Source organism: Microchirus variegatus (assembly GCF_963457635.1).
Source record: "Microchirus variegatus genome assembly, chromosome: 1".
NCBI lineage: Eukaryota > Metazoa > Chordata > Actinopteri > Pleuronectiformes > Soleidae > Microchirus > Microchirus variegatus.
The window spans coordinates 7,644,513-7,716,601 of record NC_139802.1 but is presented as its reverse complement, the minus strand read 5'-3'; the positions used below and the strand labels follow the sequence as shown (position 1 = coordinate 7,716,601).

The 72,089-nt window shown below is 40.9% G+C and overlaps 4 protein-coding genes across 4 annotated transcripts in view; 3 read left to right on the top strand and 1 right to left on the bottom strand.

Annotated features, from left to right (window-relative positions):
• has1 (hyaluronan synthase 1) overlaps positions 1–976 on the top strand; it is a gene marked incomplete at both ends in the record, with an annotated part of 2,060 nt that extends 1,084 nt beyond the window's left edge. Inside the window, 2 exons of the mRNA XM_083898767.1 lie at positions 57–189; positions 301–976. Coding sequence (XP_083754893.1) covers positions 57–189; positions 301–976 — 809 coding nt within the window. The remainder of the gene's footprint in view (positions 1–56; positions 190–300) is intronic.
• Positions 977–41,472: 40,496 nt separating this feature from the next.
• LOC310935009 (maternal B9.15 protein) lies at positions 41,473–47,400 on the top strand. Its single transcript, XM_083898834.1, has 5 exons — positions 41,473–41,586; positions 44,620–44,797; positions 44,899–45,036; positions 46,129–46,465; positions 46,968–47,400. Exons 2-5 carry the CDS (start codon positions 44,625–44,627, stop codon positions 47,190–47,192), a joined length of 873 nt encoding a protein of 290 aa, XP_083754960.1. The 5' UTR covers positions 41,473–41,586; positions 44,620–44,624; the 3' UTR covers positions 47,193–47,400.
• A 2,025-nt stretch (positions 47,401–49,425) lies between these two features.
• kcnn4 (potassium intermediate/small conductance calcium-activated channel, subfamily N, member 4) lies at positions 49,426–67,719 on the top strand (the record flags this gene model as incomplete). Its single annotated transcript, XM_083898824.1, has 9 exons — positions 49,426–49,683; positions 54,319–54,414; positions 56,156–56,595; positions 60,958–61,093; positions 62,769–62,786; positions 63,248–63,358; positions 65,411–65,532; positions 66,377–66,446; positions 67,549–67,719. The coding sequence occupies 9 exons, from the start codon at positions 49,426–49,428 to the stop codon at positions 67,717–67,719; spliced, it is 1,422 nt and encodes a 473-aa protein (XP_083754950.1).
• A 1,067-nt stretch (positions 67,720–68,786) lies between these two features.
• On the bottom strand, positions 68,787–70,683 carry LOC310933911 (uncharacterized protein; the record flags this gene model as incomplete). The annotated part of the gene is made up of 1 exon (XM_083897481.1): positions 68,787–70,683. One exon carries the CDS (start codon positions 70,681–70,683, stop codon positions 69,106–69,108), a length of 1,578 nt encoding a protein of 525 aa, XP_083753607.1. The 3' UTR covers positions 68,787–69,105.
• Between the last annotated feature and the right edge of the window lie 1,406 nt (positions 70,684–72,089).

Below are 72,089 nucleotides of genomic sequence, written 5' to 3'. Positions count from 1 at the left end.
GTCATGGCCTTTTTAATGCTAACTCAACTTTTGGTATCTTGATTTGCTCCATGAAGGTCTGTACAGGAACGATATCCTCCAGCAGTTTCTAGAGTCTTGGTACAATCAGAAGTTTCTGGGAACTCACTGCACATTTGGTGACGACAGACATCTCACAAACCGAATGTTGAGTATGGGCTACGCCACGAAGTAAGAACCCTCTTGACATTACTGTCATATGTAGAGATGTTTTACATAAGCCTCAGATTATAATATGACATGCAAAAGCATTCATAGATCTTTCTTTTCCATTTTCTTTAGATACACAGCTCGCTCAAAATGCTACACTGAAACACCTGCTCAGTTTCTGCGCTGGCTCAACCAGCAGACGCGCTGGACCAAGTCCTACTTCCGAGAGTGGCTCTACAACGCAATGTGGTGGCACAAGCACCACCTGTGGATGACCTACGAGTCCATCGTCTCAGGTATTTTCCCCTTCTTCGTCACCGCCACCATCATCAACCTGTTTTGGACCGGCACGCTGTGGGACATCCTCTGGGTCCTGTGCTGCATCCAGTTAATCGGGCTGGTGAAGGCGTCGTACGCCTGCATTCTGCGCGGAAACGCGGTCATGGTGTTCATGTCGCTCTACTCGGCTCTGTACATGACGAGCCTGCTGCCTGCCAAGTATTTCGCGATCATCACCATGAACAAAAGCAGTTGGGGGACATCGGGCCGGCGTAAGATGGTGGGGAACTATATCCCTCTTCTTCCTCTGTCGGTGTGGGCAGCCATTTTGTTAGGAGGACTTGGCTACACAATCTACAGGGAGAGTCAGCAGGACTGGTTAACCCCAGCCAGAATTATGGAAACGAGGTTTATCGTCTTTGGTTTGATGGCCTATATCAGCTACTGGCTGCTCATGGTGTTTCTCTACTGGGCATGGTTCCGCAAGTTATGTAGGAAACGCGCTGGTCAATACTCACTGAGTGTGTAGGTCTAAAGAAGAATAAGGAGATTTATTTCAACTGTATCATTCATCTTATTTTGTTTTGGTGGTGATGATGATGGCGCTTCATGTGGCTACACTTAAAGGTGCATTATGTATTTAAATCTAAAGCAACTGGCCATAAAATCCTCCTAATATGTCACAGAGAATAATGTTCATAACAAACTGAACTCACCAACAACAACAGCACAGCCAAAATATTTGCATAAAAAAAATCTTTTACAGACTGCAAATCATGTTTATGTTTTGAAATCATGTTGGCGCCACCTACCATCTACCTACCGTCTACCAATCATTGCAGTCAGTAGAGTCTCAGCTGCCGAGCAACCACGGGTTGCCAGTTAGGTCAGAAAACGAAACCTAAAAGACCTCGGTATTTTGAATTTGAATGTAGTAACCGTTTGTGGCCACATTCTTACATATGGCACCTTTAAAGCTATACTTACCTTTCTTGCATGTCTCACAGCACAAACTATGCGCGATACATTAGCAGCCTGGACACAGATTGCGAAGGTTCTCCGCCCTGCTCTGACTGTAAGGCTGGGACTGCGGAGGTTTACTGTGTTTTGGGAGGTGATCCCGACAACACACGCTGCTTGTTGAGCTCAGTTACTGCACGTGAGAGTCTCCAAACACCACGAAAAGTCGTCAGATTTAGCGACAACGTTGGCAACACTGCTCTGTCCGAGATGCGCGCGACTCTCAAGCTGTGACGGCGATCGGCGAGGTGCGCGACAGATGACAGACAGTTAGCTCTGCAAATTATTTTATTCGGTCCGAATTTATTTATTGGGCATACTTTATCATAACAATATGATAAATAAATAATGATGAGTTTCAAAACCTGGTGGGTTTATCTCACGTTTTAGAGTGCCATACGCTTATTAGGAGCAATTTAAGATTACAAAAAAAAAAGTGTAAAAATGCAAGAAAGGTAAGTATAGCTTTAACCAACAAAAATAGATCCAATAATAATATAGGCTATACTATACATCACAAAATGATCTCAATGTGCGCACAGTGAGGTTAAAAACAAGCGACATATGACAATAAAAGCACAATGGAGTTTAAAAATGACGATAAATACTGATGTTTTTGATGAGCAGCAATGAGTCACTTAACGCAAGAGGAAATGTTTGTGGAAAAAAAAAGAAGATGTTGTTGTTGCACATTTAAATGAAACCATACTGAAGGTCCTTCTTGTTCTCAGGTTTCTTTTTCGCCATATGTTGATGGAAAAGAGATTTCCTCCCAACAGATATTTATTTATAAAAATATGAAGATGGTGAATATTTGTGGACTGAAGGGTGTGGACAAGGACTGTGGGGGGGTTTGTGTATTTAAGAAAAGAATCATGTGGTACATATTATGTGTGTGTGTGTGTGTGTTGATGATCACAGTAACAACATAAAGTCACTATGTTACTTCAGCACTGTTGTTGTTACTGCACTGGATCCCTGGCAGCACGTTTCTGCAGTGCTGCAGATTTACTTGAAAAAATGCAAATTGCAGTTCTAATATATTTACAGTATTGTGCTGGACAACGGGGCTAAAAACCAAAGCGGAATAAAAGAATGGATGAAATGATTACAGGTATTATAATATAATAGTATTTTGTTGCTGTATATAATCTCTTGATCTGTGAAGTACAATGCACTTTTGTTTCTGTCTGTGTTTTCTGAACAACGCATTATGTTGTGATTGCTGGAGATAGTTTGAAAATGTGAACAAACTAATGGATTTTTGAAACTTTGTAAGTAGATGAAAAAATAAACATGTTTTTTTCTAACGTGCACAGTTCTGTTTTCTTTGTAACAAAACCCCAATATTTACCAAGAAATATCAGTTATATAATGCAACATCAAGGTGATGGTCTGATTGTAATAAGGCATCATGCACTGACAGTATACAGGTGTATAACAACATGCCAGTTGAAGTGGTTGAGACAACAGTGTAGACGTTAAAGCTCATTTTGTACAGAACTACATTCAAATATTTAAAAAATTAGAAAATTAGAGACCAACAACTCCTGCCAAATATAGCATCTTTGTGGTATTTTAGGCTATTACATATTTTCTGATTAAAATTACTTTGGTTAGATGATTATTAACTATAATATCTTTAAAAAAAACAATAACATGCATGTGATGTCAGCGTGGTCTTTGTCAGTGTTTTGCTCAAAGCAAACTGGAAGTATATTTTTGTGACTGAGAACAGAGGATGGAAAGAGCAGAGGGAGTGACCTTGTGCTTTGTGATTTCGATGATGTTTATCTTACATGTGGTATTTAGTTGTTTAAGGAGGAGCAGCCTCCTAAGATCGACACCTAAATGTCAGTGTAGATAATCACATTCTGATGTCGGCACGAAGAGGCAATGGAAACATTTGGGAATAGTGAATGGTGAAGGGGAGTGAACGTGAAATATGACGGAAGCCTTTACAGCACTTGTTGACAAGTGGTTGTTACTGATGTTAACAACATGAATAAAACTATTTACATCGCATTTTCCATACACTAAATTCAGTGCAAGGATAAATGACAAATTAAAAGTAGAGAAAGAGCACAAACCTTGAACAAGGGTCACTGTCCAGCACTTTCAAGACACTTTTCCTATCTTAGGTTACATTTATTTTTGCCAACCCCTACGTCCCCAGACAATTCTATTCCATTTTACAGAGTAAAATCTGTCTGTGAGCAAAACAGCAAAAAATGTAGTTAAAAGCAACAAAAACAAAGAAACCCGCATGGATTTTGAGCTGCTTTTTAATGTCAAACAACAGAGATTTAAACATCTGACGTTTCAAAAAAAATCTAAGGGAAGATTTGGGGATTTTAAAATATCTGCACAAGTAAAAGTAAATGCAGGGCCGAGGACAGAACCTTGGGGTTCACCACCACACAGACTTCAGTGTGAATAACAGGACACTGTTGCTTTAAAACAAAAAAAACAACAAAAAATGCAGATGAGGTGTTTGTTGATATTTTAAGTGCAATGTGAGGAGATGATACAGAAAAACAAGAATACTAGATCCGAGAACATTGTTCTGTGGTTTATGACAATGTGAGGATGAAACAATGACTATAAAAAGTGGTTGACAGTCATTTTAGTTTTCCTTTAGCAGTCAACAGCCTTGTTGCCGTGCACTTTTACTGACGGCCCCTGAGATTCGCTGGCTGTATGTTGTGATGCTTTGTTTGTTGTTGTTTGTTTTGTAACCTGTGAGAATGGTTTTTATATTTATCATATTTATTAGTTGGTATTTGTGAACTGCTGTATTTCCATGTCTGCAAAATACTTTTACCCTTGGGTACCAATAAAGAAACCTTGAACCTTGAACCTTGAACCTTGAACCTTGAACCTTGTGCAACTGAGCAAAATACAAACATTATTCAATATCGCTCACAAAAAAAGTCAAAGATTATAGAAAATAAAAAATATCCGTCTCAGCAACTTTTGAGATTTATTTTGTGATACAGTTGAGAACAGTTGAGAAAGTACTTTTACTTTTTATACTTTTAACATCAATCGTAAAACCGATGGGAGCGGAACTACAAAGTCTCAAAAAGAACATCATCATCATCTGAGCTGTACATCTTAAAATAATGACACAACAATGTTTGTGCCACTGGGAGGGATTCTTTAAAACAGCAGATGTCGAGCAGACAACCACAACACCACTGGCAGAGTCTGAAAACAGGATACTACGCTCCACCATCTGTACGACTATCAGCAACATCGTCAGTGAGTCAAACCTCCTGGCAGAGTTCTGAAGCGGTTGTAGCTTGTCTCATGTGAGTAAAAGGGTCTGCATTTCCTCAGGATAGCGAGTGTCGTCTCTGAAATCACAATCTCCACAGTCACTGTAAACTCCTGTGTGTTGGTCACGTTGGTCTGAGGTGATTTAGAGGAAGAAACCACATTCTGTAGATTTAGAAAGCCTAAATGAGTCACAAACAAGTGAGAGGTGACGAAGCCAAACATCACTTCCCCTCGTGTCTGTTTTCAATTAACTTGTCCTCCCCCACCCTGTCTGTCTGGGTCTCCCTCCTCCCCTGATACCAGGACGGAGGAACCGTTTCAGCAGCAGGCACATGTGTTGGGCCTCACGTTTGATCTGCAGCAAATGGGAGGCAGAGGTACTGTAAGTACTGTAGGGGCCCAACTGTGTGGTATCACCTCCGTCACTGCGTCTGAACACCTCACTCCGTGCTGTCGCAAGAAGGTGGGGGCGGCTAAGGGGTGGGCTTTCCCCCTACTGACAAAAAACACAGTCATTACTATGTTCACATTTCATGACGTCTGCACTGACGTCATAATTAATACAAGATGTAAAAAAAAAAATAATAATCAAGAAATCAGTGTTTATAGGTGATTATAATGCTAAAAATTCTTCAGAAATTCAGTATTATCCCCTTCTGAAACCAAATGATTAAGAATCTTGAAATGCAACGGGGACGAGAGGATGAACTTGACCACAGAACAAGTTCAACGTCCATTAACTCACACACTCTGCTTATAGTTGGCACAAGAGGGTGTTCACCCAGTCTGCAGAGACGGCTCACACACACTCATACTGGTGGAGCTGCCATCATTTACTGGAAGTTGCGCAGACTCGCACTCAAAGGCACGCATACCAGTGTGCACCAATCAGAGCTAACGACAACGCTTCCCACAGTGTTTGAAGTCTTGGCCCGGACATAAATTACTGCCAAAAATGTCTCTTTGTATTTTGAGCTGAAAGAAAGGGAAGTTTTTAATTCAGTAAGGAAATGTACTTTTCGTGTAATTGAAATCACCTAAAATCAGAATTCAGTGATTTCCCACGGCGCAATAAATCATGTCTGCCTTTTGTCACCACGTGCGCAGAGGCGGTTCTAGAGTCTGTAGGGGCCCTAAGCAAAAATTCCCAGGGGGCCCTTCCTTCCAACCAGTGTTCATCACCATCATTATGTTATAAATACTCTGACACCAACGAAAATGTATGAGTTCAAAATATATATATATTTTTTTCCGAAATTAATGAAATAACATGGAAAAACCTTGTCATTAAAAAGTATGTGAAAATATAAATGTAAAATACTGTAAATAACTTTAAAAAACTATATAAACCTAGTAAAAAAAATACAATACATTGTAAAGAACCCACATTATAAAACACTATATAGAACAATAAAATACTGTAAATAACTGGAACATAAATTAAGTTAAAAAAAGATGCATTACACTGTAAATAATCCTCTTCATTTTCCAACTTGCAGAACGATAACTTCACACAGGTTAACGTGAGGTGGGGCCCCTTTAGGGAGGTCTCCTACTGAGATGTCATTGCAAATCGCCCATTGTTTTTTAAGGGGGACTGGGATGCGGCTGGTCACTGCACATTTCAGTGAAAACAGCCCTCAGGCTCCGAGTGTCGGGGGCCCCCTATCAGCTCGGGGCCCCAAGCATTTTCCTGCCTTGCCTGTTCACAAACAGCGCCTCTGCGCGTGCGACACATGCACTTGATACAACACTCAGTTATCACCGTTGGTTTGACATCATATATGACATAATTAAATCCAGTGTGTTCACATTGATGTCACAAAAGCAATTATTATTGATTAACTAGATTGCCTTTTATTGGTGATTCTTTTAAATACGCACGAAAGGCCAGAGAACCATTTCCAAATTCTTGTACAAATAGTTGTCAGAGAATACACATGTAAGGCTCTGTTAACTGTGAGATAGATTCTTTTAACCTCATCCACCCTCCTACATGTTGCCGTTTACCTTGGTGAAAATGAGCCCAAAAGAGAGAAAACACACACAACAAGACAACACAGTGTATGACTATAAGATGGCGTAATCTACAAAAGTACTGTAAGTCAGATACCATTTCCCCATTGGACCAAGTTTGAACTATTTGTCAGACGTCTTGTCACGATACACAACTGGTCGTCCCGGCAACCCAGTGGAAAAAAATACTCGAATCCACTCATTGAAGGGACGAGTTGTGTGTTGAGTCATGTCTGACTAAATTTAGATGCTCCACAAGTGCTTTATAAAGTTTGCCCTTCCTGCTCCGTCCTCACAGTGTGTTTGCTCCACCGTCGCAGCAGACATCTCAACCCTCAAGAGAACTCTTCATCGACCAAACCCTCTTAAAAAAACAATGTTCATATCATTACTATTAACTAAATCACACCCATAAATAAAGAAGTCTGTTGAGTTAGGAGTTTCTCAGCTTTATGGTTTAATTTTAACCTTTTTATTTACTAATTTATGACAAAAGTATAAGACGTGGAAGGGTAAACGGACACAGAAATACAGGAGATAAATGAAGCAAAACAAGACAAAGAAACCTCTTTGGATGCATTTCAGCTGTGTTAGAGTTTCAGTAACACAAGTACCACATATTACAAAAACAAAGCACCTTATGTAGCCTATATATTTTGTGTTACTGTATACATGTTTTATATGCACCAAAGTCTAACTCCTTGTATGTGTGTCCTTGTGTGTATAAAATAAACACTGGACACTGATTTCTTAAGGACTGAATTGTAAAGTAGTGGATCTTTGATGTTGTGTGTTTTCTTTTATCAGATCCATTTCCTGCTTCAAATGGGTGCTGGGGAAAACGCAGTTATGGTCAGACACTGGCCCTGAGAGGAGCACACTGTTCCTGAGGTGTTTCATATCTCCTTCTTGTACCTGGGACCAGCAGACACAGACACAGTCTGTTGCTCTGCAGTTATGAAAACAAGACGGGGAGATCTTAGCTGCTGCCGTGTGCCTGATTCACAGGACGGTACAGCACAGTCTGTTAACATGTTGTTCCTTTAGGGACTTACAGACTGTTGTACGTTGGATCTTACACACATTTTTACTTCAAAGACAAGGCGCAGAATAAAAACAAGACCTTTGCAATTAAACTTTACCTCACATTAAATATGTCTTTAATCAGTCTCCACTCCTCTGCATCATTAAGTATATTACGTCAGCAATGTGTGAGTGTGTAAGTCAGCGTTTATTTACAGAAAACTTAAAAAGCCATTATTAGTGCAGTCAATGTATGGCAAAATTTAAGAACTAGGGATTGGTAATCGGTATCTGTCAGTGTCAGAGTCAGTATTGGTCCGATACTGGTCAAAATCACCAGATCGGATATGTGGACTCTGATACAATCCAAAAATCCTATATCGTATGCTTCACCATGCACAGACTGAAAAAGAGAAGCATTTTAACTTTCAAGCATTTTAACTTTTAGCATTTTCTTTCTTTTTGAGAGAAAAATATTTGTTACACAATTTACACAGAATGAGGTCTTTAAAATTACTTCATTGTTCACAAATGGTCTAAAATGACTGTATCGGAATAATACCGGTATCTGTAGATACTCAAGTTTTTGATATCGGTATCGGACGCAAAAAAGTGGTATTGCCCCATCCCTATTAAGAACTACTGTACGCAGAGGTGGAAAACGTACTAAAATATTGTACTCAAGTAAAAGTACCAATACTTTCATGAAATATTACTCAAGTAGAAGTAAAAGTAGTAGAAAAAGTAGTCATCTGATAATGTACTCAAGTAGAAGTAAAAAGTAGCTCATTTGAAATGTACTTTAAGTAAAAGTTACTTAGTTACTTTGCGTGGGGTGTGAGGATAGTAGGAATATGACAAGGGGTCAGAAATCCAAAACTATTTTGGAGGTCACGCGCCCGGCGCGACACAGGATTTCACGTCACTTTTGGCGTGCGCCATCTATGTTCACGCAGTGAACATAGAGGGCGCACTGTCGCACGGTCGCACAGTCACACTGACACACAGTGTGTCAGTGTGACGTGGTGATGTGAGTGTTGTTTTTTTTTTGTTGGGTCACCGAAAGAAAGTGAACCCATCAAAGGTCAGAGTCGTACACTGAGTGGTGATTCAGAAAGATGATGTTCAGAGCACAATGAGATAAGCACAATCTCTAATGCAACGTTTAATGACTGTAGGTTGACTGTCTCCTTTAGGACCAAGCATTTTCAGGACTAGTGCGTCCCATGAGGAATTACTCAAATGTTGTTGTTTTTTTTGCAGTATTTCTTAATAAGTCATGATTCAGAATTTTTCAGAAACTGTTGCTTCCCCAACATTCTGTAACAATACCTTATCTGGAACACAATCAGACAAATGAAAGAAAACCATGAAACACAGAGGACACCAATTCAAATTCAGCCCATGTAACAGGTCTTGCAGAGAAGGCGTAGTGTGCAGTGGCACCTTGTGGTCACTTGAAGGACTGACCATTTCAGCTGTGCTGTACTACACAGGCAACAAATAGCAAAGATCAATTTATATATTACTATAGTGCTTTCTTTACTACTACTATCTGTAGCAAGTTGACAATTTACACCAACATAAAATGCATTAAAATTGTCTTCAAATAAAATTTTGAACGGAACAATGGTGTATATTTTATGTGAGAGATGCATTATTAGCACAGGATACTATGTTCAGTATGTGAAATATAAACATGTAAAACAACTACAGCTGTCAGATAGTGTGGTTAAAAGCATCATGAGCCAATAAGTTATTAGTATTAAACTACAATTAAACTGCTGGAAAGTTGTGCTGGAAATGTGTTCTTTCCAGCAGTGGCAGGCAGAGTCCAATACACTGATAAAAATGCATATCCTGCCCCTTAGTGGTGGTGAAAGGAGTAACACACACGTCACTGACAGACGGACGAAAACAAAAAACAAAAAACAATTGTGAAACTGGAACTTATATGCAGTACAGGTACGTAAAAAAGATGATGTTTACTGAGACAAAAGTAGTATGATTCGTAAAAACGTCTCATCAAAAGAAATGCAACAAAAGCAAACAAGTTCTGTATTAGTGAGCACTTTACTACAATAATTGATCCACCTGGCAGGTGAGACTTATACAGATTAAAGAGCATGACTATGTGTATCTTGGACTGCTCAAACACCCATACAATCATACATGAATCCAATTATCATGTCAATAAAATAACATCTGTATCCATAAACAACAACATTTCACGCAATCAAACTATATATGGATGCAATTGTATTTCTTTCTTTATTTGTTCACCCACTTGCGCTTGAAGCTTTTAGACAGTTCCTGTTGTTTTAAAAAAACTCCAATATTGATCTATTTTACCCCCCCAAAAGTGAAGTATCTTGTCGTCTCAAAGTAAACCTCTTATACGTAGACGCCTTAATGCTGCAGGCTGGTTAAAGGGATGGAGTATAAAGCCTGTCCACCCCCGCAGTCACTTTCTGTTCAACCGATCCACCTGCTGTGTTTTCACCCGGAGGAATAAATACTTAAAGCCTTCATGAACTGACTGCAGGGATCATCTGTTCTCATCTGCAAAGACTCACGTGACTGGATAAGCTAAGCAGGAGTAGGGGGATAGTTTTATAAATGTGTCTTAAATCCACACGTGGATCACCACCAAAATCTAGTAATGACTTCATTTGGCCATAACCTACACGGATTTCAACCATTTTAGAAATGCTGCTCACAAGACGTACAGTAACACTGCCAATGAAATGAGATTTAGAGGGGTTGGAGGTGTGGAGTGGTGTGTTGTGCTCACTGTGCTGCTGCTGTTTAGTGTGTGAACAGTAACAGGTTTTAATGAACACGTTCATTTCTGTTCGTTTCTTCACAAAAACACGATGACAACTCCCAACTGTAAAATTCACTCATTTGCTACACATGGTAGTTGATGCTTAAAAGAAGACGGCAATTTAAAACTGACAAAGATGTGCATACATATTTTTTATTTTTAGATTTTCTGTCAAACATTTGTTTTCATCTGGTTCTCTTATCCAAAACTAAGATTTACTTCCGTTCAGTGGAGATTTAGATGACAGGTGACAATAGGCAGAGAGAGAAGAAACGTATCCACAGCAGCATCAGTCTTCAGTTTCCTTTCATCTGAATTTTAATGCATCTCCATCAGAAATCCTTTTTTTTTACCCCCAGTCGAGACATTTTTGAGAACGATTTTGAGGCTTTTTAAGTTTAGTAATGTTTGTCTTTAACAACCTATAGCTGCAGCTCGCTGCTGTTTAAGTGCTACGAGCTGCTTTATTGGGTGGTTGGCAGCGGGAGGCACAACAGACCAAAACAGAATGAAATTAAAAACTAAAATTTGGATTATATTAGCTATATAATTGTCATTCGGGAAGCCGATATTTCAATTGTGCACGTTCCTTTAATCTCTGATGACATATGGTAGTTTTCTGACTTCATATAATACATTTCTTACACAAAGCACTGTTAATAATTGTCTCCAATCTCTACATATTCATAAAAATGACACTAAACACTGACAGGGATGCCATGCACACCTCAACTGTGAGCCTCCAGATTACCTGGATGTTGTTTGCCAGGTGAAATGGCACATGGCAACATATCCACCACGTGCTGTTTTCTCTCCTTTATTTCACTGACAAACGTACATCTACCCACACTGCAGGCAGAAACACACACACACACACACAGATAACATTCACTGGGGGCTGCTCGTGTGGTCTGAGCCCTCTTTAATGATAATACTTAAGCTCGGTCTCTGAGGAGCAGAGAGTAAAAGTGATGATATGCGAAACAGTGGCTGCGCTATACAGGGTTGACACCAATACCGTCATGTGTGGGAGTTGACTGTCACCTTGCATAAAAAAGCCAAGGACTTAAAGACTACCTTGGGGGCTCTGTGCAAAGGATATATTATAATGTGTGAAAATAAAACCTTGGCTCAGTCTCTTTTTCAAATCCCCACTTTCTGCTAAGAGCATTTGAATGATCAGGAGTAAATAGTTACTAAGCATGATTACACGACCTTCTTTTCCTTCTTGAAAATTCCCCGTCACTAATCCAATATACTGCACAGAATATTTTTTATACTCACCTGGACAGTTGAGAGGGAGTTGTACAGGCAGAGAACACTGCTGTGCACTGCACCTGCGCTGACAACATGAAGGAAGATTGTTCTGTCATAGAATGGATTAAATATAGTGGACCAAGAAAATGGTCTAGAGACGTGACTTCATACTTTGCGGTCGGCCATTTTCATGCACACCACGACCAGACCTGACATTCATCCTTCGCCTCTTCAGGGAAAAAGAAAACAGCAAATGAAGAAAATAAAGCTGTAGCCATGGAGATATTCATGTTACATACGTTTTAATATAGCTAGCTAATTCTTTAGCGTTAAAAATAACGAGAGCTGGCTGTATTAGTTCAGTCAACATGCTGCTACTCTTAGGGTATAGCAGCTACGTTCAGTGAAATAGCATTTAGGTGCAATTTATGTGGTGCAACATCCATCCATCCACCGTCTACCTCTTTATCCTACACTCTTGGAAATAAGGGTTCCAAAAGGGTTCTTCTACAAAGGCTGAGGTTCTACCTGGAAAGGGTTCTTCAACGGTTCTTGGTAACACTAATGGTTCCAGTAAGAACCGTATTCATCCAGAGAACCCTTTAAAACCCCTTTCCTGAATAAAGGGTTTTAAAAGGGTTCTTGGTGGAACCTTTATAAAAAGGTTCTCCCTGGAGCCAAAAAGGGTTCTCCTATGATGATAAGCTGCACTTTTATTTCTAAGAGTGTAGTGCTAACCACTACAACATATGAAGCAAAAATAAACTGTAGAGCTGTACAGATAACAAAATAGCAATCATGACAGATATAGTCGCGAAACACTTCCCGGGAATTCTAATGGTTATGGAATTCCAGGTCTTCTCACTATTTAGACACCTGCACCAAAGAGGAAATGGTGCTAAAGATGGTTTAGGGAGCAGAAAGTTGTGCAGAGTTCAGGCTCTTAGAGGTAGTGAAGAGTTACCAGATGATTGGAGGAAGTACAGCTAAAGTAGTGAAGGATACAGCCAAGAAGGTGTTTGCAGTATCCTCTAGATCAGGGGTCACCAACGTGGTGCCCGCGGGCACCTGGTAGCCCGCAGGCAGCCAATACGGTGCCCGCGGGCTCACTTCACTTCACCTCACTTGCATGTATCCATATGATCGCTCAATAAAATATCTTTGATATTGTTTATAAAAACTGGTAATCGTTAGGAGTAAGCACTGGAATGAATGTGTATACAGTTGAATGCATAATATTAATCATTTAAATGGTAAACAAACAAAAAAATATTATATGGTAGCCCTCCATATTATTTTTTACCCTTAAGGTAGCTCTCTGTCTCAAAAAGGTTGGTGACCCCTGCTCTAGATGGACGAAAGAAGACAAGGAGACGTAATGGTGGAATAGGAAGAGAGAGAGATACATGTGGAGGTATGGAGATGTGTAAGAAAGAAAGCAGTGGACATTTTGCAGAGCTGGGGGTGCTGAGATTTTGGTTGGGAGTGACCAGGATGGACAGGAATAGAAATGAGCATATTCAAGGGACAGCTCAGGTTGAACGATTAGGGAATAAAGTAAGAGAGGAGGTGCAGAGAGGGGATAGTGATTATACTGGAAAAAGGATGTTGAAGATGGCGCTGCTGGGGCAGGAGGAAAAGAGGGAAACCACAGAGAAGGGTCATGGATGTTGTGAAGGAGGACATGAGGACATGTTGGTGTAACAGAAGAGAACACAAGGGAGAGGACAAGATGGAGGCAGATGATCCTCTGTGGTGACCCCTAAAGGGAGAAGATGAAGGAAGAAGACGATTATTAACAACTATTTCCATATACATTCTATACAGCACCAGAAATTATGACAAACACACATAAACATCCATCGGAAAGACGGTTAAATCAGATTTATAAATTATTATTTTGATTTAATGGCAACATCTGTGGATTAGTTCAACATCACTCTTTTCCTTTATCCCTCAAAGTTCTTTCAAAGCTCTACTTTTTTTTTTTTTGTAGACAGAGTACAGAGATCAGATGGAGCTCTAATGACCTAATATAGGCCTTACTATAGATGAAAAGACGAAGGAATGGGGAAGAGACCATGTCTCACCTGTAGGCAGTTTGGAGGCAGCTGCAATCAAATTGTCTGCTGCCGTCTGCAACCTTTCCTCATACACTATGTCTAATAGATGGGAAGGAAGAAGAAGAGGAGGAGGAGGAGGAGGAGGAGGAAGACAGAGTTATTTGGTTCAACACATCCTGGCGAATTGTGTGCTTTGGGGCATCATTTTGAAATCTTCCATTTTTACGCTCCTCCGTTTCTGGCTGTCCTTAACAATGGTTATGCTCTAAAGACCAAATTTACTTATGCAGTTTTGTGTCAGTCAGAGCAGCCGTTTCACCTTAATTCACCCTTTTTTTGTTGTTGAATTCATCCGCCACGGACAGCTTTTCTGCATCCAAAAGCTCCTTCGGCCATTATGGTCACCTGGTGGAACACTGACTGCACAAGCATTAAACAATGCTGGTCTACATCACTGTTACAGACCATTTCTTCTGCCAAATCAAAGAAACTACAGTAATTACAGTTTAATATTGTTAAAGAAAGTTTTTTAAGATCTATATTTAATTTAATACACAATTAAACATACATACATGCATACCCTCTCACACACATATGACATGAGCACATATACATATTGTTAATATAGAGAACAAGACCATAATAATACTAATGTAAAACATCCACAAAACAAATAATTATCCAATTATAGACACTTCAGGAGATTCCCACAGGGATTATTTACATACATCTTGATAGGAGGTGAGGCCGAGGAAAAACAAGAGCGTGCTTTTGTTATATGCCATTAGTATAATCATTCACAACACCCTTGGAATGTGTTATGTGTGTGTATTACTGCTCTAATGATCAGAAACAGATGCAAATCTTTCTTTTCAATTCCCTCTGCCATCGTCCCCAAAAGCAGACATAGTGAGTCCTTAACGATAGACGTGCCGAGGTTCAATACGAGGATCATTTCTAACATTGCACGACCAGAATGTGTCAATGATTTCCTTCAGTCGCTCCCTCTTGTTGATGTTAAATACACCGTGTTTCAGCTTCCGCCGACATTTATGATGCTGCGCTCAGTCAAAATGTGACCCCGGCACAAGCGAGGACTGTAACACACCAACAAAAGCTGTGAGAGAAGCTCAGCAGCTGGCTTACACACACACACACACACACACACACACACACACACACACACACACACACACACACACACACACACACACACACACACACACACACACACACACACACACACACACACACACACACACACACACACACACACACACACACACACACACACACACAAACAACAGAGCAGATGTGCACATTTTCCAATGCAAATATTAAACTCCATAAAAAGGTTTCTGTGTAAACGGGTTTCCTTCAAATCCTGGTGTCATAGTGACACACATTCTGAGGTTTAAGCTTCTACAGTAAGAAAAGCTTAAAAAAAAAATCAAAAAAAAATCTGAATTTCATGTACACATGCCACAACATGAAGGATAATATGAAGATAATCTGCTCATCTTTTTCCAACTTGATGGGGTTTGAGAGGAGAGCACCCCAGACTCCCCCATTACTTCCCTCCTTTCTATTGTCTCTAGTCCCCATTTCCCGCTGCCTCAATGCACCAGTTTTACTGCAGAGCAGAGATGGAGCGAGCCAAGGAGGGAGGCAGCAGCAGTGGTGGTGGTGGTGGGGCGGAGGGGGGGGGGGAGTGAGGGGGGAGGCAGATGAAGAGGGAGTTACATGCTTATGTACAGTACATGGAGGAATAAAGTGGGAGAAATGTTGGCAAGAAAACCCCTGCAGAAATGAAAGTCTAGTCTGGTTATGCAGGTAAGATGGAGCATGAAAGCACAAAAAAAAAGAGGGAAAAAGGGAACAAAGGGATGACAGAATCAACAGTGCACGGTGAGACAGAGACTCTACACATGCTGGAGTTTAGAAAAGTAGTGGGGAAACAATTGTTGGGGAGAAGAGAAAATGAAGTGTGGAGAAACACGAAGAGAGAAGATTAAAAAGCGGCAGGAGGTTGGAGAGGACACACAAGTGACAGAGGCAGCGAGAGGAGGAAGAGGGAGCGGGACTACAAATCAAGTCGACTGCCTCATCACATCCTGTATCCCCCACTCATCTCCCAGCCTCCCCCCTCCCCCAGTTCCCTCACTCCCGGTGCATCTCCATGGCAACCAGACAGGGTGCCTAATACACGAACTTAATATATTTCCAATGGCAGGGTGAGCTGGGTACTAATGCATTCATCTGTCTCCACACAGACAAGCCAATCAATATTAGGCAAGAGTCTGCTCCAGGACTGCAAAAGTCACATGGCTGCTCCAGACATGGAAAATCCCAAATGTGTGTGTGTGTATTTGGATTCAACATGTGTGTGTGGCAACAAGGGCACGGCTTTATAGAATCCAAGTTCATGACACTGCTCATTGAGAATACAATCACGTCCGTTACATACTACGCTTTATATTCAAGAGCTGTCATTCAAGTGCAATCTGCGGTCTCAGATATTCATCAATTTACACATGATGACTTTGTGCCATATTTTATTAAGAAACCGATACAGGGCAAGACGGGAATGCACAAAAACATGCAAAAGACGACAAGGAAGGACTGATTTTTGAAGGCGATGAACACGACGGGGTCACAACCCCTGGCTGTCTTCTTATTGGCCCCCACTGAAGGCTAAAGACACAAAGCCAGCCAATAGGGTTGGCCCCCTGAGAGTGACTGCGCTGCAACAAGGAAGTTTGGATCATCTTTTGGTCCAAACTGACAAGTTGTCATCACAATATCATGGTAACTAAACACACTGAAACAATCAGAGTGGTTACTGGACATTTAGATACAATAATAACATATCAAATATTATCAGGTAAAAAAACAGCTTCTTTTCTTCTTATTTCTTTCCAGAGGATGTTGAAACTGAATGCAGCCCTGTTCCCGAGGACCTCACCTGTGACCTGCTTTGACCTCACAGGTTAAGGGTCTCAGGGACAGAGGGGCATACTGTGAAATTAAAATACGCGAGAAGGGAATAAATACGGAGTAAATGAGTGTGCCAAAAAAATAAACAAAACAACCCACAACTCCCAATGGTGAGATATAACGCATTAACAGACAAAAAAGAAAGGGGGAAAAAAAAGGAACCGCAGAGTCACTGCACCGAGACAAAGACATGACCTCATCTGACGTTTGGATTCTGCAGCAGCGACCACTTTCCTGCTACAGATCTGAGGCACAAGTGATCAGTTTAATCAAAACATAATCACGATTCATACTTCATTTCACTGAAAATACAGCAAACATTGGAGAAACGACTCAATTTTGAACTGTTAAAACATAATCTTCTGAGCTCGCACTCGCACATTCTTAATTTATCAGAGTCCGATTCCTTTTTTCACTGAGCTCAAGGTGGTTTAAAATTCACACATACGAAAAAAAGACAGCATATAACACACCTGACATAATATAAATCTATATTTAGTTCTGATTGACTACTTTAACTTAAACCTTTCTTATATAAACTGCTAAATCTTCACACTCACAATGTATTTTCGGGTTCACATTTTTCTAATCATTTCAGGTGGCATTTATTAAGAAAAGGGACATTTAGGACACCAACACACCTGTAAATGAAACAGAATAATGTCACTCTAAACTCATCTCATCCCACCAACATGGTATATTTAAAAGAAAGAAAATGCATTGCCAAGAAATATTACACAAACAGATGCCCCCCACTGGTAGACAGACAGAATGACACACAGTGATCGGGAAAGACTGGATATGTTCCTGTGTTGAAAAAAAAAAAAAAAGAGCACCATCACATACATGACTCGTGTGTTGAAGGAAACGTCTTTTTTCTTCTTCTTTTAAATCACGTGAAACTCACTTTAATGTGAATTTGAATTAAGGTGCGACGTGTCTGCGTCACGTCTTGCATCAAATTAAGCTGCACTAATGAACATTATGTCTGAACCTACAGCTCGCACTGACATGTGCGAGACAGGCCTCCAGATTTTGGTTAAAAATGGAGGTGAGATTTTGACATAGTCTTTGTTAATGCTGCATGTGACAGAAGTGGCAGCTGGACCGAGCAAGAGAGCGAGAACAGCAGATAGAGCATCACCTCGGGATGAGTTATGGATTTGTCTGCAGTGGAGTTCGCTTTACTCTGAAAATACTTTAAACTATGTCGGCATCAGTTAAGAAAAGCATGTGAAATGACATTAAACGAGCTGAACGCATTCATGATAACAGTAGTGGAGGTAAATGCATATCGTACAACACTGTCATTCCTTAACAGCTGCTAAATTAAAGAACTTGGCTTAAATAAAGATAATTACAATCAAAGCGTTTCACCTGAGATTTAGAACAAGGTGATAATAAAACATGAGACGCAGACATGACCTGCCGACAACACGCAGCCGAGATGCTAAATTAAAGGCTTTTCCAGTGTGTGCAAACACAGACAGTACAATACACTCATCTACAGCATGCAAAGATGTTAAGAATTACTACTGAAAAAGTTTTAGATAAAAAATCTGCATAAAAAAAAGAAATGCATTTTCACTTTGTGAGTAAAAAATGTTAAATTAAAAATCACCTTAAAATCAACGCCTCTTCTCGTCTCCTTTGGTCTGTCCCGGTCAGAGTCAGTCTGTGCTTCCTCTCAGCTCGTCCTCCGATGGTCTATGCAGGGGCCAGACAGAGAGCCCAGCGGCAGGTAGGTTACAGACAATAGTATTGATTCCATTCTTCTGCTCCCTACCTAACCCACCTGACTAACATCGACATCTGCTCTGCTCGTCACCTTTTGTCTCTGCAGGGCTGCCGCCACAAACACGGGGCTGCAAATCAGAGAAAACGAGAAAGAGAGAATAAAGCTTTTTTTTTTACACTAGTAATGTTCACGAGCCCACCTGCACACTACAGAAGACAGACGATGCACACAAACACACACACACACACACACACACACACACACACACACACACACACACACACACGCACACAAACTCATTCACGCTCCGGTCTTTTCCCCCTTTCTGCTTTCATTGTACCTTCAAGTCTTTCCTCTTCCTTTCTCTCCCCTTCTTTTTCTGTAGTCGTCAACCTTCCATCGCCCTCTTTTCCCTCTCACGTTTTTTCGAGCCTCACGTCTCTAGTAGCCCAGTAAACCCACCCCCCTAGACACACACACACACACACACACCGGTCTGTGAGCTACGCGTCTGTGTGCATGTGTGCAAACGTGTAAGAGATGGCAAGAGGGGAGTGAATAAGAGTGCAGTGAGTGTATGCTTGTGTGTGATTAGATGTGTGTCCGCGAAAGAGGGGAACTGTGTGCTGGGGGCTGGTGGGGTGGGGTGTGTGTGTGTGTGGCTGGCAGAAAGTGGGGGTTGGAGGGGGAGGGTCAGAATCTCTAATAGGAAGAGAATAGAGAGAAAACATGAAGCCCAGGAGTCTCATGAACCTGAGAGTCTGACATTACTGCGTCCTCCTGTGTGCACACCAGTCATACCATCATCACGTTGATTGCACGCCGCAAATTGAGCATTTGTGGAAAAACTTAATCAGGTCCAAAAAGCCATCGTGATTCTACAACTTATCAAAGCGAGACGATGTGAACAGAACGGCATGGTGCAACCGAGGTGAGGCACACGGCGTGTAAAAGACGTATCAATAAAAAAACCTGAATGAGTCAAAGTGCAACAGTTCGCCATTTATGAAGTGGATTATGTCATATTTTTGTTGTCGATACCTCCATGTGGTCGTGTAGTCAGTTCAAATGTCCACGGGCGACCTGATACTAATATTTGTGCTGCTCTCCGAGAGGACAGAGAATTGCAGTTGTGTTTGTTGGATAACAGAATCACACGGCCCTCAGGGAAATTCAGGAATGAAAGTAAATCTAATTTCCAGCTCCTGATTTGCTGTCTGTTCTGCGAGATTGAGCCTAAACACTACACTTGACGTGTAAGCATCATTAATGGCCCTGAAGTGTTCTCTGACAGTGTTGTTCAACAGAGCATATCACGCACGTATCCACACATTTAAAGGAGATGAGGGTAAATGCGGTGAAGGAAATACTCTGCAGTGACCGAGGCCTTCAATACCACCGTCCTGATGGACAGCTAGTTAAGAGAACCCATTACATAAACATACAGGAAAGCATATGCACAATAATGGAGCTTATTCTGAAAGCATCTTTCAACGATACGACAAACATCATTTAATCAGAATCAATCAAGACTTACTCATCTTCACCTTCATTCAAAAAGCTTTCAGACTTCTGTTTATGCAAGATGAGGTCGCAGCCATTCAGAAATGTAGGTTACAATGCAGACGTCCGCACTATATATATATATACATTCACAATACCTCATGAATATTCACAGTGTACCACACATTGCCTATGTAGCGCTCCATGTCACTTCAGCAGGTACCGCAGACACATGTACACTGAACGCCTGCATTTATTTCCTGCTTTGATCCTATTCTGTGTAACCGTCTCATTCAAAGCTGCCGTGCACTACAGGACTCTTCACATCCTCCTCCAAAGCTGCCATTGTACTGTAATGCGATGCCACTTTAATTTGCATAGAAACAACATGCTGAAAGTGTTTACTGCTGTGATATGCTGCCATGTTTTGCACCGTCCAACCCGTCAGCTCCCGAGTGAAATGTGCTTGTGTAGCATATTCACTCAATCTGATCCTAAACATTAAATGTCACCGAGACAAATTGTTGTGCATTCAGTGCAGAGATCGAGTGTGGGTAGATCGTATAGGGACAGGAGTCTCTGGCTTTTCCTCCTCCGTCTGCCCTCCTGCCACAAGACTACATTTCAGCACAGCTTTCCAAGACAGTGGCTATTGCTGGACGCCATTTTGCCATAAAACCAAGGAATGACAGCTTTCTCTGGCATGACTGGGGTTCAAACCCGAGGGACAAATACTGAATGTCATCGACAGGTGTGTGTGCGTGCGTGTGTGTCATGCAGGGTGTTTGTGAGGGCGTGCATGTGTGTGTGTGTGTGTGTGTGTATGCCTGCGGTTGCACTCTGCAGTGCCAGTGTGAGACAAAGCACTGGGAGTGCTCCATGGGGATGACATCATCAGTCTGGGATGATGTTTGCCTCGTCTGTCTTGGGATGCTCCATCACGTTGCTCGATCCCGAGAGACCAGGAGACAACATCGTATTTAGCGGCACATTACTACTTGTCGCACACGTTTTTTTTTTTACAACTTTGTTTATGCAAAAGCATTTATACAGTTGAAGGAACCCATGGTGTTTCTTTTTGGGAGAGGTTGTGGTGTTTTACTCATGCCAATTTTGAAAAATGTTTATGTGCAACACCATACTTGGTAGCTGAATGTTAGTCTAACAATCTGCTCCCACATATGCAGGATGTGGAGCCTCTGCCAGGGTGGACAATGAGCCAAGTATAACAGGACAGTGCTATAAACAATCTTTGGTCTATAAGAGGAGAGAATGAGGCAGGGCAGATAGTCTTTCCTCCCAAGTAGATCATCCTTTCCCTGCACACCTTGCAACTGTCAGATGTTCACACTGTCTGTTCTGGCAAGGGAGCAGCATTGTGCTGTGGATGATTAAGAATGCTACGACTGACAGTGCCAAATCAGCACAATTTCCCTCTTCCAGCAGAGGAGGCGAGCTGGCTGTAACGCACTGCAGATGGCTGCTGTCTCGACCACCAGTCTGACACAGTGAGGGGATGGGAGGAGGGCGAGGTTGTGGGGCAATGAAAATTGATAAATTAGGGTGCATTGGCCTGCACAGTGTGGTAAAATGGAAGCAATATGTGGAAGCATGCGTGTAAATGTACAATTCCAGGCAGACAAGGGTCCTCTACCTACTGTAGCAAAGGCTAATACATGAATCGCATGGAAATACTGCATTATCTCCATAGTGAAGGTGTGGATGAGTATCTATCGGGGGTGAGTGGGTGCAGTAAAGGTTCTTTATGTTGAAAGAAGCATGGTTTTAGAAGTTTTGAGAGCGACCTAAAAAAATAGTTGGAGCTTATTTGACCATGCAGGGAAAAAAACACCGTCACTGTATCAGAGTTTAATTTTCACTTATTTGTTGGCTGAATAGCTGCAGCCATTTTCATTAAAGAAGAAGAAGCTGCAGTGGTAGCCACTGCTTGCAACTACACAAGAAACAGTCAGTTGGTGTTGAAGACAGGGGGAGGGTATTCGATTAGCCCTTGAATGGATTAAATGTGTCGAAGCTGAAAAAGGGAGAAAGTCCTGACTTTAACCAGTAGGAGATCCCCTACTTACCTCTCTTGTGGGTGTGCGTGGTAAAAAGTGACTCCGCAGGGAAAGCTAGAAGGTTGTACAGTTATCTCCGTGCCGTTTATTATGCGAAACCATACAACCAACTACCTCACACTGCAGAGCACAGACAGTCGAGCCTCTCTCCAGACAAGATCTTCACCAGCAGGATGTTGGTGTCTGTGCACAGGCTCTACACACCTGTCTGGCTTCTGTCTACTCGTGAGCCAATTATTTGATACCTCTCTTGAATGTCGTTTGCACTATAGTTTAATAGTTGGCCTCCTCCCCGAGTCATTTATCAAGTTTAATTCTGGAGTATGATTTGCTATGCTAAAGCATCTTGATTTTGAGAAAATGCATATGAATCTGCAATCATGATAAAGTCGGGATGGAAATACACAGAGTGCTGAAAAGGCTGTGATTCCAGCGAAATGGAAATGCCCTGCAGCTGCAGCAGAGAAGCTCAGGTTAAAAAGAGATCAGTTAAACAACAAAGAGCATAGTTTATGTTGTGTATATGGAAACAAGAAATGCAACCGCAGTAAGGCTTGATTGAGAGAGAATAGATCAAGATACGAGATTAAAGATGTTGAGGTTTGACGATGCTGGAACGGAGCGATAAAAATACATTGGCACACATGTAGGGCTGCTCATGCAGGTGTGAGTACTACAGTGCTTTGTAGAGTTGTGTCTCATACTCATTCACAATCTTTGCATCCATTTCTTAGGACTTATTGCCCTCTACTGGTGGCTGTACAAACTCCCCCATAGACTTCTCTGCTCCACTTTTTCTTTTTTTTTTATCTGCACCTTTAAGTGACTGTGCAACAGAGAAGCATCAAGTGAAGAATTAACAGCTGACTATTGTAGCATTGATGTATACAACATGACGTAAATATTAGCTTTGTCCAGCAGGTCCTACATATATATATATAAATATCTCCATTTAAAAATCCCACATTATTATCGTGTAACTTGCAGCATAATGTTTGGGCGTGCACACTGCAGCACTTCAACCCAGTCAGCTGTCTCGTTCCACTTAATAGCTGACATGATTTCATTGGAGTTAAATGCCATCTGCCATAACACTGTCATCAACATGTAGTCTGCTGTCAGCTGTGATATCTAAATCTGGGCGTCTTCTGCTCCACTGCCAAAATGGAATCTCCCTTCATGTCAAGCGCGCTGTGAGAAAAATGACTATAGAACTAAAAAGCCTCTCTCACTCTCATAATTGTCGGGTGCTGCAGTACCATGTTCATTGGCACAAGGCTTTACATTCCAGCAGCTACAAGCCAGGAGTGTTATGTTGCTCTGAGCACAGACATAACTGGGGGGCGAGAGGATATGCTTTTGTAAATGCCATTTCAAGAGGGTCAGCAGCACCTTATCAAAACTTTTATTAAATAACACCTCAGGATGATTAATGTGCAGAATTACACGTTTAAATAGAATGTAGTCAAACCCACCCACTGAGTCTACGACACACTATGGAGACTACAGCGAGCAGCAGAAAGGAGTTCTCTACATAAAAATGCTTCTTGGCATGTGGGGATTTAAGGAATCCACCCTCCAGGAAAAAAGCATTACAATACCGAGAAGAGTGATTCTGCCTGGCTTTACCGAGAACTCGCGATGAAATGTGCAATTATTCATAAAGTCTAATAGACAGATACAAAGTAGAAACTAGATTCCATCTTAAAACCCTTCGGTTTGCTTTTTTTGGGGGGGGAGATCTCGAGTAAAAATACCCGTCTCTCTGGCTGCTCCCTTTTTCTCTGCTGTCCCTAAATGCACCCCCCCCTCCCCTGCCTCTCTTCACTCACTCAACCCTTTTCTCTGCTTCGGTCTTCATGGGCCCCCGTTTCCCGCCTCTTACCCTTTTAACCACCCTTTATCATCACACCCTTCTCCTGCCCTCTCCATCTCCAATCATGCTGACTGACCTTATTTTACACCCAAAACCTCTTCTTGTGGTTTACAACCCTGTGATATTTTCACAGTCACACAGACATGCAGTGTAATTGTGCCAGTGTCAGCTATCTGCTTACTCTGTGTCTCCCTTGCTCGCTCCGGCCCGTCTTAGTGTCTCAGCAGTGAAAGACTCCACTGATTTATAAGTTGGGAGAAAATCCCTCAACAGTGATCATCGTCCACACACACAGTAACACACACAGACATCACTTAAATGCTGCTGAAAGACATGCTACACGCTCACCTAATTTTACGTGTTAGCACAAAAAGACAATCCCACATTGAAATTAGCAACAGAAGGTGATGAGAAAACCGCTGTATCGCGGGTCGCAAATTAGGAGATTTAAAATCTGTACACACTACGAAAGTAGATTTTTATGAACCAAATTTCAAATGCTATGTTTTTATATTACCCATAAAAATGTAACTTCTGTAGCTTTGTAACAATCAATGCGAACATCTCAAACTGAAGAAAACCTCATAGCCATGAACTCAAAGCAAGACCGCATCGTTCTCATCTGCTGAAATATGCATGTATTTTCTCCCAGGTGAGAGAAACCCTCTATCCTACACTAATCTGCTTTGGTTGACGACAGCTTCACATACCAAGATGGCAAAATGAATGTTGCCATGGGAACCTTTTGCCTGGCAACTCCAACAGCCTGGCAACTAGCCAAACTGTTGCTATGGCACAAGTGTCAATCTCCATACGCTGGGATTGGTGCGTGTCTGGCCTTGTGTGGCTCCTCCCCCAAGAAGTTTCCAATCAGAAGCATGATGTTGGAATGCGTTTGTTTAGAAACTAATTATTTAATTTGTAAAGGGTGTGTGTGTGTAACAGTGTTAGGAGTGTGTGGAAAAATAAAATGGATTGACGCCAAATAAGTGGATGTATCGTCAGAAATAAAATCATTCCCGTTTTCCATTTTAGCAAAAAAAAAAAAAATCTCATTATAGATATTTTAGACTAATTTTCTATATAGTGTGGCTCAGTAGCATGACTAAACTGGCTAGAGATGATTAAATAATGTTTAATTTCCCCCTTAAAATACTCGCTTCCAAATGTAATTCAGGGACAGATAAAATATTTTGGCAAAAATGTCCAAAAGCTCTTTACAGCAAGTCACGCTCTTCTGCTGAAATTAGTCAACCAACGTGCAAGTGCGTGTGCTTCGATGTTGCACACTTAAGCTTTCTTTCCATTAAGACTGAAAAGATTCACATAGCTGTTTCATTTTTACATTAACAAACATATATGCAAAATCTAGACAATTTATATACCTCATCAATGTGTGTCAGGGGCTTCTCAGGCATGATGTGAACACACAGACACACACACACAGACACAGACACAGACACACACACACACACACAGGTTAGAGGGAGGTCTCATGAATAACCTAAGAGGTCACAGGGTCAGGCTCTGTAACAGCTGAAGTGACACGGGAAAAGAAAAGATGAGAGAACATGAGAGATGGACTCTGCTGAATGCAAATGTTCTGATTTCACACAATCAAACAGCTGTAGTCTACAGTTACATTGCTCTGTTGGCATTATATAAAACATGAAAAATTAATCTATTGTTTTGTAATTCTGAAGTTCAGAACAAAGGGAATAACCGAGAGAAAAAGCTATTCACACTGCAGACTAACAGCCTCATTTAGAAGCTGCACTCGCTCAAATGTTTCTGTGTGCTTCTTGAATGGCTTTGGATATTTATTCGCAGTGCTCTCGACATGATCGACGTTGAGCAAGAAAACTATTAAGAATAAGTCTATTATCATCTTTTAAGTGTTTCACTCTTTAGGGATTCAGGGAATAGCAAATTCTGGTTCAGGAGCTTCATTTTCTGTTCATGGTTGCTAATAAAAAATAAACATTTTAGGCTGCTTTAATCTTGACATCTGAATGGCATCTCAGTGCACACTAGCATTCTGCAGTGTGGACAAAGCGATGCACCAGCTCGGAGTGCTAAGCCTCCTGCTACAGTTTGATAAATATAACTTCAAAAGAAGCAGCCAAACAGCTTTAGCTGGCCGGCTGCACAATAAGCATAATAACTCCCCACCCCCTGGGAGCTCCAGCCTAGTTCATTTACCCTTGCTGCCATGCCTGTATGTGCACATGTGTCTTTGTTTCAGCATGAGCCCGCTGGAGGCTCCCCAACTTCTGCTCTGAATAAAGCGGATGTATAGAGGAACCTATTGGACCTCATTTTTTTTTTTGCAGAGGAAATACATCCCCTCCCTTTACCCCTCCCTTTCCATCTATTTGCCCCTCACATGTAATGCCTGATTGACCACAGCACCCCTTAAAGAGGTCAAAGGGCAGACAAAACAGTCTGGTGTCATGGCAACCTGTGTGCCACCAACCAGAATAGTGAGGAGGGGAGGGGGGGCCGGGTCAAATGAGCTGTCAGTTAAGGCTATAAGAATGCCGCCCTGTGTTGAGACTAATGGGTGTGCAACTTGCAAACAAGAGTACACACACATCACGCACCTGCCCTATGAAAAGGACCTTTCTAATTTGCACTCCAGAATAATCCAGCCAAATCCCTCAGTGCAACGCACTTTAGTGTCGGACCCATCGGAGTATCAGATGGCGCGAGCGTACGATGTTGCTACATGCACACTCTTGTGAGTGTGTGTTGCTTGTGTGCACGGCAGACACTCCGTGTGAAAGGTTCTTTGTGACCGCTCGATGCAATGGCAGTGTGTACGCAATGGGGGTGGGGGTTGGGTGTGGGTGGGGGGGGGGTAACAAATGGGAAGCAAATGCATTCAGATCAATACTAAGCTGAGAGGAAGAGAGTGGGGCTAAGAAAAGAGAGTGGTAGGTGGTGAGTAGAGAGGGAGGGGCCACAGAGGGACTGATTAATCATTCCTGTATTGTTATTGACTTTCTGTTAAAGGGGGTGAGTCACACTCTGAATTATGTACGTGTGTGTGTGTGTTGGACTGTACTAAGTGATAGCACAAAGTCATCAATTACAGACACAGACTTCCTAAAGGTTTGGCACTGTAAGCTGGGTCAGTCGTGCGCCGACTATGATTTTGACTCCGACTTTCAGAAAGTTAGTTTGCATATTCAGCAGAGTATCTGCAAAGGATTTTAAAAAGGTCAAGTGTGTAGGGTTTAGCAGCATCTATTGGTGAAGTTACATGTTGCAGCTGAACATCGCTCACCTCAGACCTGCTACTGATGTAAATAGAAGGCCCTCGTTCTGTGGAAATGAAAACAATTCATACGTTCAGGTAATGGTACACTTGTAAAATGCATAGAATTATTTGATTATTAAATTATTTTCAATTTCAGGAAAATAATTCAATCTAAATCTTACACTCTCGACCATTAATTAATCCCATTTTATTAAAACAAAACAATAAAGTGTTCCATTATGAACAGGGAAGCGAAAGAGGTGAACAGGAAATCCCGCGTGAGGAGTTAATGTGGAGCTGAGGATTTAACAGACACAACAGGGAAGGAGGGAAGGAGGGGGGCGGGGGAGGGAGGGAGACTGCTGGAGGTGGAGGAGGGGAAACTCTGCCCTGACATCTGACCCACTGGCTGTGACCTTGTTCATTGTCTGCAAGGACAGAGCGTGGGCACACCGAAGCACGTGCCACGTGTGAGCGCATACAGTAGTGTTTTAAAGACACTTTGCAGCTAGTTCTATGAAACCAATCAGCAAGCAACACTAAAAAGCCATCACTAAATAAAATCATTAAAAAGAATAACACTGGCATAATTCATTTATAGTTACATCGGCCAACTTCAGATGGTACCGTTTTATTACGACTCGTATGTAAACAGCAACTTATCAAGATGGCTTATCAGAGGACGGAGGGCCAAGCGAACTGAAATGAAAACCCTGTTCAGTGTTACCTTGAACTTGAACAATGAGTGTGGTGTTTGTGCTGGGGCCACTTCCTGACCTCTCCATCCCTCTGTGAAAGCAACCAACTGCAGCCTCTCCTTTCATCTTACAGATGTGACCCCAACAACCCACTCTGACCAAAAAACAGCCGGCAAGTCTTTACGCCGACATTTCAGCCATCGACTTGCACAAGTTCATGTTTTATTTGCTATTACTACAGTATATGGGTCGTCACTTACATTAGTGAAGCGGAGATGAAGTCGATTAACATAGAAAATCAGTAAAAACAAATGTTTTTACCTTCCCATTTCCTTCCTTCCTTCCCTCTCACTCTGGCTGTCTTGTCTCCATCTTTCAGTCATTCTTTTCTTGCCTTTCTTCACACTGTACCCATATCATCCTCTGTGTCTGGCACATTTGAGGGTGTCGCCGTGTGTGACGCGCAGAGTTGATACCTCCAACGCCACTGTAGAGTCTGTGTATAATAGAATAGAAAGCCTTTTGAAAGCTATCACCGAGTTGCTGGAGGACACGCATTGACACATCAGTCCACAGGTTATATACTTTTAGTGGTTACATCTAATGATGTCAATAATATGCTCCTTCATTACCTAGCACAAGGTTTTCTAATGAATCCTTTGTGATCTTGAAGGAAAGAATGAGTATATTTCGTAAAATGTTTAACGGTCGCTTTAAAAGGTCCAGTGTGTGAAAATTAGTGACGTCTAACGGTGAGACTGCAGTGTCAGGGAACTACAGTGTCCTTCACATACAATAAAAGGATCTTGTTCTTCTCGTGCATTCTTCCGTTTGCCTTTTTCGGGCTAAAAACATGGCAACTGCAAAGCAAGGCCATCTCCTAAAGTGCAACAGTAGCTACTGATGGCTGTGTCAGCAGCATATGAACGGGTATGAAAGACGATTGATATGCTGTATGAAAATGGGTGTGAATGGGTGAATGGCAAAGCTGTAGTGTAAAACAGCTTTGAGTGGGCATCAAGACTAGAATATGGCTATATAAATACAGACCATTTACCATTTATAAGGCTAAGTCACACTTCTACAAACATACATTACGAGTACCATATTTAATTTCTGCCAACAAATTCCTTCTAAATGTGACACACTGGAGCTTTAAAACTTGTTTTTGTTTAAATGTGGGTGTTTTTTCTTCAACTCTACCATTAGAAAATGTGAATGCCAAATGAAATTGAATGGAAATGTGGATTCTGTCTCTGTGACTTCGTCCTACGTCAGTAGTAATGACGGCAGATTGTGACCACTTTCTAGTCCACAGTCGAAGTAACTCGTGAGATACAAGAGGACGTTGCCTTGCCTCGTGACATCAACAAATCCCATTTTCCTTAAATCATACATGACTGATGTACTGGAGTGGACACAGGGCCAGCAGGAGAGACACTTCTGTGCACTAGAATTATCAAACCCACAAGCATTTTCCTTATCGCTGCCTTTTTTCTTTTTTTTTTACCCAGCCCCCAACTGTAGCTCGTAAGATATCTGTGAGACATCTAAAGAGTGAGAGAGCGGAGGGGAGATGGTGAGGATCAAAACTTCAGGCAGAACACACACACACACACACACACACACATCAAGAATGAGACACGCGTAAGAAGAACGTGCCGGTGATAAACACGGGGATCAGATGCAAAGATGCAGTGGTAGAGGGAGACGTAAGAGACTGAGATAGTTTGGCGAGGTAAGAGGCAAACTATCTCAAGATTGAGGAAGACTCTGACCTACTAATGCAGAACTGTGGAATTCTCACTGCTGACTCCAAACACATTCCTACAGCCTACAGACATTAACCCCCACCTTGCTGCCTCAGCCTCCATCTGAACGCACGAGACAGCCACCTGGCCCTTACATGAGGAAACTACTCATTAATATATCAGCCGCAGTCACCATATATCAGAGAGTCACACAAAACTCAGCGTATTGCCGTTATTCTGGAACACAAGGAGACAAGTGTTACAACAGTACCAAGAAAAATCAATCATAAAACATCACGTCAAACTTCATCAACACACTAGAGAACACGGGAGAAAACTTTACTTGTTTTACTAATCTGCTTTATGATCAGATACAGATTATTACAGAGAAAACTGGTGAAAAATGGTGACCGAGTATATAAAAGTACTGTGAAGTATTACAATATTATCATTAATATTACATTGTTGTAATTTAAAAGTGAAGAATGTGTTAATGTAGACGTACGTGTTCATTTCATCAAGTTTTTCAATGTCCTTCAGATAAAGGCTGGGGAGTAAATATTTTTACTGAAAAAATTATAAAATTCTGGACCTCAAAAAGAGAAAATCATGTACTATAAATCAACTTGTGCATCTCATGCACAAAGCACACAGAGGAAAGTGTCATTCATAGATTTAAATTGGTAAAACTGTATTGGCTGTGCACCACTGAGGTACATTATCAGTGCTGGGTCTGATGGGTATCCAGATGGAGCTCGCTCAGCCCCATTTCTGCCCCATGTCCTCGAGAAGGCAGAGAAACACAGATGCAACTAGAACACCAAGTCCGTGGGGAACAACTCTCACTCCGACCGTGAGAGAATTTCAGTGCATCCACAGCAGTCACATGGTGCAGACGCTGCTGCTCGCTGTGTGCGGCCTTTTTTTTTTTTTTACCATCTCTTTCACACCAGAACTACATAATTGATAGTAAAGACCGAGTTATGCTTTATAAAGTGCAATACATTAACGGCCTTCCTCTGCACTCTAAAGTTTAGATATGCTGGGTTCATTAAGTGGTGACCTCAAGTTGAAGAGGGTTTTAAATAACTGATACATTCATTGTCAGTGCAATAAGCCGGGGTAAACCGTTATTTCTGCTTAAGTGTTCAGTTGTATTATTCAGCTGTCGAGATGCGCCCACGATCACTGGTGTTCAAATGCTTTAAGTAATGTTGCGTATATGTCACAACAGCATTCAGTGGGCTTTTTCCACTCCAGCGTTCTAATTCTCCATTTTGACTGTGTTTGTAAGAAAGAAACCAAAGCACAGATGTAGTATTTCTACTACTGAATCACATTTGATCTCAAATTTAACCCATGTTCAAAAGGAATGTTTTTGGAGGATTTCACTATTGAATTAATATATTTTTTTAAATGTCATGAACACTACCCCACGCTGACCTCCAAAGCAGAGTAACATCACACCAACGAGGTAACGACTAACTGTACTCGTATCTTGAGCAAAAGGGCCAAAGATATCCCCGTCTCAACTGCTGGTGTTCTTTGTTTAAGTAATGGTAAACTGACAAAATCAACTTGATTTCCGAAAAATTGTGACGAGGGAAAATTTTGATATGCTCTTACATTTTAATTAATGAATAAAAAAACTAAAAAAACGAATGGCTAATATTCCATAATGCAAGTAGTCCCACGGTGTTCGTGCAGCATCATCTGTTCATGTGTTCCTTGTTACGTTACATGTTCTTTAGTTGTATTGTACGTAGAAAATAAATGTATGTATTGGTCATTTATGGTCCAAATCATGTGACAACTGTGTGTTACGTGCCAGGTTTAGTGACCTAGAATACACCACTGACCTAGAAGTAAAACATGGTGATTCAAAGCACCCTTTACAAGGGGTAAAATAAAAAAAATAAAAAGCAAGTTTCCGAGTTCCTCTTTGCGGCCACCGGGATAAACCTCTCTTGGCTGTGTTGGGGTAATTGATTGCATAAAAGCATAAATTCTCACAGAAACTGTGAGAAGAGGAAATATCTTCTGACAAAAAAGCACTTATTGCCTTAATTTAAGAAATGTTTGCAGTGTCATAGCAAAAATAGCCAAAATTAGTTTATGTTATTGACACAAATTAATTTCATCTAAAATACAAATTAGCACACATGACTTTCATTGTGTGTTATATTGTGTCAAATATCTGTGACTCTGCTATACCAGTCTGCAGAGCAACCAAATCCAACCAGCCTGGGACCAAGTTAAATCTGCAGTCAGACTCTTTCTGTTAACACAATCAAGACAACCCTCATTCTTACACACACACCCACAGTGTTCCTCAGTTCAGGAAAAGATCTGATTTCTGCCTTCTACCAAATTGCGCACCCTTGCATGGATTTAACTGGAGCATTTGAGTTTGTTTTCCTACAGCGAAGGGCACAGGGTCTGAGAAGTCTCAGTTCCAGGTCTCCATGGAGATGTACATGCTTGTGAAGGGCATGGATAGAATGAAGATAAATCACACCTCCTTGAACAAACACACGAGGGACGACACTAACTTGTCGATATTAAACAATGGCGGCTAAGAAAACAGGCAGGAGCTGATGGTGGTGAAGACACAAAAGCATAACAGGTATTCAGAGAAGGAAGTAAGTGTTATTGGACACAGAGAGACAAAAGGATGAGTCTTGGTCATATGCACGGTAACAGGGACACACACTGAGACCACAAACAAACAGTGAGGGGAAGTAGAGGGTGGGACATGTCAACCCCAGAGCAAAAAGGGTGATAGCCAAATAATTTAAATACTTGTCATCTTTCTCCTACTTGTATGTCTGTCAAAGTAAGAACTTAATATACGCCAGAAACATTCACTTGGAGAACATTGACACGGTGCATGAAAACCTTCACAAAGACAGCGGTCAACACATTATAATAGCACAAAGTTGAGTCCCCCCGGCCCCCCCGATTCGGTTCTTCTCAACTGGGCCCCAAAAGCAGCCTCAGCCTTCAGCGAGCGCTGAGCTTAATTTCAGCAAACATGCATATTCTGTCAAGTAAATGCAGGGGATAAAAGGCATGACTGGATTAAAGGAGAAGCGTGGAGACAGAGGAAATGTTCCAGTCAGAGTGGAAGTAATAACAGACACAAACCAAAAGACACTATACCAAAGCTGAAAAGACAAATCAGGATGAGAGAGTGAGAGTAAACACAAAAAAAGGAGAAATAATGTGTGTGTATGATAACTTTCCATATGAAATACAAGCACAGGTGGAAAAAACAGAATCCAGAATTGCATGCACAATGTCCGTCTTTCTTTTTTACCTTTTCCCGCATTTCTTTCCGGAGTCAAACTTGATTCCTTCTTTCCTTTCCCTCTTCCTCACTCTTGAGTTGGTGCTTTCCCTCTTGACTTGCAGCCTTGCATCTCTTGCTTCATTGCAGCCTCGTCACATTTCAGTCACTGCTGCCTCTTCTCCACCTTCCACGGCCATGATTTCTCTTTTCCTCACCCCGCCATGCTCAGGACTTTGTAGGGAAACATTCCTTATGGACAAAGAAAATGAGCGCTGTGAGGAAAAGTACCAGTGGCAAAGGCAAGCAGGCAAAGTCACAAGCAGCAAAGTGAGAGGCAGGAGCTGCTGCTACTGCTGCTGCTCAGTTTGTGGCGAGAATAGCATGTGCTGGTGCTGCAGAGAACCGGTTCCACCGTACACTACACACAGGGAGAAACACAAAAGTCTCAGTGGTGCAGAGCAAGCTGAGGAGACGGAGAATGCAACAGAAAGAGGGAGACGGTATCGGTCATCGAGTGTATATCTGTGCACGCGCATGTGTGTGTGTGCGTGCGTGAGTGTGAGCATACATGCAGGGTAGGAATGAAGGAGAGGAGAGAGGGAGGGACAGAGATTGAAAGAAAGGAAGGTGGGAGGGAAAAGGAGGAGTACATGGAGCGAGGGAAAGGGGAGGATACATTTTTCTCCGTTTGTCTCTGCTTTCCTGGTTGTAATTTTTTTAATTTCCCCCTTTATTGTGAAATGATCATTACGCTCTCTCTACATACACAATTGCCTTATGAGTAGGTCATTATTCTGCCTTTCTGCGATCGCTTCATCATCGTCATATTCCCCTTTGTCGAAGCCAGCTGTGTCTTTAAGCCTGTGCACTTGAACTGAGAGTGCTTTTCTTTCTCAGTGTACTTCCCCTCTGTTGGCCCCCCAGCACACAGGAAGAGAGACACAGCTTGCAGAGGAGAGAGAGAGCGAGAAAGGGACAGAGGGGCAAAAAGGGGCAGAGAGAGTAATGTAGATGGGGGAGGGGAAGGTTTTATAAATGGTGGCTTCAAGGCTACAGAAGACAAGCAAACCAGTACAAGGAATACATAAGAACATATACATACTGTACATGTGCAATGCATATATTCTAAAACTGATCAAAAACAAGTTTCCTATAGCTAAAAATGGTATAACAAGAATATGCCAAGTGTTGGGAGAACTGTACAGAGAAAACACTGCTGCTGAATAGGACCGCACTTAGTTAAAAGTAGGCCCATATGTCTGTAACATGAAAGCACACAAATGAGAGAGTGCAAGGCTAAGGCCAGGCCATTAAACAGAGCCTCACATATCTGCACATCATTTCCATGGTAACAACTGACACACAGGTGAAACGTTTCATAATAGGACAACTTGTTCTGATGTGGGTCATTAATGGCCTATTATTCCTGCATATGCTTTTACTTATTGTCCTTTTTACAGACAGAAAAAAAAAGGGTAAGAGTGCAGTGAACTCGTCTTGGCGGATTTAATTGTTGAGGCAGCAGAGGGAGAGACGGGAGTCAGGAGCTCTGGCAGGATTCGATCGCAGGCCAGTGAGGGCACACAGTAAACTGAAGCGCCCGACGCCCTCTCACAGCACAGACACTGGCATATGTTAAATTATTCCACATTATATAAGGAGTCCCTGAACATTTAAACTGTGCCAGAGTTAGCAAAGTTGAACATCTATTAATATATTCACATCAAGCTTCCAGCATCAAAGAGCATGTGAGATGAGCGACTGTTTTATTTATCTGAATGCACTCATATCTGCAGCTGTGTGTGTGTGTGGAGGGGGGGGGGGGAGTATATATGCCTATATTTTTATGTGCGACAGTCTTTTTGTGCAAGACGAAATTTCCCTTGTGTAAACGTTTCATGTAACCAAAGATGACTTTATAACATCTATAGGCAAAGTTTGCACAAAACAAACTAGATGATATTTATCTATATCTACAACAAATACAAATATAAACGCACAAACTTGTTGACATGTTGAACAAAAATAGAATGTCATGTCATTTGCTCAGATTCTTGATGCATTTGTTTCTGGAATGATTTGTTTTGCTCAAACCCAGTAGTCCAGTGTCACTTGGCCACTCCTATTGACTACAATCTCAGATTGAGTATTTCAACTCATGAGAGTCATGGAGCATGGCAGAGTGGTGGTCAATATGCATGACCAGTACACAGACACTCCTTATGGTCTGGTCAATAAAAGGGCACACCAAAATGTGGACTTTTGTCACTTGTCAATATGCCACAGATGTCACAAATCATGAGGGAGCGTGCCATTGGTATGCTGAGTGCTGGGTTGAGCGTTTACAGCTGTGGCAACACAACTGAATGGGCATCATTCCACTGTCAGCCGCCTGTGGACTCGTTTCAGAGAGACTGGAACAACAGCTAACCGGCTACATCACCTCCGTGATCGGTTCCGCCCAGCGACCAGAACTACCGGTGAGACTGTTGGTCTGCACAACAGTCGGATTTCAGCGCAGACAGTCAGGAGGTGAATCTTCGAGCACGTCGACCACACCGGGGTCTCGACCTCGCAGCAGCCCAGCAGAAATTGATCCTAAGGCCATGCACTGAAACTTGTTTACTAAGCTTTATAATTCTCTGCATTGCACAGTTTATTCCCACTGCACTTAGAAGATGGTAAGTGCTGTAACGTATGCTGTGTTTAGACTGTAATCATGTGAACCAAGGAGAAGAGCTGAAATACAGGCAATTAAAAAGTCACCAAGCTAATAAAAATATAGAGAGGGAAGGGCTTTCCAGCTGATTTATTTTCTCCAATGCTTAGATCAACAAGACATAAGAGTGGATGTAGGGCTGTTTTATCGACTGAGGGAATATGAAGGGGCACAAGTCAACATCACATACGGGTCCTGAACCCTTAAGTTGGGGGGGAATGAAGCAAACATGGGAGACTGCTTAGATTTGTGCAGGAAAGATAACTCTCTTGGTTGTTAGTTAGTTAATTAGGAACTAATATTTTATTAGTGGCTTCAGAGAAGTCATTTCACGGCATAAAAACAGCAAAAACAAACACCAAATGGCGAGTAAAACATAGCATCTTCACACAGCAACAACCGCCATTTTGATAGCATCAGAAAGTGGACGCCAGGTGTTCAATGGAACAAGAGCCTTAATTAGTGACATTACCAACACGTGTGTTTGTACATTATTTCATGTCGAAATGGCATCAGTTTAAAACGTCTTTTGTCAGAGAATTGTACGTGTTTACGTTTTCATTTGGACAATTCTAATAATTAACGCCATTAACTTCTCTTTAATGGATAAGTGTCATGAACAGCTACAAACATATGACCTGAATCAGTCCCCTTCACTTGAGGGAAGTTAGCTAGCTAGCAGGTGAATGTGGTGGAGCAGTTCTCCTCAAACACGATAGAGTAGAGACCAGAAAACGGGGTTGAAAGAACAGTGGACTTACATTCATCAGGTGGTCACTGACATGAGTCCAACTCAGTGACAATGAAGTCCCTTGTGTGTGCTGAAGATATCAAGTTCGCCACGTGAGCTGAACAATGTGTGTTTCACTGCCCCCAAGTGGCCAAAATAATAATAATAATTGATTAAAAAAAGGAAAAACACATGTTAATGCAGGTGGATTTTTGCTCAGGCTGCCACACTGGCATAAACAAAGAAAGCAGGGAAGGACCCTTCTTATAATGTTTAATTAATTTAGTAATTTAATCCATAATTTTATGTAACATGCAAGAACGAAACGTTTCCTTTTCGAATGTAAAAAGCAAACAAACAAACTGTGAGGTGAAACCTGTTCCTTGAGTCTATAGAGATGCAGGCGTCATGCTATGAAGAGTGGACAATTCATTCTTTAATATTTTTATTTGTGGAAACTGGTAAACACATATTTTGCACTTCAATATAAAAGTCAGTTATGCTTTTAATGTTAAGATGCAGCCTTTTATTTTTATTTTTTGCAGGGTGCATGGTGCCTGATTTGTTTTCTTTAGGATCTAAGAATCCAATCCAATCCAACTTTATTTATAAAGCACTTTAAAAAACAGCTGAAACAACGTGCTATACATCAGAGTTAAATAAAACAAATAACATATAAAAACAAAAGTCCTAATAGACCAAAGAACAAACAGTAAAACATACAATAAAACAATAATACTGTAGGAGTGAGGCTTAAATAGGTGTTATAGATATGTTCTGTCTTACATGCTCCAGTTAAAAGACGATGGTCAGCGGGCCAGCCATATGCTGCCCGTGTGTGGCATGGTGTGGTTATTTTTTTGTTCATGGTTAAGAGTTAATATTCCTTCTGTTTTCTGGTTTCAGGAACCATGTCATTAGCACTCAGGTTATTGCTGTGATCACTGAGAAGGTTCACATCACCAGTCTAAGAACAGGTGTCACCGAGTCCAACATCTTTACTTGAGCATTAGGAAATGTTCTGTTGAGCAAGGAGCAAATCAGACGGATGAAAGCGATCACATCCGTCCTCATATGTTTCAAACAGGTATAAAATGCAGGGCTTCTTGTTGGTATGAGCTGACAAAGGGGGACTTTTTCAATCTAAAAACAAGAGCGCTGGCCTAATGCATTGCAAATACAAATATTGACCCACTGAGAGGTAGAGATGAAGATGAGGAGATGGAGGAGGGGGAGACAAAGGGAAGGGGTGCTCGGATGATAAAGGTCAAAGGAGGTGTGCGCCGCATTTGCTCATAGCTTTTGTTCAAATATGTTCCATTACAAGCGAGCAGAGAGGAGACAGAGGGACTGGATGCCATGGTAAACACTTCTCTCATTTAATGCAGACAAACTATTCCCCCAACCCAAGGACAGTCATTACCTGAGGGGAAAGAGGCAGCGTTTGTATTAGGGGAAGAGATGCTTATACTGGCGCTGATCTTGAAAGGGCCTGGCCAATCGATCACATTAAGCTCCCTGCGAAAGAGAAAAATCAATATGTTTTTAAAGGCGTAACAGGCTTCTTGTGGTGTATGTGTGTGGGCTTCATTGATACCACCAGACGCATTTAGACTAAGAGACCCTGCTCCTGGAAAAAAAAGAGAACGATCACATTCCGAGGTCAAGTGGTTTCATTTGCAATACTGCAGCAACACCAGACATCTGAGGACATTCATGTCCGCAGTGTGTGCATGTTTGTATGAAGTGTGTCAATTCAGGTTCCTGCGATTGCAACAGAAAACTCGCCACAGTTTCAACAACATAAATGGCACACTGACAAGGAATAATCAATAGTTTTCAGACGGAGAACGTTGTGCAGAAGCTCTGAGGTTTGACTCGCAGCATCAGGTTTAGACGGAAAGAGAGACTGACCTGTGACTCTTTGAGAAAATTAATTGCATGTTTGAAGACAGCGTAATGCAATCAGTCTTATAGCTAAGAGCAAGAACTGCCTGCAGCTCAGAGAGTTGAGTGGGAAGGAGGTCATCCATAGCAAAAGGGGCGAAACAGAGACAGAAACAGAGGCTGGAACAGAGGACAGAGCAGGCAATTTCATTTCCATCAGTTGTTAAAACAATTCTAATCAATAATATAAAAAAGAAAACACCCACTTTTCAACACTTTCTTCTTCTCTTATTTCAACCCCATTGTTTCTCTCTCTCTATATAACTACTGTACATATACATTTATATATATATATATATATATATATATACACATATATATATATGTATATACACATATATATATACATATATATACATATACATTTATATATATACATATATATATATACACATTTATATATATATATATATATATATATATATATACATTTATATTTATATATAAGTTATATATCTCCCACTTACACACTCACGATAATTCACATTGCTACGACAATTCAAATCTTAGCCCCAAACTTAACCAGTTTAACCAGAAATGTGGTTCTGCCTACCAGGTTCACACGCTCTAGAAATGCAATGAATAATAATAATAATACTAATAATGATTGTGGAGCAATGTGGAAACAGAAAAGTGTGAATGTCTGACTGTGGTCCCCACTGTGTTTCCCGACTTTCACATTATGGGATGATATTTGAGAAAAGAAACCATTCTGCTCTCTAGTGGACGCAAAGAGAAACTGAACACTGTCTGCGTCACACTGATCAGTGTCATCTGAAAAGCTGTGATAAAATGTAAAATAAGATATTCGCCAATGAGAGCTGAGTTTAGGAATTTCTCAAGTATATGGTGTAAAATTTAGCTCATTTCTGCTGTGATTACTTTGAATTTGTGCTTCAATATTTAATATTTAATGTTTAATATTTAATATTTAATTGTATTTAATATTTCATATTTTGTCAGTCAATTAATTAAACTTTATGATAGTTTGTGCAAACATTTTACCGTCTATGTAATTTACTCTATTCGCACGAGATTAGTATTACTTGGGGAACTCTGGTGACCCCAGGTAATTAATCCAGTGTGAATATGCAAATTATTGTGTGTGATAGGGCAGATTCAAATAAAGGCAAGTTTATTTTCAAGATAATTATTGGATCACAAATTTAATACTGAAGAATATTTGCTTTGCTGTAACTTTGACTGTTTTTCCATCTTGCATTGTGCAATTGTCTGTTCATTTGTATTTGGATTTTTTGACACATTTCTCTGATATTGCAGATGCAGTAGATGTTTTCACCACTGCTACTAACAGGCTGGATTGAGAAACCTGGTGTCTTTGAGTGAGCCGTAACTCTCCTGCCGATGTTCTTGGCCTTCAACACAGTATAGTACTTTGACAGTGAGCTGACTTTCTTCAAAAAAACAAAAAGTATCTCGGAATGACTTGAAATTTACCATCATAATAGTCGGCATCGTCCTAAACAAGGTTGTGTTGAAAATATTTGCAAACCTCTTAAGGAATAATTTTCATGATTTTTTGAAATTCAGGGAATTATCCATTTGCCCTGATGCACTTTGACAGTGAGCTGACTTTAGTCTCATAAACAAAAAGTATCTCGGAATTACCAGAAATGTATGTACCCTGCCTTTTGCCCTATGTCAGCTGGGATTGGCACCAGCGACCCCTGCCGCGACCTTGTGCAGGATAAAGCGGTAGAAGATGGAAAAGTATATTAAATTAAAAAAGTATAGTAAAGTATATACAAAAATGGTGAACAAAAATAGAATGTCATGACATTTGCTCAGATTCTTGATTCATTTGTTTATGGAATGATTTGTTTTGCTCAAACCCAGTAGTCCAGTGTCACTTGGCCACTCCTATTGACTACAATCTCAGATTGAGTATTTCAACTCACAAGAGTCATGGAGCATGTCAGAGTGGTGGTCAATATGCGTGACCAGTACACAGACACTCCTTATGGTCTGGTCAATAAAAGGGCACACCAAAATGTGGACTTTTGTCACATGTCAATATGCCACAGATGTCACAAATCATGAGGGAGCGTGCCATTGGCATGCTGAGTGCTGGGTTGAGCGTTACAGCTGTGGCAACACAACTGAATGACGACGTATTCACCAGATATGTCACCTATCAAACACCTTTGGGATGTTCTGGATAGTTCCGGTTCCCCAGAACGGCCGCCAACTTCAAGTGGCTCTGCAGGAGGAATGGGGCAACATCCCCCAGGCCACGATCGACAACCGGGTGATGTCCATGCTCTACGTTATTGAAGTTTGTGAACTTGGATCATCCACCCCCATTGTGTTCTTCCTGCCATTACTCCAGGACTTTTGTTTTGAAATTGATCCTAATGCTCGCAAATTAAAGCCACTTTATTGATAAAGTTGTACTGTTATTTTTGGATAGTTACTCTGTTTTGTCACATAACAATAAGTACAAGTTTTTCTTCGTGCGTTCATATTTTTGTTGAGGGTCCAATTGCTCAACAGCAGCACAAAAGATAGAAACAAAAAACGTAATAAAAGATGAATAAAAATAGAAACATTGAACATATTCTTTGACTAGAAAAAGTATCTTGATAGTGAAACTAAAAAGAGCAGAATAAGATTATCTAGTCATGGTCTGACATTAAAGATTTACAATGAGTGACAAAGGATGATGATACATGTCACAATGTGGCTGTAACACGCGCACACCTTGACTGACCATATATGGCGTGGCGGGGCGTGTTCGGCTCCTGCGTGGAGCCACTCAGCTCTTGCTCACGCCTGCTGAGTAGAGGAAGTGAGTCACACTTACGGTAACGTTACGTCTACGTTGCAGCAGCAGCGGCAACAGCAACAGCACACACACCACAGAACAAGGAAGCAACATGTGCCGACCATAATAACCATAATAACTCTTACACATCAGCAGCAGCAGCAGCAGCAGCACACGGAGGAGAAGAGACACGCAGCCACGACAACAGAATAGGGGAAGCCGAGGACACGCAGTCACCAGTGGACACAATCAGAGAGGAAACACTGTTTATTATCGTGAGTACAGTTTTGTTATTTTATCAATTCCCCCTATTAACTTTTAATGTGTCTATGTACGTTGTTGTAACTTTAGCACGCCGTTTTATTATGTTGCATTATATATTACATAAATATTTTTGTTTTCTGGTTTATAAAGTGTTTTACTAAACTTGTTAAACTTATTAATAATGATTTACAGCATCTCTTTGTCCAACGCGACTTTTGTAATCGTATATATAATGCAATGTTCTTGTGTATTAGGTGTAACTAAAGTGTATGTATCACGGTTAAATGCACAGTTTCTGCTGAAGTGTCGGACTTTCCACTCACAGGGGCTTTCCACACTCACAGAAAACCCACGGCACTCGCTGCTGTTTCCAACGCGTTTGCTTCAGTTTCCTTTGTCACAGCAGAAAAAACACACAGAGCAGACGAGATGAAAATGAGTTGTTTTCGTTATGTGTGTGTGTGTCATTTTCTGTTCCTTTCTGCGTGTTAATGTGAAAGTGATACCTGTGTGGACTCAAACACGTGTCCATCTCCTTGACTCTGTCCACTTCTATTGTCTCCTTTGTTTCACGCAGACGCGATAACAAGTTTCGCTGTGACCCAAACATTGAAGTAGGACAAAGGATTAGTTGTTAGTTTCACTTGAAAAAAACCCCTCTCTGGTCAGACCTGGTCATTAAAGAGACACAAGGATTAATCGAATTTAGCTCCTTTTATTCTAAGATTCTGACTCTTATATCTTATTGTAAATATACCTGTTGTTTTAGTTGTGTGTCAATAGTTCATTATTACATGATATGATCAAATTCCTGCAGCCAGTAATATCAATTGAAACAATTTAATTTCCATATATTCCAAAGGGTTAGCATTACATACATAAGAGGATTTTCAGGATCCTCTCTTTCCACAGCCACATATTGTACATATTAGGATTCATTTCGTGTGGTGTTATTTCTCTATGATAATACACTATAAATGTTTTGTTTGTGGGCCAAAAAAACATCATGTCATCATTTTGTGGTGTGGGAAACACTGATCAATAGCCAAACAACTAATCTCTTAATTGAGAGAATAATTGACAGATTAATCTATTGTTAAAAAAAACATGGTGAGATTGAGCTTTAGGTCACATTGACTGTTGTGCGATACGTCTGTTTGGCCTAGTTTTGGGAGGCAGCCATTTGACACAGAGGAAACGCAGCCGAATCACATCTTCGTTTGATAATCTGTCAAAGTGTTGTCTTCACGCGTTAACTGGAAAACACTATGTGCAGAGAGTCTGCGATAATGGTAGTAGGTCACTGTTCAGTAGCTACACCGCAGTAAACATTGAGCTTTTTTTTGTTTTCAGGGCAGAGCCTCTGATTAGATCAAAGACGAGAGCCACACAGTGATGTGATTGAGATTTGATTTCCTCCGACATCTGAAAACCTGCATTATTATTATTTAATGCGCCGGCGTGATGCAATCCAGTTGAAAACATGCCATGACTCACACTGTCAAGTCTACGGAAGCAGTAGTCATACATGAGAGGTGGCCACACGGCTGATAAAGAATAATCAGGTGTGTTGTGTGTTGGCCTTGTGTACACACAACACTCAAAACTTTGCGAGTGTGTCATTGTCTGATAAGATTGATCTTTCCTGGTTTCAGCTTCTCAATTTAGGAATATTTACCTCCGTTTTATAGATTTGTTAACATTGTGAACATTGGACCTCAACAGGAGAAATACATCTTTACAGCCATATTGTTTAAACCTGATTACTAATCGATTATTACATTTATCGTCAACTATTTTGATCATCGATTAATCGGTTTGACACTTTTTTCACGATTAAAACAAGATTTCGGATTATTTTAGCTTCTTAAATGTGAATATTTTCTTTGCTCCACATAACAAAGAAATCATTAAAACCGAATCATTTTGGTTTGTCGACAAAACGTATTCCTGCAACGTGAGCAGGACTTTCAGTACCAAGTTGCTTTAGAGTCCGTCACAGTTATTGCAGAAATCTCAGATTGATTAAGCCACGAGAGAAAAAAAAAACAGTGCTCACGTCTGTATGTCAGGCAAAATGACATCCTGCAGGTCAACATGCTGTGCAACCCTCACCTGGCAGAGAGTATTGGACATGCTGAGCTGAGTTACATAACCCAGGAGGCAGAAACAACACGGGGAATACATGCAATTTGACTGGTTTACCTGGCAGACTTAATAACTGACTGGAATATCAGAGCTGCTGCCAAACATAAAGCTGATGACAGGCTCACGCTCTCAGAGTTCATGTAATGACAAAACACATGTGTTAGGGGTTTAAAGGCCCTAGTACTCTTACTTGTTGTGTCATGAGCTCATCATTGCTATAAGAGAAGTTGCTGTGGCTCCATCTCTCTCTCTCGGCACAATAGTAATTTGCTCTCGCAACAAATTGCACAAGCAGAATTGATCGTGGCCACTTTTGAAGCCACAATAACAAATGAGAATCTGCACCTGAAATGTTCAAGGCACGACTTTCTCATCGGAAGCATCTGCGGGGTGTTAACGTGCCGCAGAGTTCGTATTTCCTTTGCCTTTGTTGAGCTCTCTCCTCTCTCCTGGTCACGCTGACATTGGCACTGAACCCAAAACAGACACGCTATCAGAAGATAAACAGCACAAAGAGCTCACTGGATTTGTATGTCCAAATACTACTATGTCAAAACACCCAGTGCCTTTTTTGCATCTTGTTTGCCTGTATACAAACTTTAGCCTTTGCAGGCACAAGCGTTTGCCTGAAGGTAATAAAAATAGGCAGCTGCACAGGGAAATGTTGTTATCTCTGCAACTGCAACTGCAGTTCCTCCTCTTTCACATCTCGCTGAAGGAAAGTCACACTCTGTTACCAAACGTCACTCTGATTCTTTGTGCCTTGGATTGGAAAAAAACAAGATTGCGTGGAGTGATTATAGAGGCACACACTCATGTTGAGACAAAAACACCACAGTGTTTTTTTTTTTTTGCTGCCTCAACTGATTTTGTATCTTTTTTTTTTCTTTCTGCAGACGTCATGAAAAGAGAGGTGAAGGCCGGAGTTAACTTCCTCAAACGCCTGGCTGTGGCACGTGGTAAACTCGACGAGGCCAAAGCAGAATTGTTTGCTGAGAAGCTACAGCAGCTTTTGTGGGACAAATATGATGATCACTGGTATCCTGAGTGCCCCAACAAAGGCCAGGCATACAGGTAACTGCTCAAAAGAGAAAGAAAACGATTAAGATATTACATCGTTGTATGAGAGAGAGAGATGGTTATACATGATGTAAACGTCTTTTAATCATTCATAGATGCATCCGGATAAATAATGGAGTCCTCTGTGATGAAGTTCTCCTGAAGGCATGTGAAGAGAGTGAGCTCACGCCCGCTGAGCTGGGCCTACTGTCTGAGGTCACAGTGTGGATTGACCCACTGGAGGTTTGTGCAAGGTGAGTCATAGGGTGACACAGACGGATGCCTCGACAACAAGGCCTTTCTCAGGCGACATCCACACGACTCCATTTTCAGTCAAATTATGCATAGATTCTGCTTGAGGATAGGATTTCAAAAAGTAAATATTATGCGTCAACACGACAACAAAGATCTTTTACGTAATTACTACAACTAAAAATATCCTAACGTTAATTTTACACCTTGAATTGCTATGTTTGAGATTTTGGAAGGAAATGCCATTGGCACTCAGCATGCCAATGGCACGCTCCCTCATGATTTGTGGCATCTGTGGCATATTCACAAGTGACAAAAGTCCACATTTTGGTGTGCCCTTTTATCGACCAGACCATAATGAGTGTCTGTGTACTGGTCACGCATATTGACCACCACTCTGCCATGCTCCATGACTCTCGTGAGTTGAAATACTCAATCTGAGATTGTAGTCAATAGGAGTGGCCAAGAGACACTGGACTACTGGGTTTGAGCAAAACAAAAAATTCCATGAACAATGATTCTGTTGGGTAAAATTAGTATTTCTTCTGCTCTGAATTTAAGATACACAAGAAACATATTGCGTAATCAATATCAGTAAGAAAAAAATTCCTGCTGCAAGTCAGGACACAGTGACACCGTATGATGAGAAGTAATTGCCTTTGGGGAAAAGTGCCAGATTATTAAATGAACTGTGTCTGATTTGTATCTTCCAAAAAAAGACGTATGAAAATGCTGCTGCCATGAGTCGACTATCAGCTGTGAAACAAAAGCTCTGCTAACAAGTTTCTGTTTCACCTTGTCGTCTGTCTAATATAAGAAACGCTTTTATTGAAATACCAGTGTTGCTTCTTGTTAGAACTTATTTTTAAAACCAAGCCAACAATTGCTGAGAAGAGAATCAGCGTCCTGTTTTCACCAGCATGTACATGCCTGGTGTACCTGAATAGACATGTGATATATACGGCTTCAGGTGTGTTACTATGGATATGAAGATGAAACACAACAAGTAGTATGGATGTAGCCTCAATCTAGCTGTGTAAAAAGTAGGAATATGGGTGAATAAAAATGTAACTAACCTACTCCCTCTTTTACAGATCTGGAGAGAACAGCAGGCCGTTCACAGTAGCCACTTTCACAGAGGAGGAGGAAGAGGAGGAAGTGAAGAAACGGGACGACTCCTTGGTTGATTCATCAAACCTGGAAACGTCAGATTACCACTCTGCCACTTCCTCAGATTGTGGCTCGGCCACGTCGAGCGACACAGAGGAGGAGCCGGTAAAGGACGGCGAGCCTGAGGGAGAGCAAGAAAAAGAAGAACAGCTGGTTGTGAAGGAGGAGACGGCGGCAGAAGGCGACGCCTACACGGTGGTGATGGTGCCCCGGATTCGGAAACGGCACGGCGCAAATAAAGTCAAATACGTCAGAAATATGGTAAATGATCATGTCACAGTTGAATAATGAGGTTGATTATTCCACAGATGAAAATAGAAATGGGATTCAGTAGTTAAATGTTAAATACTGATGTTAATACAGATTTAACCGTTAACAACCTTCATGGTTGGATTTAGTACAGCAGATTCACAAATTCAACAAGAAATAGTGTTGAGAAATGAACCTACATCATCTCTGAGGGGGTCTAACTTAACACATCAGCAGTGTTTCACTATATAACAACATTGATGTGGGTGACGAACAGAAAGTACCATCTTGGCCACAGTTACAGAAACTGAAACAGCAAACAGTTTGGATACACGGCCACAACATTTTGTTACTCTTGACTTTCTCGGTGTACAAACTGATTGTTTTGAACATGAGCTGCTTGCGTTACTCCCATGTGGAAAAAGCATCAGCCGTGTACCTGGATATCAGTGTTGCAAAGCCTCCACCACATCCCTGCTAACCTCTTTACTCCTTCCATTCCCTCTATGTCCAGCCGCCTGCGAGCCTGCAGTACTTCTACCACCCGGCACCGGTTTGGCCTCAGTACAAGAAGGCCGCTCCGGTCTTCCTCACCACAGTGTGTGCGCCTACAGCTCAGCTGCCACCACCTCCCCCTCCCCAGCAGCAAATATTCGGCTACTACATCTTGCCGCAGCCGCCTCCGCAGTTCATCGTGCCGCACGCTGCTCTGCAGCCGTGGGGAGCCGTGAAGGGTTAGACCATCCAGGAACTCAATCTGGGAATTATAGAAGTATACTCGGAACATGTCCACTGTGTAGCTCAAAGTTATTCCTCGTATTTTTTTTTAAATACTGGTGACTTGTAATTGATTGCTTGTAGTTGGCACACCACTCGAATCTTGATCTGTAAATTCCACACGGCTATATTTACACGTACTGTACACATTCAAATTGACTCAGGGACTCTAAGCAATATTCTCAATGCCAAATAACTTTTCAGGTGTTATTTGTTTATATTCTCTCACCAGATGGGGTCCACTGTACTGTACATTACTTCACCAATGATCCATGTAAAATGTGATTCAGGGTTTTAAATCTCTTGTAGCTAGAGTGAAAATATCTGTATATTAAGAAGAATATTTTTTACTAAACTGCTTGTAAATACTAGAGAACTCACACACCAGGTAGACTGATGCACACTTTCTTTCTAATATCACTGAGCCTTTGTTGTAATTTATTGGGCCACCAGTGGGTGGCACTAAACTCACAGCTAAATACATGAGATTGAATCATTTTTATGAACAGTGACTGCTGCATATTGTAAATGCTGAGATATGCTTCTTATTCAGATGTCTTTAATTTATGTCCTGCATAAAGCTGCCTTTTTAATTAACCTGAATACAAAGCTTTTCACTCAATTTATCTATATTAGTTATTATTTTTATTTGTGGGTGCATATACTGTATATTGTACTGTTCGTGCTGCTGTGAAGCTCATCTGCTTGTTTGAATATTGTTCACTTTTTTTACTGCAGTGCATTAAAATGAACTTCTATCTTAAGCTGTGTTTACTTTGGCAGTCGTTGCTTAATCTGTGTCTTGACGACAATATGGTTCGACACCAGGTCAGTCAGAGCTGTGGTCACTGTAAGGAGCAGCAGCAGTAAGTAGCAGGATGCTGAAGCGGAAGGACTCCTGTGCGCGTCATTAAGCCCAAGGTCGTGACGCTGTTCCTCCTCTAACAGAGGGTGAAGGCCCAGTTTGTTTAGCCTGTTGATAGAAAGGACCATTTGAATGTAATTACAGGGAATGAAAGGACTTCCTGGTAAACCAGTTTGTCAAAATATGGAAAAATAAATATACCCCCTAACACTTTGGACAAGAGGTGGATGATTCCAAAAGGAATTGAAGCAGGGAGTCGTTGCCAAACTACCACAAGATGTCACTACAGCCCCTGTGAGACTTGTGCGCACCACTGATGCTGTTGTGGGTTAAAGGCACGTATACACTCAAACGGTATACACTCAAATTCCAAATACCGAGGTCTTTCACGTTTTGTTTTCTCCGCCATTGTAGCTTAGACGTACTGTAACTGGCAACCCGTGGTTGCTCTGCAGCTGAGACTACTGACTGCAATGATTGGTAGACGGTGGAAGGTGGCGCCACATGCCAAAACATGATTTCAAAACATAAACATGATTTGCAGTCTGCAAAAGATTTTTTTAATGCGAATATTTTGGCTGTACTGTTGTTGTTCCTGAGTCTCTGTGACATATTAGGAGGATTTTATGACCAGTTGCTTTAGATTTATTACATAATGCACCTTTAACAACAATAATGCAACCCATAAATAAAATAATTACAATACTACCTCAAGCTCCAGTTTGGATACACAATATTTCATTTCAAGTTTGATTTTTTCCAGAGAGGACAACCAATGATCCGTGGCTTGATCCCCGATAAGTGAAATACAAAACTTTTTTTTAATTATTTCCCATAATCCACCAAATTAAATTTGATCTGTTCAGACTGATCCAAATCGAATAAAGTAAAAAAATTGCCAAAGAACATCTTGTTATTGCTCTTAAAACAGTGGACCTGCATCCAAGACACACACACACACACACACACACACACACACACACACACACACACACACACACACACACACACACACACACACACACACACACACCATTCATTTGTGGCCGGCTGACGCACGCTCCTAAGATTATAACCCACGCTAAATAAGAGCACATTACCCGCTACGCTTCAGTGCGCGCAAAGACGCCGCGCAGGTTGGTTGGCAGCAGCAGCGCTGTTTCAGAGATGGCGTGCGCTAGAGGCAACGTGCTTTGGCAAAGCCCGCAACTTCGATGAGCAACGAACGCACGAAGGGTCTGGTACACGGAGCGCCCAACGGGCTGTGCCCTCTCCAACCTGGGAGCGAAGCAGAGCGGAGAGCGCACAGAGACAGACCGAGGAGGATGAGATGGAGATGACGAACCGAGACTCCAAAGTGGAGTGCGTGAAGTGCGACGGTTTGATGAATTCGGCCAAAGTATCCGTGCCGCTGTCGCTTACCGGGAAACGGGCAACCATGGAGGGAGACGACCTGTACAGGTTGCGAGACAGGAAGCTTTTATTGGAGGACAAAAAGCGCCTTTGCGCGTTGGCTTTGGGCACCGCTGTACTCGGGATTCTGCTCATGATTATCCACGCCGAGATATGTCCCTTCGTTTATAAACCGGTAAGTTAAATGATCTCAAAGTTGTATAAATGTATATACATTATATTGTATTGTATATACTGTATATTCATGCCTCAGGGAAAACAAATCAATAAGATGAAGTTGAACTATAGTGACTGCTCTTTATCTGCAAACTTGGATGATTTCACTCTGTTTGACATCAGTATTCACACTGCTATTGTCAGCTGGCTAAGACACTTGAATGTTGTCCCATGAACCCATCATCAAAAGTCACCACGGTGGAACCAAAACATGTTATTGCTCTGCTGCTGCTGCTGTGTGACAGCTTCTCACCTCCTCTTCAACTCCTCACAAGTGTTAAAACGATGCCAAAAATATTCCACAGATTGATATTAAACCCTGCTGTCTGTTTCTTTTTATACATTTAGTAACCAGATTAGCCATAATCGGTGCAAAAATCAAAGAAATGTTGCCATAATAACTTGATTAGCAGACAGCACATGGACCCGTGTAGCTCAGCAGCAGAATCTGCACCTGGTTTTTGAACCTTCCTGACCCTCTGATTAGTAAGTCCATTTCCAGACACACAGTTTGGTAGCACAGTCTCATGACATTAACATGCAGATCTCAGTGGATAACAATGCCAGGCCACACAATCAACAAATTATTAACTCCCCCAGACTTCCTACAGCACACGCCAGTTCCACATGTGGAAAAAAGTTCTCATGCATGCCACAAAACATCGGACCACCTCCATGCTGTGAAGTCAGTGATTGATTACAGTGTCAAAGCCCCACTTTTGTTTAACTCGCAAACTTTTCAGAAATCTATGGAAATATGGCCCGGCGTTCAAAACCATGCCTGGTGCGTTTAAAGGGAGTTGGACTCGGAGAGAGACACGGTTGTGAAATTACCAGTGCTGGCACAACTTTGACAATACTATTCCAGTTTACAAATGTGAACCAAGAACAGGTGTTGTCTGTCCATTCCTAACATCAGGCATCTGCTTCGGTACCATGGAAATGCTGATGCACTGGAAAAGTGCTCTGTGCTACAATGGAAGTGTATTATTTTTCGAGAGGCCGCTCTGCTGTTTTAATCACAGTTTATATAACCGTTGTCAACATCCATCTGTTCACTTCATGTGATCAAGTTCAAGTCTGCAACATCTTCCTCTTCTGTGGACTCACATGACCTTTGGTGACATTGGGGCATAACTGTAGTATTGTAGTAGTCTATCGTGCGTTAATGGCAGTCTACAGATTTATATTTCAAGCATACCTTTTCATAGTTATACACGAAAATGGGGGCTATTTGTGGAACATTTTTCCACATTTTACCTCTTCCCCCTGCAGCAAAATTGCTCACAGTACTTCAGACTATCTTTCCACATCATTTAGTGTATAATTAGCGCTTGCACGACCAGTCTAGAAGTCGCTATGTCTCTGTTGGGTTTGCCTGGACCAGAACCAGGAGTGTGCACTTCAACCCGGAAGCAACCTCAAGTCCAATTGTCTGCAACTCAATTGACAACTTTCCAGGAGTGACTTTCCAGTCCACAACAATATTTACTGCGCGCTTCTCATGAGACTGTGTCACAATCGTCTTATCGTCTTGATGGTTTTATTGAAATATTCTTTAATTTTTAGATTGTTTTGACTCAATTGACTGCATTTGTTCCCCCTGCAAATATTATATATATTTGTCGTCTTTTAGGATAATATTTTCTCCAATTGCTATTGTAGGAAAATAAACATATTTATGACTTTCAGTTTCATTTTTAAGTTAAAAAGTCAAATTGTTAAATTATTGTGGGTGTCATAGCTCACATATAGTGTCATATATATATATATATATATATATATATATATATATATATATATATATATATATATATATATATATATATATATATATATATATATATATATATAAAAAAGGCCAACACTAGCACAGGAGCTGTTTACATTGCTGGAGCATGATGACCAAAAGTGGCCCACATGGTATCTGGGTTATTTTGCTGGTGACAGAGAGCATGAATGATCAAAATGAACTGCAGTGATGATCAGTGGTCACAAACCGCTGCCTTCCTCCTAAGGAACATTATAATACTGTCACATGCAAGTCACTAACCAAGTTTCACACACCAGGATTAAATATTTTCTTGGGCAGGCTGAAAGGTTATGTTTCCTCTTCGACAGCTAATCAACCACACCCATCATTAAAACTGTTTCTGTGATGCCAGGTGAAGCTTATGAAACATAACTCAGAGTATCTCTCACGCTGCTATGCTGTGTTTGTTAAAGGGTGAAGGCTGTAAAATTCTGGCATTAAATACAAATGTTAAATAAGTTTTACCCCGTGTAATATATCCACTCCTGTGACTGTCTCACTAGTCTAATCTTGGAAAGTATCTGTAAATCTGTTGTAATCTAATTGCAGTGTTCTTACAGGATACCTCAGGTTCTGCACTGACTAACAAACCAAATTAGAAAACTAAAGTCAGGTGCATGCATTATTGTTTTGGAAAGTATTTATTTATTACAGAACATAGTAGCCATAACAATGGCTCAAGTGTTTTTTTTTTGTTATGTGTGAAGTGACCCATCTTGGTTACTGTGTCACTTCACACACAAAGCGTACGATGGATGAAGTTGTGTTTATCCAAATTATGCTCACCAGGTTTGAAATGACTGTTTTCAACAGAAGAAAAAAAGAAAAAAGAAGAGCATGTTTGAGAAACTGGGCACGGAGAATGTTATTGAAGTCTCTGTTATGGAATGTGGTGAAACGTTGAAGCTTTTGTGGGGTCTTCTAATTAGCCCTGGATGAAATACAGACGCGATGCGGATGCTACGGGAGAAACTGGAAAACGACGTACCTTGCCAACGGACGTCACACCGCACCACCTACACGCTTAAGTTTCCTCGGATTTGAAAGTTTGTCATTATCGTTTGAACTGTAAGCCACATTTTAAACTGCACTTCCACTTAAAATCTTCCACTGACGTTGCAACAGCTGTGATGCATGAGGCATGGGTGTAGCTCTTGAACCTGCTGAGGCTATTGCTAATTTTCTTTGCCTTAATTGAGTTATTGAAAACATATCGTCATTCATGAGCAAAATCATCATAGCGCCTGTAACTGTGTCTCCTGCTGTCCAGGTTCCTGGAATGGAAAGTATTTAATTACAAGCATTCCTGTTCCTCTAATTGACTGGGTTTTTTATGCACCTTTCTGGAGTAGATGACAGAATCAGTATTTCCACTTTTGGAGACACATTTTACAGCCCCTACAGTGCTGTTATAGCATAAATACAGGACATTAAACTTAAATTAGTTCCATTACATCTTTTATGAAAAGGAAATCTCTGACACACTGTTACTATAAGGAAAGGAGGATGATCACATGCTTGAGAGAAGTCAATGGTAGGTGGTAATGTCTGCAAATATTTTGTTTAAATTCAAATTATTGAACAAGTCTTTGCAAACAAGGCTGTTTTTGGGAACGTGAGAATTGGCCAATAACTTTGATGACTTGATAAATGATTACTTTACAAGTTATAGAATATTATGTTAAATAAAGGTGGAGACGGATGTCAGGGTATCCACAGGGTCTTAAAAAGTCTTAAATCCAATCATTTGAATTTAAGGGCTTAAAATGTCTTAAATTCTCCTAAAATCTCCTAAAAGATCTTAAATACAATTACAAAATCTATTAACGTTACTTTTATTTAAAACATGCATAAACTTCAGTCTCGCTTTGAAATGTTTCTATTTTTGAGGGTGCGATAACATAACTACAACACGGAACTAAAGTAGGCCACCTGTGTTCCCCTGGTGAAAATGTATCGAGCACCACTAGCTAGTGTGCTATGGGCGCGCGCCGCGGTGTGTTACAGCTTAGCATAGCAGCGGAGAAAACTTAATGAAAGCCCACAGCTAAGCCGAATTGCAAGTTCAACGATTTGTGGCTCCAAATTTCCTTCATGTCTTTTGTACTTTTTTGCCAGTATGGATTTGAAATGGGTCTTAAATTCTATTCATTATGGTCTTAAAAAAGTCTTAAAAAGTCTTAAATTTGACTTGTTGAAATCTGCAGAGACCCTGGGATGAGTTCGTGCACACTTACTGGGGTGCCTGCATGGTGCAGCTGGGAAAAAGCACTTGTCCTCCACTGAAACTGCTTGGGTTTGTGCTTGGCACATTTGGCGGCACAGTTATTCTTGGGAAGGAAACTGGTGTGGCATCTGTCCATCGTACAGTGTAGAAACTCCTCTTTGCTGGTCAGGCCTGTCTGGGGGGGGAATACAGTCATTTCAGTGAGATAAAATAAGTAACATTTAAAGTAACAAGAATCAATTTGAATGGAAATGATCTATGCATGTATTCTATCTATCTAACCAAATTGTGTAATATATAAGATAATTTGCTTATATACAGGACAATATACTGCAAAAGGAAGAGTTCCACTACTCTGACTGTCAGGAGGTCAACGGCCAGCTGTTACCATGTTACCAAGAGACAGTTTGTTTTGTCTGCCCTTGTTTGACATAATAACATGTACTTGATTTGGACTTTTGTGATATTCTTTCCACCCAGCTTTAATGAATCAGCTGTTGTAAAAAAAAAACTCCTTTTTTTTTATTGCCCTCTCTCCTTTGTTTCCTTCCCAGGGCACAAATATCGCCTTAATCGTCAACTGTTCCATTACACTGTCCACCGGGTGTCTCATCGTCCTCATTATGGCTTTTCATTACAAAGACATCAGGGTGAGTTTGCCTCTCTGCCTATTTGTTTCCATCATTTCGGACGCACGGTTTGCATGAGTGAGAGACTGAGCGTGTGCAGATACAGTACATTACTGATCCTCAGGGCTTGACTTACATTTTTATGTGCACCATTTTCTTTTATAGTGGCAGTGTGCAATGCAGTTTACTTACTCCGTAAATGTTCTGTGTGTGAAATTATTTTTATTTGGCAGAAATTGAAGATACAATATTTATACTGTATGAAATGTTGTTTTTCATTACCCCAGAATGAGCATTTTTGTAATTTATATCAGCTCTGTTGAAGCAGTCATTTTGGACCGACATAGTAAAGAGTAAACATCATCTGACTTTTGAGACCAACTGACAGCTACATAGGTTCTCCAACACACTGGGAAGGTGGGGGGTATTTGGTTGCAACATGCAACTTCACCAATAAATGCTAACTCATAGAAACTACCTTTAAATATTGCAGTATTTTTGTTTTGATCTAGCAGGACTAGCACTCATTATGTCATCATATTTTACAGAATGAATGAATGTTATTTCCTAATGAAATTTATTAAAATTTTGCAGATGCTTTGCTGTATGCATATAACACCCTACTTTAAAACCACAGGCTACAAAGACATTTACCATTTTGCAGCTGCAGTATTTGTCCAATACACATCGTTCTTTGCCGTCATGGTCAGTACAGTAAATAGTGTGTGTTGTGGGTTTGTGCTCTAACCTGCAGTGGTTTCTGAGTGGTTTCATGTCTGATACAAGATGGGTCCATGACAAGTGCATGTGGGTGATAGGAAATACAGGTTGAGGAAGTGCAATACAATGAAAACACATTGAGTCACCAATGCAAACTACCATATACACACTAAATGGACAAAAGTATTGGGACGCCTGAGTTGGTTACTCCCCCTTCTGCAGCCATATCAGCTTCCACACTTCTTTGGAAGAGATTTCTCAAGACTCTGAAGTGTTTCTACGGGCATTTGTGCTCATTCATTCTGCAGAGGATTTATGAGCTCAGGCACCGATCACTGTGCCAGTTCATCCCAAAGGTGCTCGATGGGGTTGAGGTCAGGGTGCAGGCCAGTCAACTTCCTCCACAACAAACTTGTCAAAGCATGTCTTTATAGTCCTTGCTTCGTGCACTGGGACACAATCATGCATTGTCCAAAATGTCTTGGTATGTTGAGGTGTTAAGATTGTCCTTCGTTGGATTTAAAAGGCCCAGAGCTCAAAGCCTGAAAAACAGCCACAATTCAATAATTACCAGGTGTGGCCAAATACATTTGTCCATATAGTTTCCCCCCTCACATAGGTGTTGGATTATTACCTACAACATGTTTTAACATATCCCACGGTTTAATAATTTTATGATACATAATCACGAGAAGCACATGTAAAATAAATAAAAATAAAAACCATTACAACTAGTATTATCAAAACAGAAGATATCTGTCTTTCCGTTTAACTCTGCTCATCTTTCCTCTCTTGTCATTCTCAATAAGAAATGTAATTGAAGTCATAATATCAGTCAGTATTTTTCTTCTCATCATTTAACTGCACTGTTGACAGAATTATCCAGTCAGGATTATTACGTCTGATCAAACACTCATAAATAGCCTGAAAGTTGTGCATATTTGGCCATAATCTTATGAATGTATTATATTAGGATGTTTATTCTGGTTTCATTTTTTATGTTTTATGTTTTCTCTCACTCACGCGTTCTTCAATTTTTCAGCTGTTTATCAACGATCACAACCAGGTGGACTGGCGCATTGCCTTGACCAGTCACCGGGTTCTTGTGATCACACTGGAGCTGCTGGTGTGCTCCATCCATCCTATCGGCACATACTGGAAGATGAGCCTTCACGTCAACTCCTCCTCCTCCTCAGCTCCGCTCTGTGCCTCCAACCATCACAACGGGACCCTGATGAACGTGGAGCTGCTGTTGTCCGTGCTGATGTTCCTCCGTTTGTACCTGGTGCACAGAGCCATCCTTCTGCACAGCAAAGTGCTGCTGAGCGCCTCCTACAGGAGCATTGGCTCGCTCAACAACATCAACTTCACCTTCCGCTTTGTTCTCAAGGTACTGATGAACAAACACCCGGCTCGAACGCTGTTGGCCTTCATCCTCTTTTTCTGGCTCACTGCGTCTTGGATGCTTACTCTATGTGAGAGGTAAGCAGTCTTGAAAAAGAGAGTATCTTAGCAGAAAATGACTTTGGTAGAAGTTGGAGTCACTTTTTATAATATAACTTAAGTAAAAGTCTTAAAGTAAATGACATTTACTGTACTTAAGTATCAAAAGTCATTTGATATAAAATGTACTTAAAGGTACCATATGTATGAATGTGGCCAAAAACGGTTACTGCATTCAAATTCAAAATACCGAGATCTTTCAGGTTTCGTTTTCTGACGTAACTGGCAACCCACATGCCAAAACTTGATATCAAAACATAAACATGATTTGCAGTCTGCAAAAGATTTTTTTTAATGCAAATATTTTGCCTGTACTGTTGTTGTTGGTGAGCTCAGTTTGTTATATGAACATTATTCCTCAGTCTTTGTAACATATTAGGAGGATTTTATGGCCAGTTGCTTTAGATTTATTAGATAATAAATGTAGTGGAGTAAAAGTAAAGGTTGTTAGAAATATAAATAGTACATATACGTTAATTTTGTACTTAAGTACAGTAACAAAGTACTTGTACTTTGATACATTACAGCACTGGAGGTAAGAACAGGAAACTGCATGCAAGTTAGCAATACAGATGGACTGGTCCAAACACAGGGGTATTTTAAGTTAGGAGGAAAACTACTTCCAAAATATGAAAACTAAACTTTATAAATAGTAGTTGCTTATAGGAGGTATAAAAGTGTAGTTTAAGAAAGTCATTTTAGAGACACCCGAGGTTAAATGTGTTAGATGGTTTCAATCCACTGATGTAGCCTCAACGCTAACTGCATACTCCTTTATTTGCTGTAGCGTATTCATAGAAAAAACCTGGATGGAAACTTTAGCCCTCACATGCGTGCACAATTTTGCAGCTGCAATATCTTTCCAGCCCATATGGCTTGCTATTATTGTGTGTGTGGATCTGAACTATATGAAGGGATTTGGTTGAAATTAAACAGAGTAAACAGTCTTTTATTTGGCGTCATACGCATTCGCACACAATGAGCATTCGGTGCAGTGCAACAGCACGTGCAAGGACTCAACTACGCTGCTGGACTGATCACTGAGCTGCAGTAGTTCTGAGTAATTCAATGAAAGCGAGTGTAAAAGGCATTTGACAAGTTTGACTAACATGTCATGACTTTGCTCGGTTGTTTTTAGGTTTATTTGTCTATGGAGGTGTTCCCATGGACAAATATCCCCCAGTCTTGACTTATACAAAATGTTAATTTTGTTTGCCTTCCATAATAAGCTCTAGGATCAATAGTTGTCATTTTGTTATTTATAAATTGACCTTTATATCTATGTCCTTAAGGATAGATTAATTAGGTAGTAATGATGCAGATAATTACGACACACACACAGTCTGATTTCCATCACCTTCAGAGGACATCACATCGACTTACTCTAACTTTAACCAAAGCAAATACTGGGCCTCACCCTAACCCTAGCTTACAACATGTCACATGTCCACCTTAAAATGCAATCATTTACATCTTCTTTTCCCCCCTACAATGTGACTGTGTAAGCAGATTTAGGTCCCCATAACATGTGTAAATACCTGGAAAACACACACAATGACTTTGAAATGAACTTACTTTAACCTTAACCATAATCACTACTGGCCTAACTCTAACCTCAGCCTAACTTTAAAACATGTCTACGCCTTAAAATCTAGACATTTATCTTATGGGGACTTGATTTTTGTTCCCTTAAGGAAAACATGTCACCATAATGTGACTGCAAACAGATTTAGGTCTCCAGAACATAAGGAATACCAGGAACACACACACACACAAGTGTGTGTTTCTCCTGATGACATTATTAGTTTCACCTGTGTCTTGTGCATCACGTGTGTCCTTTTAGTTTTGTTTGTCTTTGTTCTTTTTGACTATGGCCCAGCTCTTTTTCCGTTGTGTCCCTTAATGAACTGTATAGAGTTGTTGTTGTTGTTTTTTCCTCCTTTTATCTGGCACTCACCTGGTAGCCTACTTTTTGTTGGATTCCTTTTCCCCTTTTGCACACACACACACACTTTGATGGTCAATTTGAGTTTCCCATTACAGATGGATTTCCAATAACTGATTTCATGATCATATTTTATGCTGCAACTCAAACAAGTTTTCCGTTAAAGTTGAGCCAACTAAATGTCCACCTGATGCTCTGCAGTCTGTTTGGCTGTTTGTACAGCGTGAGGTCATTTTTGACCTTGACGGGAGGTTTCGCCTTCAGTCTCTCAAGCCTCGGCGTGTTTTCATTTGTCAGACATAATGAAGGCTCCGAGTGATTGATAGATGATAAAACCACAAAACCTTTTTACTGTCATGTTATAGAGAATTGCCACATCGATGTACACCCATGCACTGTTAGGACCCTTTTGTGTGGTTTCAGTACACATTAGATATTTGCTTTGTGACATTTAAGTTGGTCTCTAATAACCGTAGAGTTGATTAAAGTTTGATTAACAGTCTGACATACAGAGCACACCTTTATCAAACACACGGCACTAGACGGTGTTTCATGTTTTGCTTTATCTGTCTAAAAGTTACAGGCAGATTCACAGACTGATGTCTTGGCTTCAGGATTAATATGAGCCTTTTTTTTCATTATCATTCTGGTTTGTTTACATTTTAATGGCATGGTCAACCACATAACCCTTGCCCTGTACTCCACACAATGACAACATCATCTGTAACATGCACCACGTACCTTGTGATGACTTAAAACGGTGTTTCCTCTGGGACCTGCTGCCGTGCTCGTATCAGAAGTTTCCCTGCTTCAACACACCTAATTCAAATGGTCAGCTGGATATAAAAGCCTGAGAACGACCCATCATTTGAATCAGGTGTGTTGGAGCATGGAAACTTCTAAAACATGCAGTGGGACAGGAGGTTCCAGAGGACCAGGATTGGGAAGCACTGACTTAAAAGCGTCTTCCCAACGGAGAGCAATTCTCTGACTCATAACGATAGTCCTTATACCCAGAGGCGGACAGAGTACACAGCTTCATTACATTTCATTAAGGTACAATATGTAGTATTTATGGGTTTATATAACCCAAAATCCACTTTTTTATACATTTTATGTGCTCCTGCATTGTCTAGTCGCTGTATAATAGTTTTTGTTTCATTTTCGTAGTGTTTCAAAAAGTCATGTAAAATAACATGACCGCGGACCGCGGTTGCATAGCCACTGTTAGCAACGAGACGCCATGTTTCTACCGGAGCCTGTAAGGACAAACGCGAGAGAACAAAACAAGCGTCTCTTTACTTGTAGCGGAAGTCCCGTCCTCCACTCTCTCCGCTTCGTCTGCTACGGCCATGGTAGCTCGCCCTCTCCCTCGCCTCACGAACCTCATCTGCTGACACGGAGAAAGACAACGAGGACGACATTTGACCAGCTGCGGATACCGTATCGCTCAGGGAAGGGAGGGGGTGAGCAGAGGAGCAGGTCTTTGTTGTAAATTTCAGCCTCTCCTCTAGATGGCACTATAAACTACTTATTTCCCCTTTAAGTAAAACTACAGATACCCCTTGCTAAATTTTACTCAAGTACAAGTAAAAGTACTACAGTCAGATGTCTACTTAAGTAAAAGTTCTGAAGTACTTTCTGAAGTATCAAGAGTACATTTTCTAAACATTGCATTACTACTGCCACAGCGCTTACATTTACGTATAGAAACGTCCTATACGTGGAGTTATGACAAATGTTAATACCATGAAGAATGTAAAAGGAATTGAAAGTAAAATCAAGTCATTTTCATCTTTTTACCTTTTGTGTTGCTTTATTTAACATTTCTCACTTTTCTCCCACAAGGCAACAGCACAATGGCAACGCTCTGACAAACCTCCGCTCGAGTTTGAATGGATTTTGTGCGTCCACATTTGAACCTGACTGTGTTAAACACACAGCATATACTCAAGAACATAAAAACAAATGCTCAGCTTACAAGAAATGTGTAATATCAGAAAAGAAAATTCAGCTAACAAATGCATATATGTGTGACATCTTGTTTCGTCCATGGTTTCGTCTCTCAACTAAATCTGACCATGGAGGGGTTTTTTTTTTTAGTAGAAGTAATGGGTACTCACCGTTATGGATAGAAATGTATTGGAGTAAAGAGTACAATATTTGCCTCTCAAATGTACTTGAGTAAAGTGAGGAGTACTCCCCAACAATGATACTCGAGTAAAGTACAGATCCCTCAAAATTGTACTGTACTCAAGTAAATGTACTCCGTTACTGTTCGGCTCTGCTTATATCAGGGCAGCCATATCTTTCAAGGGCATGAAAACATCACACCCTTCTCAGTCGTCCATGCTGTTTGACTGATGACACATTTTTGTTTGTTCTTCTTCACGCAGGCAAACCAAAGCATCGACAGGCCACATAGACACGTCTCTGTGGCTCATAGCGATCACCTTCCTCACGGTGGGCTACGGAGATGTGGCGCCCACAACCAGCTGTGGAAAAGTGGTGTGTCTCTTCACTGGAGTCATGGTAACTAGGTTGGCTTCCTGATAGGAAAAAAATAAGTCACATTTTTGTGTTTTAACATGTTTTAAAAGTAATTGAGTGCGTGGAAGAATGAATGAAAATGTAAACAGTAAATGAAAATATGTATACAAGTGAAAAAAGGAGACACTAAGTATGTATTGCATCGTACACATTGGTAAAGGAGCAGGAAAAAGTAAAGCTACCGCATGCAATTGTGAGCATATTGAAGCATATTGATGTAATAAAACACTCAACACTTGCTATTTGATTTCAAGATCTAGTAGTATGTAGTCTTATCTTATGTCGTGCACTACCAGCTTGATTATGCACAAAAAAGTAAGATGTTTCACTATATTCACTTCATGTCATATCCAATTTTCTAATTTTTTAGAAATAGAATAGAAATAGAATTCTAATCTCATTTCGTTCCATGTTGTGTAATCAGAATATTCTTATTCTTTCTTCTTCAGTCTGTGTTCTTCTCAGCATACTCTGCATTGATTTGCTCTGCCTGATTGCCTTCTGTTCTGTGGCTTGTTGTTTGCCTACATTTCGGTCCACACTGGTCCATAATATCGCCCTCTCTGGTTTGTTTTATTTCCCTCTCGTTCCATTTCTGTTCTGTTCCATTACAGCAACTCTTCCCGCATTTTCCTATTTCATTTTTTCCCGGGTCAGTCCAGGCTCATTTCGCTTTATTCCACTGGTTATCTTGGACACGCTGGACTCTTTCTGTTTGGCCGTACACCCTGGTGGTGCTGACACATGTGAATGCTTTCATTTCCTTGAAAAGCGCGGTTTATTTAGATCACGGCTTTAAATAAATGCACGCTGCCTCTGCAGGAGGAGACTGAAACTGTCAGCACTGGGCACAGTCACTGGCTCTTAAAGTTAATTCCATCATTCAATAGAATCATTATGGACCACTCAGATTATTTTATTCTAAGCACATGAGCTAATTAGAGCAACGCAGACTCTTTCAATTTCCCTGATTTGGTGACCAAATTGAGATCATTGCAATTTTTCTGGTCACAGATGAAGGTGGAACGATAAATGGATTTGGGAACTCAAATTTGAGATAAAAACACAAAGAGTGACACAATAAACAAGTAACTAAGAACAGACATGACACTTTGGCCTCACCTGTGTTGCTTTCATTTGTGGTACATAGATAAGCGTTGGGGTTAAGACACCTCTGTGACAAAATGGAAAACAATCCCTTTCCACTATTTTCTCTCTATTTAACTTGTTTTTACAACCTTCCCTCCTTATAAGGGAAAACTTTCCACCATATCCATTTTTAGGTGGTTTATAGCTTTTGGCACTATCACAACGGGAAGGGGTGCCAACCTGTAGTCTTGGAAAAAAATGTAAAAATTCCTACTCCCATCGGGGCAGTTCTGGGAGTCAGTGACTGGGGTGATGATGCTTGCACCTGTAACATGGCTGAAAGTCTCAGTGCTCTGCTCCTGCTATAACTCACTTTGCGACCGTGAACATGGGCTGACAACACCATCACCTATGTGAGGATGGATCTAAGGAAATAGTCATCAATATGTTTTCTGGGGCTGTGGGAGTAAAATATATCTTTTAAAACTCTGGTTTGTGCATTTTTGTTTTTGTATGCCCATGCATGATCTTACTCTCTTTCTCTCTCCCTCTCACTTTCTAATGCAAGCTGAAAAGAGGAAAACAGGTAAAGACCAGCAATCATGTCATTATGGTGATGACAGGTTCAGTGGAGTGTTTTGTCTGCATGTCTTATGATGTGTTTATTCGTGCGACGACGTGGATGTTATTTGCTCTGTGGCCCTTTTTTTTTTCGAATACTCACTGTCATTCCCTGTCCAGCAATAGCACAACGCTATTCTCAGAGGGAACCCACACTATTATAGCAGTTGCCACAGATGCCTGTGTTTAACCATTAGACTGACTGTATAAATATAACTCTGATTTATTGGATGAAACCTTCCATCAACATTCACTTTTCTGAAGTGCCTTCCCTTGAGGGTAATAGTGATGCAAAAGAGGCAAGAGCCACTGTCTGTATTCAAAGTCAGATATAAAAATCAGCTCTAAACACATCAGTAACCATACCAACGGCTGTGTGTATGTGTGTGTGTGTGTGTGTGTGTGTGTGTGTGTGTTGGGTTTTAGGGTGTAGGCTGCACCGCCATGTTGGTGGCAGTCGTTACCAAGAAGCTGGTTCTAAACAAAGGAGAGAAACATGTGCACTTCTTCATGATGGACATCCAGATCTCTAAAAGGGTAAGAGAATATTAAAACATAAAGCATTAAAACAGTCCGTTATTGTTTTTTTTTGGACTTTTGAATGTTGCAATATTTTGTGTCCAGCTTTTCTGAATCCCTTATTTTGGCCCAAGTACAACACAGGCCGAGTAAAACTTCACATTATTGCTCTACGTTCCTAAATATGTTACTCTTAATGTACCTTTAACTGAGTTAACTGAATTGTTTTTCATAATGTTTTCAAATAGTCCTGTTAATTCTGAAGGGGGGGAACAAAATAATCCAGCAAACCATATCTGAAGTTAATGAGAAGCAGTAAATAAGGCAGCATTTAGCCTGAGGCTGCGAGTGTTTGTATGCCTGTCAGTGTTTATTGTTTTATTGTAGTCACTATAGAGAATTGAGTAAATACAGCTGTGAGTGCAGAAAGATTCAGAAAGTCTGTAACTTTAACAAATAACTAACAGTAAAATGTAATGAGGCCAACATTAAGCAGAATTCAGACATTTTCAGTTTGTATTATATAACTGGTCTTGCCTACATTTTAATATTCTTTATATTTTTATGTTTTCAGGCCACATGCGTCATTGCACAATAATGTTTATTCCTTTGGTTTGACTGATACAAGTCAGATAATGTGTCTAAAGTGCCACAAACACATCTAAGCTTCCTGTAATGATCCCTAAAGTCTTAAAAATCAAGTGTCCCATATAATACATGCATGATTTTTTACATTTCATGGTTCTTGGGCCATATTTTGCAGCATTTTTGTGATTACTCAAATGCACTTCCAATAATAAGTACGTAGTAAAAGCAGCAAACAATACTCCCCTCCTCTCAGAGGTTACAGCTGTGCAGCAACCCAAATAAGAACAGTCAGGAAGGATGCGTCACTACTTTTCCACGTTGTGTGCATGTTTTGGTTTGTGACTCTGTTTATAAAAAACTGTATTTAAGAGACACCACAGGACGTGATAGTGTGGGAAACGTGGAGGGAGATGAGGTCTGCTTACCTCTTTGTTGCTGTTTCAAGGCATTAAGCAGAGGAAATAATCGTCAGTCCAGGATGGTGCGCTGATGGTCAGGAAACTGGCTGAGCTTACGTGTGTGTGTTTGTGAGCGTGTGTGTGTGTGTGTGTGGAAGTGACTTGCAGAAGAGCTTGTAGCCTTGAACTGGATTCAAGTGTTTGCTCCTTGATGGAAAAAGGAAGGTGTGTGATCGACGACGAGGAAACCGAACCATGAAGCCAAAAGAGTGTTTGAACATAAACAAACACAACTATGTATGATCAATGAGAGACTTGATTGAAGTCCTGAAAACTTAGTGCTACGGCTTCTCACCAAACTGTAAAGTAGAGGTCTGAGTGCGGTAGGTGCACAGCTTTGGAGGATACAACCATTTCCTTTCTCCCAGTGGCTGCATCCGGTCACTGGGTGCATCGTTATGCCTGGCTTTGGTTGTTTTGGTTTGAGAGTACGTTTTTTGCGCGTGTGCGTGCATCCTTCTGAGCTATGTGGCACAGTCCAGAGTTACACTGATGGGAACAAGGAAAGACATCTGGATGCAGACACTGACAGCTCCTATTAATAACAACACAACAGGGCCAGAGTGACATCATCATGGGGCACTTACAGTGATTTGGGCAGGAAGACAAACAGACACGAATAGAATCAAAGAGAAAAGTGGCAAAAGAAAAATGGGGGATACTGGAGAAATCCTGCAATATCTAAACCTCACTTCTGGTCTGAATGGCCTGTGCTTTGTGAGGAAATTAAGACTTCATAGTTCTGCTTTATCTGAAATCAGCATCTTGGAGCAAAGGGGCAGAACAGGAAACACTGTCTGGATTTAATCAGCTTACTTTGACGACACAGAATTTTATTTCCTGTATTAAAATGACTGATTTGAACCAGCTTGTGTTGAAAGAATAAGATAAGAGCCTGGTGTTTCTTGGGTCAAGCCTGCGAGGTCGATTGACTTTATCTCGGTGGTCTTATCGCCACTTGCTGTGCTACTGAAAGTCTCTCGTGTAATCAGCCTGTTTGGATGTTTTTTTTTTTCTTTACCAGATCCGTCATGCTGCTGCTAACGTGCTGAGGGAATGCTGGCTGTTGCATCGCACCAGCCTGACAAACGGCAACCGCGGCGAGCACCGAAGACACCAGAGATGTCTTCTGGAAGCCATCAGAGTGTGAGTTACCGTAAAGACAGATACCTTCAGGCAGTACGTGTGAAGATGTCTGAGCGAGGGATGGAAGTGGGTGGCTTTCAAGCCTGACGTGTGTATTTTATGGGCCATTAACTTTATGTCAACATGCTTAACCACAGAGTCACACTTTTTAATGGCTTATTTAGATTAGGCCTTTTTTTTCTGTGCAGCAGAGCACGTGTGAACAAAACTCAACTTTGATTTTAACTAATTCAAAGCATGCTTGCAAAGCAAATTAGCTGTTTTTGTATGAATGTTTACCATCATTATCTGAAAGTGAAACACAACATTATACACATAACTGTATGGACAGGAAAACATGGACATGATTACAACGTGGAGTCTTTTTTTTTCATGTCAGTGAGCGAAAGCTCCTCCTTCACGAACAAGTGGCTTGCATGAGGCAGGAAGTCCAGAAGGTGTTTGGTCATTATACTGACAACAGGATTATGTGTGTGTGTGTGTGGGTGGAGGGGTTGCACATCCTGCTTTACACCAGGCTGAACACTATAAATAAAAACACAGTGGAAAGTATGAGTGGGAGGAACCTCCACACCTTGGGATTATAGTGTTTACATGGTGAGAGTTGCCTGAAATATTGGATTCTGTTCATATTTATGTTGTGGATCTCTGTTTCATTTGCCTGTGTGTGTATATGTCATAAAAAGGCCTTCAAATAGCGATTTAACAGCACATTCATACAAAACACGACAAACAAATGGTCTTACGCTCGCACATGAATGAAGTATACTGTTGTTCGGGGATATGATTGTGTATGAAATGAAACAGTTCTGCGTGACTGAGATCAAACTTTATTTTTGCACAGATTCCGTCATTTACGCTTCAAACACAGACAACTGAGAGATTACGTGAGTGAGATGGTGGACCTCCCCAAGGTGAGCGGCAGCTGTCACAGGGATATTTGTGCATGTTTCACTGGGGGGAAAAAAGATAACTGACAAACAAGATGACAAAGATACCCCCCCCCCCCTTAAACAGTTACGACTATTATGCCGAATTTTACGGTCTGCTGTTTATCTCTTAATGTTCAGGCACATTAAATTATTTCAGGAATTCATAGGCCCACAAGTTTTCCATGTGGAATAAACCCAAGATATAAAGATATCCCCTTGCAAAAGGCACTAGTGTTTAATGTGTTCATTTTCAAATTCATGCAGTAAGCAGGTCTGCTCGCTGACTGACCACAAAAGAGTACACACCAACAAATAAAACTTGTTGCTGTGGCTTTTTCCTGTAAAAATCAGTTTGTTGAGGGCGTAGACCAGGGGGTCACCAACCTTTTTGAGACCGAGAGCTACCTGAAGGGTAAAAAATAATATGGAGGGCTACCACATTTCAAATGTTATGCACCATTTTCTTATTTAACCATTTAAATTATTAATATTATGCATTCAACTGCATACACATTCATTCCAGTGCTTACTCCTAACAATTATCAGTTTTTATAAACAATATCAATGATATTTTACTGAGTGATCATATGGATACATGCAAGTGAGGTGAAGTGAAGTGAGCCCGAGGGCACCGTGTGATTTTCAATACCCTACATGTTGTTTGGTCTTTGTGAACAGAAATAATGTAGCATTATTTGTTATACTGCGTCCTTCATCTATAATCTGTGTGTATACAACACAAGCGCAGGCCAGACCGGGACAAGAAGCATTTATCCTGTCAAACTGCTGAATGACTTCTGGAATGGTTTTTGGACTTTTCGTTCTGTTTTCAGTCAAACTCCAACCTGTTTGTGTATTGTTTTCCTCGTGGAATGGTTAAATGTAGTTAGTTTATAGTTTATATTTAAAATGTATTCACTGCAGTCTCATATGCATAAGACCATATTTTTAATTGTGGCATTATGTCAGTCGTTCAGCACATATTTAAGATGTGTCTGCGCAGGACTTTGAAATTACACGTTGTGGTTTGACCCTGCAGTGTGTCACACACACTTACACTAGATTATTGTTGTTATTTTGACAGATGCAGATGATCATGTGTGACCTGAGCGCCAACTGGAATAACTCCTATCGGGAGCTGGAGCAGCGTATCCTCTCCATGGAGCAGAAGCTGGATGAACTCAGTCGCTGCTTCCAACAGACCTCAGAGCTGCTGTCTCAGGTCCTACATCACCACACTCCAGAGATCAGGTGAACACACAGGACAGATCTGCTTACAACGCACTGCACGATGTGGTAGACGTACATCTTTGCTTAATTGGGACACGTCTGCTAAGAAAAATAACAACTTTATGCATTTTGGTTCTTTTCCTTTTTTACAGGTGACATGGCGTTTGTTAAGAATGGAGACAGTAGGCTTTCTTCTGCGTTTTCATTCAAATTATCTATGAAAATGAGACGGTAAATCATCTCCACCCATCTCCATCTTCTGGCTCTGTGCCGACTGCACGACACAGTGACTCGCGGACAAAATAAGACTTCTATCCATCGAGGGAGAACATTTTCTGCGCCTTTTGAGAGACATGATGCCATTTTAGCTGTTGATATGCGACAGTGAATGAACTGAATTTATCTTAAACAAGGACTGTGGAGATCCATGTGACCCACTGAGTCCGAGCTTCCAGAATTACTCTCGTAACTGCCATTTATAAGGTTTCATGTATGGACTCTGTTGCTCTCTTATTCCTGTGGAATGAGATACATATCTAAAATGCAAATTTTATTTTAAATTTTGCAATGTTTTTTATCAGTGTGACGCTGACCTGTTTGCCTCATGCAAATCCTCTTTCCAGTTGCAGTTGAGAAATTGCCACGCTGGTTGTTGCTTGGAAACAGACTCGAGTAATTCTTTGTTGTGCATTTCTCCATGCTAGGTAACAGTGAATACAAAACATGCTGCTCCACCAACAGAAGAAACTAATCTTTAGATCAAGAATCTTTATTGGAAATTGTAAAAACCATTTGGATCTTAACAGATGTCAAATGAAACTCATATCAATGTCCACACTGAAGGGTTCAATCAATCCGACAGTTTACACCTGTTCTCAGAACCCTTTTACTTGAGACTTGTGAGTGAACCTTAACAGCTCAACAGCTCTATCTAGTGGACATTAATGGAGTAAACAATTATTGAGTCATAAAACTTAACATTTAACTATCATAAACAGTGGTATGTTATTGTCCAACCTGAATCATGTCTTAGAATGGATGGGTTAATCAAGACTGGACAAACTGGACAAGCACTTCATCTGGAGGATAAACTGGAGTCATGTTTTAAATCAAAATACTAACAAAAAATAATAAAAAAAATATTTGTACTCCAGCACGTCAGAAAAACTTACGAGAAACTTACTTCTTTTACTTTGTAACATTTGCACGGGATAAAAGCATGTCAACAGCCACCCAGAACATGCTTACAATTTAAAAAGCCATTACAAATGACTATCTGACTTGGTAACACACAAATTAAACAGAACAGTGACCATCAGATGATGTGTGAAAACCTTTTTTTTTTTTTTTTACTGTGTAGGACATGTTGAAGAGAACTCAAAAACCATGAGCAAGTGCAAGTGTTTTTTTTTCAATGGTTGATTTTTGTCCAGTTTTGAAGTTGGTGCCATATGTAAGCAGACGGCCTTAAAAACAGTTGTCCACAGTCACATATAAAGGGCATTCCGCACTTTTGTTCAACTTTACACCTCCTCGGACGCCCAGAACGATTAACCGTGTTCTGTGATTTTTCCTTTATGTGCTCAGCTAGATGCCTTGCTCCAATGAAAGTCTCCCCACAGCTAACACAAATGTAACTTATGGCCTCTGCATGTTGAACACAGTGTCGCAGGAGGTGCAGACGGTGCTTAAAAGCTCGGCCACACTGGCACTGGTGAAAGCGACGGCCTCGGTGAAGGTAACGGTGGATGATCATGAAGGAAGGCTGCCGCAAGATGGCACCACACTGCCTGCAGGAGTAAGGGACCTTAGCGCGCCAGCTGGTGTTCATACGTTTCGTCAAAGCCTCATCATGGCTGTCGTTCTCAAACATGGCTAAAATAGTGGGCACTGGTGGGGAGACAGGGTCGGAGGCCTCTGTGGCTGGAGTTGCATCAGTGGTGCTTGGGGTGACAGATGAAGGTGCAGATGCACAGGTTGGAAGCTCAAAGTCTTTCCCCAGATTGACAGATGTGGCAGCATACATTGTGGGTGGCGTGTCAGGAGGTCTGTCTGAAGGGGAGGTGAAGGTTGAGGGAGAGCAAGGGCTACATTTTGCAAGAGTAGCCTGTGACCCTGCAAGAGTTTGGTGACCGTGGCACTTTCCATTACTGACCTGGTTGACTAAATTTGGACTCCTGACATCAGACTGAACTGTGGTGCCATGGACATGTGGGGAAACACTTTTATCAGTCAATGCTGATGGACTGGTAATGATGCATATTTTGGTGCGGACGACTGACGTGTGAACTCTGGTGACATGATTTAACAAAGTTGTGTCAGAAGTGAAAAAGGATTTGCATACGCTGCAGGCTTTAGGCATAGCCTCAGAACAGAAGAGTACCAAAGGTAATTTGCCATCCTTGGGACACTGGTGTTGATGGTATGAACTTTCGTTAGAGAAAACCTGGCCACAGATCTTACAGGAATACAGAGGCATGTAGTGCTCTTTAAGATCCTTCTCAGTTAGAAATTGCTGCTTACATATTGAACATGGATATTTTACTTTGACACGACTACAGTGCCATCGATGGAGCTTCATTGACTTAAAAGGTCCCCTACCACATGAACTACAAATTGACCTACTACCACTGGGAGGCGCTGTCGTAGTTACTTCAGAATTTGGAAATTCACTGGAAATATCAGTTGCACTTGAGTTGGAGCCACCATCTGATTCTGGATCACTGATTTCAAGTTTGAAGCGAGTCCCAACTTCCGTATCAGATTCTGAGCTTGATGAATACTCTTCCCCCTCAGAGTCACTTTCCATGTCAACATCTGCATCATTTTCACCCACTACATACTCCACACTGCCATCAGATGCCTGGAGTTTCTTGGGTTTAAGTCTCTCAGCTTTCTTCTTAATTCTTTGTTGAGACCTCAGCTTTGAGGTACATGTTAATGATCTCGTGCTCTGCCGAACAGTCATCTTATTCGACAAGGTGGCCATGTTTAGACTCTGATGTATGAGTGCTGAGATCAAAGAGTGAGCTTCTTCAAATGTAACCACCTCACTGTGTTATATCTCTGCATATTTGTTAATTCCCAGACATTAGACTGCTGGCGTCGTTCGCAGGAGGGCGGTGACCGATATCAGCCGTTAGAAAATAATCTTCCAGATGTGGCAGGTAGCTTTGATATGGTGGATTTTGTTTTGTGGCATTACCCTTTTTAGTGCTACTGATTTTTTTTTGCTGCGTTCCAAAAATATGCAGTTGTATGTGCACCTGTCTGCTTCTTTGAAGTTAAAAACCATTCGCCATCGTCTTTAAAAACTTCACACAAGGAGTTGGTCTAGTCAACTTCTGCAGGGTCTGAAATTCAAAGCAGAAAAGGCAGAATGTCTTAAAAATGTGCAGAAATGAATCTCTTTTATAATGCATGCATTATCACAACAGAAACAGTACAGCAGACAACTGTTTAATACACAAATAGAGACCTAGAACTTCTGTTATTCTGAATGGTGTCCATACACAGGGATTCTCTAATTCCTGTTTAAACCAGAAGGCAGGTGCCTACATCCCCTGAGACCGCCATGAATAAGGTGGTTTGATAACGAGAACATTCACTTCTGTATAATGTGTACAATAAATATTGGAACACGGCATTATTTATTTCTCATCCTTGTTAACATTGAAAACAAGGAAACGGTACTTTTTAATTCACATGGTTGGGGCTTGCACTACATCTAAGACTTTGTGGGGAACTGTTAATCGATACTTAGAAAATAAAATGTATTAAAAATGAAAATCAATGGTGACAGTGTTCTTTGTAATCTAGTGCAGCGCTGCACACTACTAAAATAACTTCCAAAATCCAATGAGGATCATGAACAAATAGGAAAGACACTGACCAGTTGAAATAACTGTGGTTTCAATTATTAAAGGAAAGTATCTCAATGAAGGAGCTGCAGCTGAGCTTTCAAAAAATTACAATAAGTAACACTAACTGCAGGGGGCCACACATTATATTTAACCTATTTAGCTCGTGATTATTATTTTTTTAAAACACTTCAAACACACATGTACACTCATACATATATACTCCTGGATTTCCTGATTGTATCCCAATAATGAGATTGATGAATAACCTTTAAATGGTCATTAAAACATTGGTAAAACGACAAACCCAATGGTGGCCTACGACTAATTATACACGTTACCGTCTCACTAGCCTTTCCTTTCGTACATGTTTGTTTATGTGTATTGAAAGTGTAAAACTGTTGTATTTATTTGAATAATTTTGGAATACGTTAATAAAACTCGATAACAATGTAAATAATACTCTTTTAAAGCATACTAACACGCCAACGTAGGGTCTCTACTTTAAAACTCTATGCTAGCATTTAGCTAACAG

What these genes read in the sequence shown, in the direction of transcription:
- LOC310935009 (XM_083898834.1), top strand. Translation starts at nt 44,625, where the DNA reads ATGAAAAGAGAGGTGAAGGCCGGAGTTAACTTCCTCAAACGCCTGGCT. An exon ending in AACAAAGGCCAGGCATACAG is followed by an intron (nt 44,798 to 44,898) that starts GTAACTGCTCAA and finishes AATCATTCATAG; the next exon opens with ATGCATCCGGATAAATAATG. An exon ending in TCAAATACGTCAGAAATATG is followed by an intron (nt 46,466 to 46,967) that starts GTAAATGATCAT and finishes CTCTATGTCCAG; the next exon opens with CCGCCTGCGAGCCTGCAGTA.